Genomic DNA, 53625 nt, shown 5'->3' with positions numbered 1-53625 from the left:
GGTGAGGGGGTGGGGATGTATCATGGCGACGGACGCTATCGACGCCTTAAGCGGGCGCTCGGTGCCTCCTTGAAGCGGTTGTGCCGCCTCCGCTCGCCCTTCTGTAGCCTGGGTGTGCTGGGCAGTGACAGGGAGCTTCCCGCGTCCTGGCTGTGTCCTCCGCCGCCCGGCCGGGTGGCGCCATACTGAGCGGGAAAGCGGAGCGGGCGGCAGGGCGGCTGTGAGGCGGCCGGTGGCGGCTGTGAGGCGGCCGGTGGCGGCTGTGAGGCGGCCGGTGGCAGCTGGCAGTACCGTGAGGGAAGAGCTGCTTTGCCAGCTCAGAGCTGATGCTCGCTGCGCGCCTTCGGGCTGGGGTCTGCCTCAGAGCTCAGGAAGGGCCACAGAGGCGTGATTTGTAAACGTGGCTTCTCGTACGTGTATAACGCAGGCATTGAATTCAAGGCATGTGGCAATTACAGAGTCATAGAATCGTGTGGAAGGGAACTCGAGAGCTCATCGGGTCCAAACCCCCTGCCAAAGCAGCTCCCCAGCTCATATTGCACAGGTCAGCGTCCATACGGGGCTGGAATGTCTCCAGAGTAGGAGACTCCACACCCCCTGGGCAGCCTGTCCCAGGGCTCCCTCACCCTCACTGGGAAAAAGTTCTTCCACACGTTGGTGCAGAACTTCCCATGCTCCAACTTGCAGCCATTGCCCCTTGTCCTGCCTCCACAGAAAAATACTTCTATTAAGCCCTTCTGGTAGTTTGTGCTTTGACTCATTATCTTTTCTGGGGGGAAGCAGTCTTATTTTGTGAAGACTGAAGGCCTTCACATGTATTCCCATTCCTTATTGCCATTAGTACTTCGATGCTTTGCAAACCAGCATTACATGTGGGTGGGAAGTGCTCTCTAGCTGATCAGAAAGCACCAGCTCTGACAAAGTGCTGCCTTGGCGGTCTGGCTTGTGGGGCAGTAGATGTGCCTTGCCATTTGGGATGCCCTGAGCAGCCAGGGCTGTTCTATAACCACTGCTGACACTGTAGTCCAATGTTACTGGCTGAACCATAGGGATGTTCAAATCTTTCCCAATACTACACTAAGCAGTCTGGGTATTCACAAAAAAAGACTCAGGCAGGGAAAAATACCTTCAGACATTTAAATCCTGCTGCCTTCAGGACTGACAGCACATTTTGAAGGTGTTTAACATCAGCAGACATCCAGCTTTCCAGTAATAAACTAGATGAGCCCAGATATGCACTGATGGATGTGAAAAGCCGGATTCAGTAGGTGTGCTCAAGACATGTTTTTCCTGAACAGTCAAGCAGAGGTGAGGCTTGATTGTCTGTTCATATTCTACCTGGTCCACAGACCAAGTAGGTAGAGCCATTTTAGGAAGTTTTTGATTGACCTCTGTTAACTGATGATAGCTTTGTACCTAAAAGCATAAATACTGGTGGGTTTGACCCTCAACTTGTGCGGTGGTGAGAATTTTTTTAATAGATTTCATTTCACACTTTGCTGTTAAATGCATCTAACACAAAAACTGTCTGTTTGCTTTCAAATCTTTATTTCCCAAGCTGGGAGTTGAATATGGGTCTCAGAACTGGGTGCTGGTAGGACTACAGTCAGCCCATTCTGAACACACTGAAGCAGTAAGAACTCTATAGTAAATGAAAAAGCAGATGCAGCAGCCAGTGAAAGGTTTTGTGCAACGTATCTCATGGCCAGAGAGACAAGGGGAGCATGGAGTGAGGGGCAAGAACACTCACCTGCTTTGTGGAGGAGGTAGCCTCAGGGTTCTGAGTGCACCAGCAACCCAAAACTACCCTGTCTGACCTGGGACCCACACTTCCAACCCCTCTATGTTGGTTCTGGAGCTCACCCTGACAGCCTTTCATCCTTGCCTGAACTGCATTTGAGATGGAGCTGCCCTTCTGCTGTGTGCTGCTGTGGCTGCCTTACTGACCTGACTTTGAACTTGAGTCATCACCTTGCAGTTGTCTTGAGTCACCAGGCTGCTGGCTGACGTGTCCAGTTACTGTCAGTACACCTGCACTCAGTGGGGAAGCCACTATCCCTGCCTGTGCTGCAGTTGCCATTGGCTTCCAGCTTGTCTGTCCTCATGGAGCAGCCTTGTCCTTGCTGTTCCCTGGCAGGTAGACTCAAATACCTGATGGTGAATACTCCTCTGGGTATGCTTCTGGGAACTGGAGGTCCTACTTCTAAACTTAGAAGATGAGCTATAAAATAGTTTTCTTGTCTCCAAGGCCAAGGAGCTTCCCATCACTTTAGTGAGAAGAGATGCCCAAGTGATGAGGCACTTCCCTCTAGCCTTTAGGTACCTAACACACATACAGCTCTCCTCTTCCATGTTTCCTGGCAGAGGTGGGTGGTAGAGGTAGGACTTCTCAATCTTCTGCTTATCCACCTTGGTGCTTTAAGGAGCAGACAACCCAGTCTGCAGTAACTGCTTACTGTGCCTAAGCTGGTTAGGTGATCAGTGAAGGCGGGCTTGAAAAGATAAGGGCAATTAGGGGCTAGAAAATCCACAGGAATAAATACACCCATGTGTTCTCTGCCTCTAAATTTGGTTATTCCCAACCAGTCTCATTTGCAAGCGTAGGGAGAGTGTCTTGCCACTTACAAACCTTGGTGTTTGGAGTGATGTTGTTTTTCTTTGCACAAAGATCTCCAGGGCAGAAGATCTCCAAACAGATCCCTTGCGCAACTGATGCTGTTCTTAATTCGATGCTATGGCAAAAGCTTTGCTCCAGAAACCAAAATGCCACTGCTAGTAAATTTAGTAAAGCTGGCAGCAGTGCTTGTATTGCTCATGAAATGTAGATGCCAAGGATTCCAAACTGTGAAGACAGGCTCACATTATAATAGCTAAAAATAGACACTTGATTTTGGGCACGGCAGCAGTGACGTGCAAACTCTTAGATGTTCAAAGCTGGCAAAACCCTGTCTAAAATTGTCTCTTAGGAGTGGATAAATTAAGATATCACAACCATGTTCCTCATACCTATGTAATATTACCATCTTAATATGGCGAATTATTGTTTATTTGTGGACTGCACTTAAAGCCTTTATTATTAGGTATATCTTCAAGTTCTAATTATTAACCTCATCTGTTGCTGTATGAAAGCCAATTGTGGGGCTGTCTGCCAGCTCTATCTTCCTGTTGAGTATGTTTCCTTTTCTACTCCTAATTTTATTAGTATTTGAAATGTCTTTTCTGTTCTCTTGTCCCAAGCTGAATTTGAGGGTCTAGGAGATTACAAACCTCACCTTGACTGTTCAAAACCAGGTCAGATATCAGAACAAGCCACAAGCTGCTTTGCCAATACAAGTAATCAAAGAATTTTCCAAGGAAGTAGTTTTGCGTGGGCAGATCTCATGCAAGAACAGATGTTACTTGTTCATGTCACTCTTGCAGAAAAACATACAGCACAAAATCAGTGTGAAAATGTAAAGCTGTATTAAAACCATACCAGGTGTGCAGTTTGGTGATTGGAAGCCTATTCCTGTGTGCATCCAGATCAAACTGCTGGACAATCTCTTACTTTCTAGGTCCAGTACAGTCACAGAAGCATTGGCCTTTCCTGAAACCACCTTTGTGTGTCAGGGTTCTTTTGTTTATTTCTTTTTCCTGTGCTTTCTCATTTTAATAGCTCCTGAATGCTTTGTAACCTTCCCTGGACACTGATGGGCACATGTGGGAACACACAGACAAAGTAAGCTATTAAATCATGAGATCAGCCTGCCCAAAAGAAGCTGAATAGTTGGAGGAACCATGTGCTGAAAGTGGTTTTGTCTGTATGTGCAGTGTAAATTTAACCTGGAGTGTTTTTAACAACAAAACCCCTATGTAATATTTAGCTCCAAATAATGTTATATTAAAAATAAAACCAATTGAGTGTTTTCTGATTGCTTTTTAACTGCATTGTTTTCTGTGTCTCCTAATTCCATCTGGAAGTGAGGAGACTGAAGAAGAATTAGTTTTTTGTGAAATCTTGTGGAATTTTCAGACACAAGGTACTGCTTAATGATTTTCGGTAATATATCTATTAATTATAAATAACTCAAAACAGTGTTGGTCAAATTCTTAGACATAGGTGTTAGGAGTTTTAATATTCAGAATTCCTCCTTTGCCATATATTTATCTATCCCCATCCCCCACCCTCTTTCCTGACAGGTCATTTTTTGTTTTCTTTGGCTACAGATGTCAGCTTTTTGAAGGCAAGTTGCTACAAGAGGTTTTAACAGGACCTGCTCTAAAACTCGTTCTGAACTCTGCTTATATAACATCCTACAGCCTGGGATTTAACAGTAAGGATGCTTTATTACTTACTTCTTCTTATTCTGTCCCTGAGAATGTTCTTTTTAGCAGGAACACCCAGCATTTCAGTCATGGTGACATGATGGCAAGTAAGATGTTCACCAACGTAAAAATAAAATGAGATGTTGTAGAACTAAAGTAATGAAGATAACTGTTTCATTTCCATGTGTATTTTAAAGATGGATATTAAAGACCCCTGGGTCATCTGAGGTAGCTACCTCACAACATGGCATCTGTTGTGAAATACAAGGTCTAGTGCAACAAAAATAGAGCAACACATTTGTAGCTGCTCTAAGTAAAAGATAAGTAATCTGCAACAAGAAACTGCAATTTGATCACATGCACAACAGTATGAAAAAATACAATTTTACAGTTTAAAACTTCAAAGTGCCAAAGAATGAATCAAAACATGATGCAAAATATTAAAAAAAAAAGATGGTTACACAGAGATTTGCTGTGTGACTAAAGCAGCCTCCTCAAACTCTTCAGCTTCCTTCTACACCTGGTAAGCTGTACAACACACAGGCTGAAGGAGTTACAAGCATGATGGGAAGAAGGGATCATAATTCAAAATAATTCTGATAAATTAATGAGGTGGTCTAGGACCAGTGGTATGAAATGGAAGGAAGGTGAGTTGACAATGCTTTACTTCATAGTAGAAACTCCCAGTGCAGAAATGCAAGACAGGAAGTAACAGGATATAAAATATTACAGAACTTGGAGGTTACAAGGGACCAGAAATATCACAGAATCATAGGGTTTGGAAGGGACCTCCAGAGCCCATGGGGTCCAATCCCCTGCCAAAGCAGGGTCCCTAGGACAGGGCGCACAGGGCAGAGTCCAGACAGGTCTGGAATATCTCCAGAGAAGGAGACTCCACACCCCCTGGGCCGCCTGTCCCAGGGCTCCCTCACCCTCACTGGGAAGAAGTTCTTCCCCAGATTGGTGTGGAACTCCCTGTACTCCAACTTGAGCCCATCGCCCCTTGTCCTGTCCACACAGACACTGAGAAGAGGCTGGCCATGTCCTCTTGTGTCCCACACTTCAGATATTGAGAACCATTGATCAGATCCCCTCTCAGTCTTCTTTTCTCCAGGCTGAACAACCCCAGCTCACTCAGCCTTTCCTCGTAGAGGAGATGCTTCAGACCTTTAATCATCTTTGTGGCCCTTCTCTGGACTCTCTCCAGGAGACCCCTGGATTTTTTATACCAGGGAGCCCAGAACTGGACACAACACTCCAGGTGGGGCCTGACCAGGGCAGAGCAGAGAGGGAGGATCACCTCCTTTGACCTGCTGGCCATGCTTCTTTTATAGCAGCTGACTGGTAACAGGTTTCTGCTGTTCTAAGGCTACTGCATCCCGTAATAGCAGCCTAATGTGTAGAAAAGGATAGCTTGGATGAACATTAAGAGAAGACTAGGTTGTTCAATAAGGCATTGTGGAAGGACCTTTGTGGCCAACAGTGAGCCACAGGGCTGCCCTTTCACTGTTGGGTTTCCTGTGCTCCAGACCTGGTACTCCAGAGTTAGTGGACTTCAAATACTGTGAGAGGCTGTTGCTCAGAGTGAGGAAGAAGATGGGGGGCACTTGTGTGTCTTTGTGTGGCAGCAGCAGCAGCAGAGGATGTGGGATGAGGGAAAAGCTTGGTCACAGGCCAATAAGAGGGGGCAGTTGACGGAATACTGAAAGGTGTGGGTGCAGGCAGACCCAGGGACCTACCTCATTTTAAGCAGTCCTCCTCTCAATGAAGGTGGTACTAGGTGACCTCAAGATGGTCTTCCTCAGCCCTTTACTTCTTCTCAGCAAAGAAAATCAATACAGCATTTGATTTCTGACCTGCAAAGTAAGGCTGAATGCTTATTAAAAATACTTGTTCTCATTGCTAGGATAACTTACTCTATCCAATCAGATGTCAAATACCATCATTTTCACAGATTATGTAAAAACTTCCTTCAATTCTTGACAAACCATTCACTGAGAAAGGAGTAGTGCCAGTGATGGATTCAGCTAATATGCCTTGGTTTCCCAGTGCTCCTACTTCAAACCCTGGGGCTGAACCAGAGGTGCAACTGGGGCACCAAAATCTTTCTGTATTGTGCTGTGGTGAGACAGTGCTGACAGTGCTTGATGGGCACCTGAACTTCAGTTACCAACCCCAGATGTCAGAGTAGGGCTTGGCATAGCGCTCGAGCCAGAGCGGAAGTTGGAGGGTTGCCACATTTTACAAACTCTTATCTGAGTTTACAGACTCTTATCTTAGTTTTACTAGAAGTGACCTTGTACCTCAGCGTGTCATCAGGAGTCCCTGATAGACAGCTGTACAGCACATTGCAGTGATGACACCCCATCAGCTGGGTTAGTCCCGACTGTCAGGGAGGGAAAAGGCTGGTGGGGAGCCACAACAACGTCATCTGAGAAGTGGAGCATCCCAGCCGTCTGCTATTTATTCTTTAGATAAAACCAACTTTGTAGTATTTTAAAATTAATTGCCTTGTTTTGCTCATAATCACAATTCATTAATTTCCCTCATTTCTGTCTATTTTGCCCTTCAAATTGTGTCCTCATTGCCCTGTAAAATTCAGAATTTAACAAGGTAAGCTAGTTTTGAAAGTAAGATTGTACTTGTGCTAATTTGCAAAGAGATTGACTTGCAGACTGCACCTTGGCACTGGAACTCCTGTGGGGAAAACAAAACACACCATTATGAACAACCACAGATCCCCAAAGCCCAGTTATGAGTGGTCTGGAGGGATGAACCTTCATCTTTAGAGAACAGCCACCTTTCACCCTCTTCATTTATTCTTGGCTTTGTACAGGCATGTTTCTTTTCTGCTGGTTGTCACCAGAGCAGCAGGGTTTGTTGTCCATGTACTAATCCACAAAACTTCTACATCTTAACAGTTAATAAGGAGTCTTATCTCCTATCAGAAACTAGCAAGCATGCTAGGCAGTTTCAAGCTCTACCTGTGTGCTAACAGAAGCTGCGTGGCCATTTTCATTTCAGGCACAGAAAAGAGCTGCCATTAGCTACTGTATTGTGTGGAAATAACAATCTAGGTCACTGTAATCTGAAAATGGCCCCCAAATACACACACTTTCATCACATCCATTGTTTTCTGCATTGGAAACCCCATTCTCATTTCTGTTAAAATGTGGGTTTGTGAGAAGTGCCTGCTCGTGGTCTGATGAAAGCATTGCAGCATCAGCTGTGGTATGTAAACATTTCTAATGCTACTTCTCTTGCTCAGAAGCATAAAAAACACTGCTACCAACTTCTAAAGATCTTATGCTCCATTTAGAATGAAAAAGTGCTTCTTTTAGAAGAAATGCCTAGAAATTACAACTGGACTCCATAGGATTATAACATTTTTTATTATGTTTAGGATAAATTTTTTTAATATGTAAACTGTTTAACATCACAAAAGTCTTGACAGATTACAGAGCAAAACTTCCTGATTTTTCTGCCAATTCCCCAGTCAATTGAAAACTGCATTAACATACATTTAGCTTTTACAGATAAATCAACACAGTTCTAAATGCCCAGGATGTTGCAATATCTAGACTTACAATGTATGTTTTGAATATTTAATCCAAGCAGTGTTAAAGGGACACCGTCAAACTTTTATGACTAGAACTTGGTAATTCTTAACAAAAATAGTCAGAGGCAGGGGTTTTTTATGTTTTAGACATATCATTTACCTAGTAGTGAATTTCTTGTAATACAAAAATAATTTTGAGATGCTCAAAAACTACTTTCAACTAGTTTATAGCAGCAGCTCAGTAACACACCCCATTCTGGGCTATGTTCATGTAAAGCTCACTTCGGAGATAGGAAATTATTTCCTATATTTTGGTCAAGGAAGAAATCCCAGGCAGTTGCAGTTACCTTACATATGGACCTAGCCATGGTCCAGCAGGGCCTTTTAAAGCCATCTGGACACTTAGGGATCTGGTAGGTGATCCTGAGCACAGACTTAGACACAGATCATGGAAGACGCCTTTCCTTTTGCACCACCAGGCCTGTGAGCCTTCACTTGGGAGCACAGGTTTTACAGTGCACTAAAAATCTGTCTGTAGGGCTTCTAATACTGGATCAAATAAACAAACTGGTAGTGGTATAACACAGGATGCTAACTCAGTGTGGTCTCCTAATGAATGCCTGCAGCATTTTAGCAAAAGGCATACACATTGGCAGGCGTTTTGAAGGAGAGGTCTCTCCATCCCCGTTACTGCACGGGGTTATCACCAGTGTCCCTACAGGCTTCACAGAGCCAGACAACTACCTTTATGACACAGATGGCTAATCTGAAATAATTCAATCAATTACTGATGGGTAAGCAGTGAGACCCTGGCTTCACCTAGGTAAAGTGCTATGTATTTCTTCAGTCTTTCCCACTTGCCACCTCAGATCTCTGCTTGCCCGCTGTGAACCCTTGGCCATCAGGAGCAGTGCCTGGACTGCTGCATGAAGAGCAGCGTGTCAACAGGCTGCAAAGGAAAAACACACTGTGGAGTTTGTCCTGGGCCTCTTCACTGAATGGCTTCTTTGCTTCCCAAGCTAACCTCCTGCACTCCTTCCTCCAGCCAAGTGAGGCCATGACAGCTTCATTTTTGACAGAAGCCTAACCCCTGATTAAATGCTTTCTGTGTAATAGAGATGTACTTGGATTTCTCCAAAAAAAGAAAGAGACTACAGCCCAAGTGGTATCAGGTCTTTCAAGCCCTGTGTTGCTGTGCCTGTCCTGCCCGTTTGCCCCAGCCTGGAGACAGGCAGTGCTAACAAGAGCTAGGCACATCACAACCTATCAGTATAAACCCTGGTGAAGAATATACTGAAATAGTAAAGGCATGAGTACAGTGGTCTGTGAAAAGAAAATAAGTATTACGTAAGATACTCTCTTTCTTAATTGTTAGTCAGAGATGCTTTTCATTTTGCAACTGTTTTCTTTTCACCAGAATTCACACCTATCGAGCAAACTATCGATTTCCACTCCACCATGCCTAAGACACAGCCCAAACTTTGGGCTCCCTTTGTCTTGGCTAAGATGAGAGGGGGGAAAGAAAGCTTCCACATAAAGTGAAAGCCACACAAACAAGGAAATTTGGGAAAAAAAATGATTTGCACTTTTTTAGGAAAGTATATATGTCTATATACAAAAATAACATCAGACAGTGTCCTTTTAAAAAAGTTAAATATATATAGACTTGTGATAATTACACAAACTTTAACCATTTCAACAGCTTTTAAACATCACACATTCAATTTTCATAAGCAAGTTACAATGTCATTTCTCAATGTATTCAACTTTTTTTTTGTGAACAGAGTCAAACACAAAGCACTTTTCATAGAAGCCATACGCCAAGCATCTCACAAGCAAACAGTAAACAGTTCCAGTCACAGCCACTGCGTGGTAACAAGGACAGCTGCTGTTTGATCCAGCACCTGCAGCAGGGTAAAAGCCCCCATCCTGCCCCTACTGCAGAGGATGTACAACCAAATTACAATCCAGTCACATAAAAATACTCTTAAACACAAATAAAAGCTTTAAGCTTGTCACAGTCAGGTTCTTTCCTATTTACAGGACAATATACTCTGTAAATAATTATTTTTTTTTTTAATGAGCTTATCAGAAAAAAGAACCCAAACTTAGTAAGCAAGGGCTCAATCCCCTTTGTTTAACACATTAATTTGTCAGTTCATAAATTCTCTACTTCCTAACTCACAGGCCTGTAAGCAAAGCAGTTCCCAACAGTGAGTGTGCTCATTCCTGCTCCTCTGTCAGGACACCAGGAAACATGAAAGGCCTCAACAGTCCATCTGCTGTTCAGTCATCATCAAAAGCTTTTTGGTAAGTTTAGTCTGTAGCATTTCCTTATGTTACTGGATTGTAAAGAAACTGCCAGACAGCTGCTCTGCAAAGACACAGGCCATGATGGGTGCAGCAGGCACTGAGCAGCAGGTGACATCAGAACGGCCCTCATCTCTTTGCCCTGAGTCCTGTGTGGGTGGTGTTCTTGCTTTGACCCACAGGTGCTGCTCGCAGCACACACCAGGCCTCAGCGTGAGCTCTGTGAGTCCAAAACCTGAGCTGGACTTAAGCAAATAGTCACAAACCAAGTGCTACATCAGAGAGTTTTCAGGCATGAATGAAAAAGGTGTTTTGGCATATGTCACATCAGAGAATCCCCGACTGGTTTTGGGTGGGAAGGGACCTCAAAGCCCTTATAGTCCCACCCTCTGCTATGGGCAGGGACACCCTCCACCAGCCCAGGGTGCCCAAAGCCCCATCCAACCCAGCCTTGAACCCTGACAGGGATCCAGTGGCAGCCCCAGCTTCTCTGGGCACCCTGTACCAAGGCCTCCCCCCTGCCTCAGGAAGAGTTTTTTCCTAGTATCTAAATCTACCCTCCTTCAGCATATATGTATCTGTGAGAACCATAACAAAAATAAAGCCACATATTTCAATCCCAGTACATGTGCAAACTTGCCCTGGAAGAAAAAATAACAGGAAATAAAAACAGTAACTTTGGTAAATGCTACCAGATCACATACTTTTTATAAAAATAGGAATAAAGTAGGCAAAAATAGGGGGAATTTTTACAGCTCATCTGAAATTTGCCAGCTTTTCACTAACACACACTGCTTTTGCTCCTACTGACACTGCCACAAGCCATTTGTTTTTCCCAGCAGGGAATGATCACACAAAAGACACTGTCACTAGGAAGCAACTCTGGAGTTGGCCACCCGAAGCGCTACGCTGGCAATGGATCTCATGGCACAAGTAGAAACCTTGTGGCAAACTCCAGCTTGCGAAATGTAGTTGGAAGCTAACCTCCTCAGCCTTTCTGCCCCAAATATGTTGAAGTGCCCAGGCAGTACCTTCTCCACCAGCCCTCTGTCCACCAACTCCATAAGGCGCCGGCAGCTTGCAACGTAGTCGCTTATCCTGCTGTAGGGAAGCCAGTCAATCATGGATCCATCATACACCACGTCTCCGCTGAACAGAATCTTGTGGTCTTTGTCGTGTAAGCAAATGCTGCCTCTGGAATGGCCAGGCATGTGCATGACAGTGAGCTGTCGGTCCCCCAGGCTGATCACATCCCCTGCACCATGTATACCCACAGCAAAGGGGCAAGGAAATAAAACAAGAAAGAAACAGAACACAGAATCACAGAGTCACAAGGTTGGAAAAGATCTTTGAGATCATCAAGTCCAACCGTTCCCATCCTAAGCTAAACCATATCCCTAAGTACCTCATCAACCCTTAACACATCCAGGGAAGGTGTTAAGGTGACTCAGCCCCCTCCCTGGGCAGCCTGTGCCAGGCCCTGACAACATTTTTACTAAAAAATTTTTTTCTAACATCTAACCTGACCCTGCCCTGGTGCAGCTTGAGGCCATTTCCCATCTCCTGTCCCCTGGCTGAAGAGACAATAGCCCACCTCTCTGCACCCTCCTGGCAGGTCAGTGTAGGTGGTGATAAGGTCTCCCCTCAGCCTCCTCTTCCCCAGGCTCAACAACCCCAGCTCCCTCAGCTGCTCCTCAGAGGATTTGCCCTCCAGCCCCTTCCCCAGCCTGGTTGCCCTTCTCTGGACATGCTCCAGGACCTCAGTGTCCTTCTTATGGTGAGGATCCCAGAACTGGACCCAGCACTCGAGGTGCAGCCTCACCAGTGCACAGTACAGGGGCACAATCACCTCCTCAGACCTGATGGCCACATTATTTTTGATACAAGCCAGGATGCCATTGGCTTTCCAGGCTGCCTGGGCACACACACATCTAAGCTGGGCCTCCCTTCACAGTTTGCAAAGTAAGCATTTCACAATTTATTATCATTTTACCCTCAATTTGCCTAGAATTGCACTGCTGTTACTTCTAAAACATAAATTCCTAAAAGAGAACCAAGACTAGCCTTCACATACTTTCATCTGGTTCAATTAGATCTTTAGAAATAGAAGCTCCTTAACAGTAAGTTGTTTTTTTGCCAGCTTAAATGGGAATGTGTTCTCACTGTACTAGCCCCTGAACTGGTGCTTCCAGCAGATGCTAGTTGCTGCCAAGCAGTCAGGGACTTTTCAGCTGTTCCTATTGCCCCGCTAACGGAGGAGGGAGGGGACACAGCCAGGACAGGCGACCCGAGCTGGCCAAAGGGAGTATTCCATGCCAATTACCTCATGCTCAGCCTAAAGGGGGGCTGGTGGGGGGGAGGAGGAGGCAGCTCCAGGACACGCAGTTTTGGGAAGGGTCCGGTTTCAGGACAGCTCCGAGCTGTACGGCCTGAGCTGCGCGGCTCGGTGAGACACTGCGTTGTGTGTCACCAGTATGGGATATTTTGCTATGAATTCCTGTTATTATTGGTATATCTCTCTTTCTGCTATCCCAGTAAACCCTCCTTATCCCACACAGACAGGTTTTGGTTCCTTGGGGTTTCTTCTCCCTCCCTTTATCCCTCCCTCAATCTTCCCCCACCCCCTCCCCAAAAAAGCAAAGCGGCTGCGTGGCGCCCAGCTCCCAGCTGAGGCAAAACCACAATTAATTACTTCAGCTTCTCGGGCACCAGCGCAAACCCCAACTCCAGCGAGGAAGCCAAACCTCCAGCCCCGGCCGCCCCTTACCCTCCTGTAGCAGGCGGGTGGGCCGGACGGGCGGGACGCGGAACTGCCGTGCCCGCCAGCCGGGCCGCGGCGGCCGCGCCACCTCCCGGTCCGACAGCCAGGTGACGGCCTCGTAGTTATCGCCTCGCAGCAGGGCCGCCGCCTCGGCGCTGTGCACCGCCACCTCCTCGAAGTGCTGCAGCCCGCCCGAGTGGTCGAAATGGACGTGGGTAGCGACGGCCAGCAGCGGCCGCGGCCCGGCTCCCTCCGCCGGCGCCAGCAGCCCGGAGGCGCGCAGGTAGTCGGGCAGGCTGCGCAGCCCCAGCCCCGCGTCGATCACCACGTCCCGCTGCGAGCCCCGCACCAGCCAGATGTTGGCCCGGTTGCCCGACTCGTAGAAGCGCTCTTGGATCCAGAAGATGCCGCCGCCCAGGGGCTTGTGAGCGAACCACTCCAGCGCCGACATCGCCCGGCCGCCGCTCCCTGACGACGAGTTGTGTCCCCGATCCCTTCCTCCTCCTCCTCTTCCTCCTCCCCCACCCCGCTCCGCGCCCTCAGCGTCGCGGCGGCGGGCGGGGCGGCCTGGAGCCCGGCCCACTGCGGCAGCCGCGGGAGGAGCGCGGCGGTGGGCGGGTGAGCGAGGGGGTTATCGGTGAGCCGGTCGGGAGGGAGTGCCGAGGCGTGGGTGAGGGATCCTTGAGGGGCGGTCGGAAGGGAATGCCGAGGTGCGGGCGGGGGGGAGTCCCTGAGGCGGGGGGGAGTCCCTGAGGCGGGGGGGAGTCCCTGAGGCGGGGGGGAGTCCCTGAGGCGGGGGGGGGTCCCTAAGGGGCGGGGGGGGGGTCCCTAAGGGGCGGTCGGGAGCCCTAAGGGGCGGTCGGGAGGGATCCCTGGGGCGAGTGATCCTTGAGGCGGAGGATTCCTGAGGGGTGGTCGGGCGGAAGCCCTGAGGCGGGTGCGAGGGAGCCCTGAGGCGGGTGCGAGGGAGCCCTGAGGGGCGGATGAGGGAGCTCTGAAGCGGCCGGGAGGGCTCAGCCACGGGGTGGGGGAACGAGGGAGGGGGGTTGAAGCCCCCTCCCCCTGCCGTGACATGGGCCGGGCGCTGCCCGGGGCCGGCGGCAGAGACCCGTTTGCAAAGCCCGGGTCGTGAGGGGAGCGGTGAGCGGGAGGGACCTTCTGGCGACTCGGGGCCGGGTGCCGGGAAGAGGGAGCCGAGGGGTGTGTGTGCCCACATGGCCGGGGCTTGTGGCCGTCGTGTCAAGTGCATTGACCCGTTTACCATCAGCGGCATCAGGTAAAAGACCCACAAGACCTCAGTGCTTAAATTTCTGTCCTCTCTCCTTTATCCCCCCTTCGCTGATTGCACCTGTCACTGAGAGTCAAGGATCCGAACGCGGCAATTCAGCTCTGAGGACGACACTCAGTAACGGGAGCCCACCCGCCTTCCCTCAAGCCTGACGCCTCGCAGCTGGCAGGGACCCCGTCTCCACACGCCTTTCCCTCCCAAAGGCCTCTGCAGCCTTCCCCTGACTGACCCGACTGCCTGGGCAGCGGCGTACGTAGTTCTGAAGGAATTTTAAGAGCCTAAATCTGAAATTCACCATCTCATTTGCACAGTGAATGACGCACAAACTACTTTATAAACACAGTAGTGCACCCAGGTGGTCCATTAGGCATGCCTCATCCAGCTAGACACTCGTGGTGATTTTGTCATGCCTGTTCAGCTCAGCTTTTCCTTCAGGGTTTCGCCAGATATGTGTCACTGTCATGTTACAGTGTTAGTAGACATAAGCATTCTAAGCCAATGTGCTGGAAAATGTTACAGGTTTCAGTATGACTTGTGTTGAAATACTGCTAGTTTTAGAGCTCGTTGCTTCTCATCAGACTAATGTGCTGTTTCAAGAGAATCTTAACAAGAGTTCATTTTAAAGCAGCATTTCAAAATGCCTTAGCATTCAATATATTAAATGCAAACAATGTACTTCCCCTTGATATCTGAACATCTCCCTTAGCTTTTTTTTTTCCTGTTGCTCTTCTGTTGTTGGTTCCCTTTTCTTCATGCCTAGGCAATATAACTGTTCATATTTGGGGCTTTATCTTTTATCTTTCTCCATTCTGCCAACTTCACGTCTTGCTTTTCATGGTGTTTTCAAATTAGTTTGTTACTTCTTTTTTCTTTTTTTTTTTTCCTTTCCAGTTAATTAAATGCCCAGGCTTAGCTTTTGCTTTGTTGTCTTTCTTAACATGATTTATTTAGGTCTCCCTGCCTATTTTTAGGCAGTTTCCTGTGCAGCTGAGTGATGTGGAACTATATAATGTGATTTTGCTTTATCCAAGCAGAGTTTATTCCTGTTGAAAATAGTAAGTAGGAAAAAGCATGCAACAACATGTTTGTCACTGGCATTTAATAAAAAGGCCATTGCTTCCATTTGTGTACATCTTAAAAGATATTAATCTTAGATATGCGTTTCTTTGCTCCTAACCATAATTCTCCCCTAGATTACTCAATGACTTAGATGAGTGTATGGAAAGCTGTAGGTATCGTGCTGTTTGCTGTCTCCTGTTTGAACAGGCTCTCTCACCCACACCGTGATGGTGGGAATATATGTGGTGGCACACGTAGAGCAGGAAGCCTGGCACAGAGGGAGTCTTACCAAAGAGGGTGCTGTACAGTAACCTTGCAGTTAATGGTGAATGGCATGTGGGATTTCTGGGCTGGAGCCTTCAAGGTCTTTGGGGTGTGAGCTGTAGGACATGGCTTCAGTCGGGGTTCTTTTGGATCCTGTTTCTTGACATCTTCTTTGGAAAGTTGATTTCTTTTGATTTCTTATGTTTTGCTTTGCTTGCCAACCTGTGGGCCATCCTGTGATGAATATTGGTGTAACAGTGAAGGTGATGAGATGGGATGTTAAATTTAGTTTTGCAGGCTATTTTACAGCCTTAGATAAATATTTTAGTTAGAGAGAACCTCTTTTTTTTCAGCACTTAGCTTGTAGGCATGCTGGACTCCTTGATGCTCTTACCTTGAACCTCTTTGCTTTTGGCTCAATACTGCCCCCCAAAAAAAATCATCTGAAGGCCAAAGAAGCCATGAGTGACAAACACAGGGTTTTAGGTTTTTTTTGTGGGGGAGGAAAGTTCAGAAGCTGCAAAATCTGTTCATTAAAAGTTCAGGGTCCTTGAACTCCTTTGTTCTTACAACCACCCCCACCCCACACACACCTTGTTTCTGTTTCTTCTGCCCTGATTGAACTGAAGTTGGTACAGCTAAGGTTTAACAGAAGAAATTTTAAAATTCCTAGGTAATTTCAGGAATGAAATTGCTTAAAATTTCCTTAGGTGATTTCAGGCATGCAGAGATAGCTAACAGAAATGAGGGAATGGAGCTGATTTTAGGCACATAGCAAATTTGTAGTATGTGGAAGAACCTGAGATGAGCATTAGAAGTGGCTTGCTACTTGAAATCCCCTTTGAGAGTGGTTTTTAAATTACTGTAATCTTCGTTAGGTGTTAATTTGGAGAGGTAATAAACACATGCATCTGATGTTTAACTTGAAAAATCTGTGATGTTTTCAGCACCTCCACATGGCTGGGTCAGGTAGAGGAAGGGGACGTGCTGCGTTTACCTTCAACATCGAGGCGATTGGCTTTGCTAAAGGTGCAGCTCTACCTGACGTCGCGTGTACCCCTCCACCACCTTTTCCTGTAAGTACAGTGAGTATCTTAGAGCACACCCTCTGTGCTCAGCTAAAGTGTATTCAGAGTCATGCTGGGGTAATGTAATAAAGTATATCAGCATCCCTAAGCAGTTCAGGACAGTTTTGAAGTGCTTTATGCAATTGTTTGTCTTATTACCACTTCCTGTTCCTTTGCTAGCTGTTGTATCCTGTATTTAACAAAATTTCTTGCAGGATGTTTGTTCATTAAAGCCCATTATTTGTTTTTCTGGACATTACAGTAACAGAGATGCTGTGTACCTGAATTTGCTTGAAATGAAGTTACACTAGTCTTTGAAGATGTGAATGGATTTAATTATTTTTGGAAACTTACTGTTGATCTAAACATGAAAGATTTTTGAAGATTTGTCTTGCACCTTGGTAGCCAGAATTTGAAAATAACTGATATATTTTATGTATTTAAGGAAACTTAATTTTCAAATACATCCCAAATGTAATTAAAGGGGAAGGAATATCTTCTGACCGAGTTCTGCTGTTCAGGGAAGCTTGGGTAATGTTGAGGCACAAAACCAGTCTTAAAATGTTGCATTTTTATGTGAGACAGCTTCCCAGTTATGTCAGGATTTGGTTGAGATCTGTGAAGTTTTTCTCAGCCTTGCATGTTATGATAGAGAACCTCCCAGTTCAGCACATAATTGGTGCTATGCTGAGGTTTCTCTGGATAGTTGCTTCACCCAAGGTTTTGACCTCTGAACCAGATGTGGTATACCCTCTTAGTCCAACTTTAACAATTAAATTGTGTGATTTCATAGTTTATAATTAAGTTGTGTGATGTGAATGCAGTCTACTTGAAAGCACAGGGAAACTGAATTCTGTGTGAACTACCACTTCTGTGGTTACATTTAGCAGAGGACCAGCCACGTAGGAGAATTAACACCCCCAGTATTTCTAAAGTATACCACAGAGAACCTAAAGATGCTTACCATCTCTCTGGGGGCCAAGTTTCAGAACTTAGTTAAATTTTAGGTCCCTTCCAACCCAAATCACTCTATTATTTTCAGAGAAAAACTAGTGCCATTCAAAAGACTCAAAAGTTAACCCAGTGGCACAGAGTTGCCACTGTGGTGGGACCCTATCACTAGGGTTAATAAAATTTTAAAGAGTTGGTTTTAATGACTTGGCAGTAACCAAAAGGGTATCACAGCTGTTGAATGACTGACATGGGAATTATTCTAAGCAGTGAATTGTTGCTATTACATATTTCTAATGGACACTTTTTAAGTTCTCCCAAGTTTCCCACAAATGCATTTAGAAGCCCATTTAAGGACTATCAGCTTACTGTCAGCAACATGAGTGACTTAAAACATTGTCCAGCTAGCTAATGCAGCTGGCAGCAGTCAGCTCCTCATGTGATCCAGCACTGGGGCTTGTGACATCACTTCATGCTTTGCACCAACCTACCTCTCGGGTGTTGGCTGCGTACCGCCTGTGGTGTGAGAGGAACAGCATCCATTCTGTAACTCCGTCTCTGGCTCTAGTGTTTGGGATGTTTTAAAAACTATTCTTGCTTATTTATTTTCCCCAATTTTCGTAGCTCAAAAACAGAAAAACAACCCCCAAAACTCAAAAAATCCAAACCTTGATGATTCATTTCAATCTGAGAGATACAGAATTGTGTGTTGTGCTACCTGGTTGTATGGCAACACCATCGGTTTCACAGAATCACAGAATCACAGAATTATCAAGGTTGGAAAAGACCTAAAAGATCATCCAGTCCAACCATTCACCTATTACTACTAGCTCCCACTAAACCATGTCCCTCAATACAACGTCCAGTCTTTCCTTGAACACCCCCAGGGTAGGTGACTCCACCACCTCCCTGGGCAGTGCATTCCAGTGCCTGACTACCCTTTCAGAGCAGTAGTGCTTCCTAATGTTCAGCCTGAACCTTCCCTGCCGCAGCTTGATACCATTCCCTCTAGTTCTGTCGCTGTCTACACGGGAGAAGAGGCCGACCCCTAGCTCACTACAACCCCCCTTAAGGAAGCTATAGAGAGCCATAAGGTCTCCTCTGAGCCTCCTCTTCTCCAGGCTGAACAATCCCAGCTCCCTCAGCCGCTCCTCGTAAGGCCTGTGTTCCAGACCCCTCACCAGCTTAGTAGCCCTCCTCTGAACGCGTTCCAGGGCCTCAATGTCTTCCCTGTAGTGAGGGGCCCAAAACTGAACACAGTACTCGAGATGCGGCCTCACAAGTGCTGAGTACAGGGGGACAACCACCTCCCTGTTCCTACTAGTAACACTATTTTTGATGCAAGCCAGGATGCCATTGGCCCTCTTGGCCACCCGCGCACACTGTCGGCTCATGTTCAGCCGTGCATCAATCAGTACCCCCAGGTCCATTTCCTCCACACAGTCCTCCAGCCACTCCACCCCAAGCCTATAGCGCTGCCTGGGCTTGTTGTGGCCAAAGTGCAGGACTCGGCATTTGCTCTTGTTGAACCTCATGCCATTGGCTTCAGCCCAGCTCTCCAGCCTGTCCAGATCCCTCTGTAGGGCCTCGCTACCCCCAGACAGATCCACACTCCCAGCCAATTTAGTGTCATCTGCAAACTTACTGAGGGTGCACTCAATGCCCTCATCTAGGTCATCAATAAAGATATTGAAGAGGACAGGCCCCAGCACCGACCCCTGGGGAACACCACTCGTGACCGGTCGCCAGCTGGATTTAACTCCATTTACTACCACTGTCTGAGCCCGGCCCTCCAGCCAGCTCCTTACCCAGCCGAGGGTGTACCCATCCAAGCTCATCCAATACTCATGGAAAGGGTGCCCATGTCATTCAAAGTAATCATGCTTAATCATAGAATCATAGAATGGCCTGGGTTGGAAGGGACAGATCACAGAGCTCCAACCCCCCTGCCACAGGCAGGGCCACCAACCTCCAGGCCTGGAGCTACTCAAGGTTGCCCAGGGCCCCAGCCAACCTGGCCTTGAACACCCCAGGGACGGGCATCCGCCCCCTCTCTGGGCAACCTGTTCCAGTCCCTCACCACTCTCTGTGTAAAAAACTTCCCCCTAATATCTAATCTAAACCTTCCTTCCTTCAGCTTTAATCCATTGCCCCTAGTCCTGCCATTGTCTAACCTTTTGTTTTACAAGCACTGCTCTGATTGGAGAGAGAAGGAATTGCCCCTGAGGAATTTAGGCTGGCTAGAAAAACCTCTTTTAGGAATGAAGAACTTAGTATGACTATGAATAACAGTTTCACATTTTAAATATCTTCCCCCCCCCCCTTGATTTCCTGATACATTTTTGCAGTAAGAAACAGTGAAGCCATAACAGTTATAAACTCAGAATGCAATAAAGTTACTTGGTGAAGTAACATGACACATAGTTGCACTTCTCTGTGGCTAGCTGTGTTTATTGTAGCTTTTGATAGTGTTTCCTGTATTTTTGATGGATATTAAGACCTCACAAATAATAAACATAATTTGTACAGAGTACAGACAATAAGCCAGTGCCTCTGAAAACAGGAGAAGATGAAGATTACATGTTGGCCTTAAAACAAGATCTTAGAGGAACTATGAAAAGAATGCCCTATTTTTTGACAGTAGAAGAAGAACGTGAAGGTTTGTTTGTGTGCTTTTTATTTATATCTTCAGTAGTTATTATTCCATGAAGGGTGATATAGTGAAATGCACGTGTTGAATATGTATTTTGCACTGATAATGAGGAGTGAAAACTGGCAGTTTAAGATGACAGGGAAATCTTCTGCTTTTGCAGTTACTGAAGTTGTAGGTCATGCATGCAAGTGTTGTAACTGGAAAGCAACTACTCTGTGAGAAAAAGAGTGGTATCAAATGGCTGTTCCACTTGGTATACAGTAAGAAACATTTAGACCAGGTATATGCAGATTTTTCAATTATACGCTACATAGTACAAGCAAAATAGGTGTTTGTACATGCTGTAACACCCTTAAAACCATGCTTTGGGGCAAAAAAAAAATCTGTAGTAAGTACTAGTTTTAAATTCAGCATCCATTTTAATAGTGTAAAGACATATGTAAGCCAATCGATGGTATATTTAATAGTTGGCCATTCTAAAAGACACTAATGTCTTTTTCCCCCTAAGTCCATTCAGGAAAGATCAGTAAGTATTACTGACAGTTCACCTGAAATATGAAGATTGAGATGAGGACAAATGATCTCCTGTGGTTTGCATCAGAAGTAGAGCTGGATTGGATGCCAAAGCTTAATTTTATTTGATTTAAGAATGTCTTTTGCTTATATGTAATTAAAAATTAACCGCTTTGTACTGTTTGATAACAGTAAATGCTGTTACACTTGACATCCTGTCATACATCACTATCTTGTTAAAATCCAAGCTTCCTGGTCAGAAAACTGGCGTAGTGGGCGAGAAGGAAAGGGGAGCAGGGCAGGAAGACTTCCATGGCTGTTTACCATGCTATGGGGTGTTGTAAATCTAGCAGTCACAGGAGGTTATTGCTGTGAAGAGTGCTTCTTTTTGTCTGTGATTTTTGCGTAGTTCTGTCATCCTCCTGAGTGTTTGTTCTGAGTGGTATGAATGACAAGTGCTGCTGCAGGAAAATAGGAAATGGAAGACACTAGGAAATGCTGCATTTGTCAGACCCTTGCCCCCATCAGTGCCAAAAGCAATCTTTCAAAAGCTTTATAAAAAATTCTGAGACATTCAAAGTGGCCCAAGACCAAATAATCTTTTCTTTCCTATCTTATGCTGATCTTGAATAATGAAAGCTGACTTGAACTCTAAAACATGAGGTTTAATTTCCACCCCAAAGCCATCAGAGTATTTTCTGGCTGAGTACTCCTGGTGTCAATATGATAGAGGTACATAGGTCAATCCCCTTGGAAGTTTTGGTAATTTTTGCTCATGGTGTGGTGGTGAATTCTGAGGTTTTTGAGGCTCTGTGTGATTCTTGGGTTTGGTTGTGGGTTTTTTTTTTTTTTTATTAGCCTTTGAATGCTTAACACACCTTACTGATTGTCCACTTGTTCTTGTACTGAAGTGCTGTATAAAAGGGAGCAGCACTCTGTGGTACAAGCTGTGAGCACACTGCTGACCAGACATGTGGCTCACAAAAGGCAGAATATTGCCTCTGACCTGCAGCTGGAGCCAGCAGTCACCAGGATGCAGCAGGCAGCTGTAGTGCAGCACAAGCATGGCCCAGGGGGGACCCTGGCCAGGTAAAACTTTGATTATGAGGCAAGGAGAACAGATCTGACCTTCATTTCTAGATCCCTTTGTGATGGCAGAAGAATTCCATGTTACTACTTTATCTCATTTCCTCTTTCATCTTCTTGAGTAAACAAATTTCAGTGTCTTTGGATTCTCATCTCATCAGAGGCTTGTTGTGCTCTTGATCTTTTTCAGGCTTGAAGTTTGCTATTTCCGTTTGAGGCACAAGAAAGGAAAACTGCCCTGCCTGATAGCTCTTCAGGTTTATTTCCAAGGAGCAAGACCCTTCAGGAGAATGTATTAGCTCTCTTTTCCAACATCACCTGATGTGATCATTCATGCTGGTTCCCTCAAGATTGTCTTTGTTTTTGCAGCCTTCTTTCTGAGATCTCTCTCTCTCCTTTCTGAGTGTGCTCCTTAGCAGCACCACCAGCTTTGAAGACTTTTTCACAAAACAAACACACCCCTCTCCCTCCCAAAAAAGAAAAAAAAACAACACCAAACCACCACCCCCACCCCCCCCAAAAAAAAAAAAAAAAAGAAACCAACCCAAAACAATTGTGTGGAGAGCAGGTAGACAGCCACTTGGTAGACTCAAATAATGGTTCAGATGTTCTCATCATCTCAGCAAGAGTAAGTTGGTAACATTTTGCTGAACTTTTAGTTGTACGCAAGTACCTCATCTGAGGGATGGGGTATAATTACATCAGTGGTGGTCTGCAGCTTCAAAAGCTTGCTTTCATCTCAGTGATGGTATGCAGTTGTCTCTGGGACTGCATTAAATGGCAGAAGTGGCCTTGCTTTATGAAGACTGCTTTCTTTCCCCCAGGGCAGATTATTTTTAACTGATCTTCATTGTTATCTGGTTTACAGTCCTTTGCTCCTCTGTATTTCATCACAGCATCTGGTAGGACTAAGAGCAAGGCAAGGAGAGGGGTTGTGGGCAGGAATCTTCTTAAATTGGCTTTGCTAAAAGAGGAAGTGGATCATATTAAACCTTCAGCACAACATCTGTGAAACAAATGGTCCTTTGAAGGGTGAGAAGGCAAACTTTTTAATTAATTAGAACATAGTTGTCTGTCTTTCATTATTCAGGTAGTAAACTAAAGCCACATTTAATACTACCTGGCAATTTTGATGGGTTAGTGTGCTGTATAGATAGATTTTGATCATTTCAGCACTCTTTTGAGTGAGTGGCAGGCATATTCCATTCTAAGTTCGGTGTTTTCCTTACTTCAAATTAATCATTCCTGTTTTGTAGGTATATCTGCTATGGCTGGGTGGCTGTCACCTTGGCAGTGGTTTGGAATTAATTTGTTATCTGTGGGTGGTGAGAGTCAGTCAGACATATTTTTTTTACTGATGGCACCAGCAGTTAATAGCTCACTGAAGAGCATGGAGCTGAAATCAAAACCACTATTTTCTTGCCATCTCCGTGCTGACAGCATCCTACAGTACAAGTGAAGGCCACTTACATTAAGTGTCCCCTGAAACACTGTAATTAAATGCAAGCTTGTTGTTGCACAGTTTTAAGTAGGTCTTCTGCTCACCCTTGTTAAAACTCAGTGTAAAATTTAGCTTCATTTCTGATTTCTTCCTTCTCCATTCCTTTTCTCTGGTGTGTATGTTGGAATCCTTCAGCTGTGAAGGTCACAGACTGCCATTGTTACTGTTTTCTGTACAATACCCACAAAAATATAATGATTTGAGTAGTGAGTTATTAGTGCAATCAGAATCAGTCATTTTGTGGGGGGTGGACTTTGCAGTTGGGCATGGTAATTTGGCAAGAAAAAACAGGGCTGATTTAAAAATGCTGCCTTGATACTGCTTTTGTCACTACAGATTGTACAAGAAAGTGTCTTTTCAGTATAAATGGATGCACTTGACAGTGTATAACTACTGTATTAGTAACAATGTGTTTCTCTGTTTAGCTCTTGTGTCTGTAAAGAGGTTAAAGGGATAAAATGTGCTGCTGCTGTTTAGGAGACATCTCCATTAGGAGACATCTCCACTATGCTGCAAAGCTTTGCCATTGCAGAAGTACTTAGAGTCTTGGAAGCTGATCGTGATCAGTCTGAGACACACCTGGGAGTTCTGGATACTCCTTATGTTTAGCAGTGGTGATAAATGTCACTGCTAGCTTTGTAGCAAAGGGTTGGTTGTGCAACTGTTGAGGGGTAGAAACATTCATTTAATGTTTCAACCTAGTTTACCTGACTCCCTCTGCATTTTAAGTTTTCATGCTTTCCAAGGATAGAATTATACATTCTAAAAATTGTGGAGGGTTGGTTTCGGTTGGATTTTTGCAGGGGGGAGAATGTTTTAATTGATATTTCAAAAATGCAAAGCAGTATTTGGGGTTTTTACCTTTCTTGGGGGTATAAAATCCATGTTTTGCAAGTTCTTAACAAAAGATTAGTCCTAGGAATTATCACAGAACTGCACAAAGTAGTGACATTAAACTGTTTTTTAAGTGTTTGACAACAGCACAAGAAAGTATTCAATGTGGGATTGAATACAAACAATGTTTAGCTACAGGAAAATAGCAAGGACAGTGTCTGGATTTCCTTTTTAATTAACTGGAAGCAATAACTCTTTGCATCCTTCTCTATAGCAATTGAGAGGTACAGTAAAAAGTACCAGGACGCTGAAAAGGAGCATGCAGCGTGGACCCCAGGTAATGTCTGAGATTAGCAAAGGCTAATTCTTTATTGTGAAATGCTCTACTCCTTTAAGTGTTTGATTCATTGTTTTTCAAGCAATAAGAAAAGTATACGAACCTTTAACAAATCATGTATTCCCTATTGAGGGTTATTCCCTTGGCATGTTTTTAGATCAAGGTGAGGCATTGCTTTATCCGAAGAAATAAAAGAGGAAAAAAACCAACATTTTTTTTTATTTACTCAGTTGAAACAATTCAGAGCAAAAGTGTAAGCTTTAGCTCTCACTGTAACTTTCCTTCTGCCTTATTCACCATGCAGACACCAGTTTTGAACTGGGAACAGTTGCTAAAAGTAATCCAACTTGATGTCTCAGTCACAGGGGGTTTTATAACACTAAACTTCAACTGCTGTATCTGTGTAGCTCACTACTGCAAACTTAATTATAGAATGTAAATTGAAGGCCATGTAGGTCACTGGAAGGGCTGATTTTTGTCTCTTTGGGGTAGATGGAAGTTGTCTGTTAGGGGTCGAAATGTCAGTTCTCACACTGGTTCCTCAATTTACAATTAGAATTCTGTAAAACTCTTGCATGCTAAAACATTTAGGTATGATTGTTACTGGGATCAAGCACACCAGGGCCTCTGCCTTTCCTTGGTGGGTGGCAGGGGGAGGATTACTGCTGTGAATCGACATCCATATGTATTGAAGCTGTTCTCTGTACAGATTGGAGGAGACTCCCAAGAGAGATGAAGCCAAAGAAAAAGACCAAAAAAGGTATATTGCATATTTTTAACAACCATTTAATACACACTTCTTGAGTGATAGAAGACATACTGGAGCTGGTTAGGGGGGAAAAAATGGTAGAAATTAATTAACCTGAATAATTAGTGGGGTTGGCAGATTTTCTTTGCATTAATTCACTAGTCTGCCTGTCTTCTCTGGGTTTTGCTTTGCTTCTGTTGGATGTTTTAATTCACCAGAACTGATTTATCTTCTTTCCTGCCTTTCATACTGATGTATCATGTTAACTTATGAGATGTGTAACAGCGAAAGATTAAAAGAAAACAACCCACAAAACTTTTTGTTTTCAAAGTTTCTGTCTTTAGTTAACTCATCCTTCTATTTAATGGACAGCTGGCTATTCAGATTTCCTTTATGCTTTGGGTTTGTTAATTACCTTGTTCACAATTTGGTTGACTTTTGCATCTTTTAAGCCTTTTATATGTGATGTAATGCAGGTTATTTTCTATTTTCCCTGGTTTTACTTTTTTTGTTTATTTTCAGCTTTCTTCTGCAGAGTTGTGAACCAGATCCTTCAACAGCAGTTGGAGCTGGTATTGGTTATTCTTACAGGGAAAAAAAAACCCAAACCTTTTTTATTACACAGCATCATATGTGTATTTGTTTTTCAAAGTGTTTTCTAGCATGCATGACTGTTATTTTAAGTTCTCTGTAGAAGTCTGTTGCTCTGTGGATGTGAAGTAACACTTGGCCTCCTATATCTAGCTGTCTTATGTATCTAATTGTTTACTTTCTTGTTCTCTTTGTTCAAGTCCCTCGTGTGTCATTTTTCAGTTCAAGGATAAAACAGAAAAAAGGGAATGTGCAGTAGTCATGGAAAGTGGCTCAGCTGGAAGCTTTGTTCTTTTTAAGAGTGTCATTGAGAACCCTGGTACTAAAGATTCAACTGAAAATTAAACACTTTTTTGAAAAATCTCCAAAGATGAGACCAGTTCACACATTTTTCATTCAAAAGAAGAAAATGCATTGGCTTCTGTAAGCCTGTGTGCAATTATTAGCTCCCCAAGATCCAGTGAAATTATGAATGTTAATTTATCATTCCTTGCTACAGTGTTGTGATTATCATAAACAGAAAATCATTGCTTACTGTGGGGGAATTTTCCTCTTTCTTTGTACCAGTTTCTCTATTTGCTCTTAAAAATACATTTGTCTTGATTGTTGTAATGGCAAAGATCAGCTGACCAACAGAATTTAATTGGACTAAAAGAGTAAGTTTCTCTAAAAGCAAAAATCAGTGGTTTCAGGTTCTTTTGGGAATCTTCAAGAGGTTTGTAATTAGCTGATTAGAGACACATTAGCCCTTCTGGTACATACCCTTGCTGTATTTTGAGGATAGCTATCTTAGGTGACACTTTGTAACTGAGTGGAATTAAGGTGAGGGAGTCAAGGGAATCTGGACCAAAATTCAAACAGGTTTAACAGACTTCCTACCCTTCTACTGGTCCAGATTGCAGGAGTGGTTTGGGGATCAGTTACATAGTCAGGTACAGAGACAGCTTTATTTTTACACCCCTCACCCTCCCCCTTTCTGGTTTCCCCAAATGTTTTAACCCAGGACCTGATCACCTGGTTCCACAGTGACAAAACTTGGGGTAGGATTCCACATCTCTTCCACACTTACCCTGGGCTGTGGACCACCATATCCTAGATAGCAACAGGGCCTGACAAAAAAGAGCATTGACTGTTTTCAGCTTTTACAGGCCAGCTATATGCATGTGTATATAGGAATCGGTTGTATGTGTTTAAAAACCAAGTACAGGTATTTTGAAAGAGTAGATCATACTCCATTGCTTCTCTAAGCTACATGGATGTAAGAGCCTGTTTTGCTTCAAGCTGTACTAACCATGGGTCAGTGTCTCCAATTTTATGATAAGCTCTAGAGCCACCCAGTATTTAAGGAAAGCCCTTGTGTGTCTCTCTTCACTTCCAGGCTATAATGTTCTGTAGGCATTCTCTCTAAAAGCCTGCAGGGGTTTGGGCAGAAATGATAGATCTGAGTTGCACTTTCCACTTGTTTTCTTTTTAAAGCCTACTTCATTCTGGATGTGTTCGCTTTGACGCTGTTCTCATGTTACTACAGAGCAGCTTGACTCCCCTCAGCTCTGTGCAGTGCTTTTGTCACATAATCCCTTCCTATGCAAAACACTGAAATGAACTGAATGTTATTTATGACAAATGCTTTGACAAAATGCAGCTTCTAAGTGTTCTGCTTCCTTTACTATTAGCCAGATAAAATACATATTTTAGTGACACTGAGTTACTTTCTGCTTCAGAAAGGATAACCCCCTCCATCACTGCAGGCTCTTGTTCTTTCTGAGACCCCTTAGTGCAGCCTCATGTAAAAAAGGTGCAAGTTACATAGACTAGCTTGTCTGAGGCTACCTTGTCCAACAGAAGCTGTGTAGCTACACCAGTATGGCATTTTATGCAGGCAGTTTTAATCTGCTGAGGGTAAAACTGTGTTAGGTGCAGGCCTGTAATTTGTTTCTCCTCATGTGTTAGTGAAGTCCAACTTCACTCCTGGAATTGGGTCAGTTTCAGTTTAGGGTACTGCAATTCAGGTAGCTCCTTAGCTGGGTACATGGGATGCTATTTTTGGCCATAAGTAGCATAATGGGGTTGGACTGTAGGGAGTAACATGATAAAGTTGGTGATCATGAATCGAGGGAATAGATGAAAATGCTCACTGTGGACTCATTAGATGAGAGCCAGTGGTAGCCCAAAAGCCAACTAGCTGCAGTAACCATGCCTGCTGTGTTGCAGGTAATAAACTCTGCTGTCTGCCTTTTATTAATCCTTCTATTTAAAGCACCCAGATGTCATTAATGTCATTAATAACATTAATGAGTTTTTATCTTTCCAAGATGATGAAAAAAAAAACACAGATTAGGTTTTGTTCTAGTTTCTTAACATATTGTGACACTGTAAGTGAAAAGTACTTTGAAAGGCTGAACATCATACTTTGGCCAAAGCTTTGGTCAGCTCTCTGTTCAAAGCAAGTTTCAGACTGGCCCTGTAGGCACCACTAACATAAATGGGGCATTTACACCCCCATGAATGATGTAGCTCAATGTATAAGGCATTTTTAAAACGGATGATAGGGGGGTTTCCATAACAAACTCAAGATATTAGCTCTTAGGAGCAAGCAAAACTAGAGAATTTGTGTTCTTCCTTATTAAAACAACAACAGTGATGTGTTTTATTTCAGCAGGTACAAAACAAAAAAAGGCAAAAAGCTCTGAGCCTAAAAGTAACCTGGATGTGTTGAAAAAAATTGAGGTAAGACATGCATACTCCTTTTAAATTGTACACTAGAAATTCCTGAAGGAAAATGAAACCTGTGGTATCTTTTTTTGGTACAAATGGAATAACCAAAGCAGCCTTTTTTCTGGACTTGTTTCTTTACTCTGAGAGGCAACTGTTCTCCAGAGTGGTAGCACCAGGGAGAGGATACGGATGGGCCTGGCTGTGGGAAAGTATTCCCTTTGCTCCTGTATGAACAGAACTGGTTGTTGTTTACAATGTAGCCTAACAATGAAGTTACTATTAGAGCTTATTGAAGGAGGAATTGGTGCCAGAACTTCAAAATCTATTGCTGGTTTTCTAGTTTACTGATGTTGGAAATTAAGAACTTGAGAGGGAAGATATGCATGGGAGGAGAAACTTGGGAAGAAAGTGACCTTGGTTTTGGAGGCGACTACCCACCACGTGGGAATGGGAAACTGAAAGGTCAGAGAGTCTTGGGAATACAAGGTCTTGCTCCTGGTGATCCATCAGTTGTTTGGTACAGAGGCATCATTATATACAGCACATGGTGTTGCTTTATCAAGTATGACACAGTCTTCTACAGTCAGTTATTAGAACAGTGGTGGGTAACACAAGACATACTTCTCTAGACTTCAAGCCCATTAGGTAGACACTTGATCAGTAAGTCCTTATGAAGTAATCCCACTTCACATTGTGTTGTTTTAAATGTTGCCAAAACCCCCTCAATTACACAGCATGATTATGCTGGTTGTCTTGCTGTTACCTGCAGCATAACGTTTTGGTAGCGTGGTGTATGCTGCTGCTGTATCACAGGACTACCTTGTAAAGGAGGTTGTCTTGTGACAGGAGTTGGAAAAGAAGGATGATGAAGAAGAAAAATCTGAAGATGAAAAAGACAAAACAAAAGACAAAGAGGGTGAAGATGATGAAGAAGCCGAAGAACCAGAGGAATATGATGAAGAGGAGCATGAAGAGGTATGTTGTTAGCTTTCCTATTTACACAAAATCAGATCCCACTCATTGAGTTGTGTGTTGGCCATCAGCCAAATAAATGTCCCTAGCTTCTCTGATGCTGGGGGCAGGGGTGTTTGCAATAAAAGGCATTATTACATCAGATTTATTTGTTGCACCACATTGTGTTCTAGTGAATTTAAGTGGGTGGTTTAGATTCCTTACTCCCAGACAGCTCTGAAAAATGGCCTTGCGAGCAGGAACATGTCATGCCACAAGTGATGCGTGCAATTACTCACTTTCATCCCTAAACCAGGGATGCCTCTTCTCTCAGAGGTATCAGAACTTCATTGTATCTTCCTTTTTCTTTCCCAAGAAATAAGGAAAAACTCCGATCACTGTTTCAAAACATGATTACTCAAGTCCAGTTTGAAGCCTGCTACGTAAATTGTCTCCTCCACTGACACAGTGACTATTTTTTTTTCCTTTTGCTTAGGAAAATGACTACATTTCATCATATTTTGAAGATGGAGATGACTTTGGTGCTGGAAGTGATGACAATATGGATGAAGCCACATATTAGCTATTGTTGCTAGGTGGTACACTGCTCAAGCCTAGTACTGCTTGAGGTATAATTCTGGAGGTAGGCTGAGTCCCAACAGAACTAATGCTTTGGTTCTGTTTGTTTTCAAGTATACTCTCCAAAAACATGCTGGAAAATTGTTTTTAATTGTAGAGTGCTGAACAGCAGGATTTGGGAGTCTTTGTTTTGTTCTTCTGCCAAATGTTTTGCAGACATGCACCTCTTTATGGTTCTCTGGGATGCCCACTGGTGGAGTAAGCTGTATGCCATTGTGTTGCCTCTGCACAGAAGATGAATGTATGCGTTTTAATTGTGCCTAAGCATTTGCACTAGTCAGCTCTGTGCTTTAGCAGTCAAGTCTTGAAAGTAGCAGTGAAATTCTTGATGACTGCAGCAAAAGAGAGATACAGATGTAAGCTGCTCAGCAGCTGACTTCTCTGAAAGAACTTACGGAACTTCTGAATTCAGGTGACTGAAAATAACTGACCACTGAGCACTTTAATATAAACTACTTGAAAGGACCGTGGTAATTACGGGCAAAGTACATAGTGAGAGTGTTTTGAAGAGCTGTTATTCTATTTAAATTATTAATTTTAGCATTTAGTAAGAAAGGACTGCACTATCTAACAATGTTACATAAATGAATCACTGTAATAATGAAAAGAAATTTCATTTAGAAAGAATATATGGCTGAACTTTACGATATCTAATCCAAGTTTTCACTAGTGGTACACAGATTAGTGATGGGGATTTCAGTCCTTCGCCTCAGTGTCTCTGCCTCTTAAGGTGATACTAACTTTTCTACCTCACAGAGCTGTTGAGACAGCAGATGACAGTGATCCATGTAATTGTTAATGTATTTACCTACTTTGCTACAGAACAAACAAGACAGAAATTTAACAGCAACTAAAAAAAAATACAGAAGAATGTGGTACAGCATTTTGATGCATTAGATTTTAATTAGGAAAACAGGACAAGAATACTGAGAATAGCAAAAACAGTGTTTGGAAACATTAGCTTTATTTCTAAGAGCAGAAGTGTAGAAAACTTATTCCCCAGATCAGAAACTTTAGGAAATGACACAGCATTCTCTGTGTCCTATCATCGTTTGATGATACAAAAGATTACTTATCAGTGTTAATCAGTGTTGCCAGATTACTATTCATCAATTTTTATTTTTTCGTGTTTTTTTTCACTTAAAACCCCATTCTGTTCCTGATAACTAGTGTTGTTACCAAATTTGATAAAAGAACAGTTTTAAAACAAAACCCATTCTGTTATCAGCAAAAGAAAGTATGGAAGTTTTACTTGCAAGGCAAGGTTGGTGATTTGTCAGGCAGAACTTTACCTCAATACTGACTCCAAAACAGTCCTGCATTATTCTGTGAACTTCTGTATGCAGTAAGAACTGGTTCCTTAGCCTGTAGCTTTCAAGTATTCTGATAAAATTCATACCAGATGCAAAAGAAATGAAATTAAAATGCTATGCAGGTCACACCTCAGAGGTACACCAGTTTTATTTTGAAGTGTTGATACCTGTACAAACAACATTTAATAAACATCCTGCTACGTTGCATAGGAAATGTATTCTGATTGTTTTCTAACATCACACACGCCAGCAGTTGTTCCTTGAACAGAAGTGCCTGTTTTTTGAATGTGATACACCAGACAGAAGGCATTGTGAACAAGGTAAGCACAATGAAAAATGAATTTTCTTGCCTCAAGTATAACTCAGATTATCTTCAATTAGCTGTCCCCACCCCCCTTTGCAAGGTAAACAGGGAAACTCCACACAGGGAATGCAAATAGATGGCTTTTGCCGAAGAGAGAAGTAAAGAATTAGCACTGGGAAAGCATTACTGCTAAAGCAGCTAAATCTGGTCACAAGCTGCAGCTGGCCTCAGCAGGTACAGTACCTTATTTCATAGCAGATGCGAATTCTTGGGGACCGATGGCTTTCTTCATTCACCGTACTGCTAATGGGAGACACCCACCTCCCTGCTGTGCTGTTAGAAATACTACTACTCTGGCAGGAATCGGGTCTTTTGGAGACCTTTAGAGGTGAACTGTGGCCATCTGTCCTCCAGAGGGAACCCCAGTCTGAGGACGGACCCTCTAGGACTGGCTTAACAAAGGCAAGGAAGCGCAATGCTTAAGGAACTCTGCAACAGCACAGCTCCTTGCCAAGGCACTTCTGGAAGAGACTAGATCGTGATGTTCCAGAGGTGTAACACTTGCAGCTGTTTTAATAAGCTGATTTTTCAATTGCTTAAAATTCACAGCAAGACCGTAATAAACTGAGAAAATGTAGACTGTTGTTTGGGTCTCAGCAAACAGGTCAGGTTTGGACAGGCAGGTATTTAAATCCTGTCTTAACAGCATAGCAGAACATTGGTACTTCATACAGGAAGACGCTGCTTTCAGTGTGTAGGGAGATGCCCACCTGAAAACTGAGCCCTACTTGTTTCTCATGCCTATTTCTTAATCCCCATTTCACAAGACAATCAAAATTTTATGCAGGGAAGTTCCAAGTTCTACAAGGCAGGGACGGGATACACCACCATGGCTCCAGTCACAGCGTGCTACGTGTGATCGCTGTGTGCAGCTGCTGCCAACAAACCATCTGTTGGCCAAGGAATTTTATTTTATGTCAGACATAAAAACCTGGCCAAAACAAATACAAGTAGCGGCCTCCCGTGGTAAAACATGCAAAGCATATAGAGCTCAGAATACATTATATGCACCACTTTCACTGCAGCCTAAAATATAAAATCTTTATTTTATGTCTGTTATTTGGCATTCTTCTAAAAGCAGAGGAGCAGAAGTATTTTAAATAAGACTTGTGTCCTCATTCAGGATTATTTTACAAAGTTGCATTTTCAGCCTTTATAAAATAGTTATAGAAAGACTTATTTGTGACAACATACTCCAAAATATAGCAGATTTGAAGCATTTACATTTTACGTCATCCAACAGTGCAATATGCACTTAAATTTAAAGCAACTTCCTGATCAACAATGTGTTGTAATTAATCTAAAGCACAATTTACCACTCAGTTGTTTGGGGCTTTTTTTTCTTTTTTTTTTTTTTTAACAAGTCAGTTTCTAAAAGACTAACTTCACAGATTTCAACTTAAGTTAGATCTAAGTTCCACACAGGGCAGTTACCCTGTCAATTCAGAGGTGACACATCACCATGCATTGCCAGTTGAGCTGTGCTTTGGAACAAGCAGTAAAGACCCCTGCACCATGCAGCAAGCCAAGACAGGTGATGTCTGTAGACCACCAGTGCTGTGAGTCTTGGAGGGAGACCTCCTGTATGTATCTGCTGATAAAAGTTAACTTGCTAAATTAAAAATAAGCTATATGAAATATGCTACATAATACAGCAGTAAAAACATGCTAGGCTCTTGGTTACAGTACAGTCCAATTAAACTGCTATCCCTTTGTGTTTTATGCTTACCCTAGAGGTAAATGCTCAAGCCCATCAGCTTTGATTCAGTGACCATAAGCCACAAGAATTCCAACACCGAAAGCCTGAGATACGCTGTAGAACTAGTCCAGCTTTGCCACCACAGGATGAGAGCAGTAGTTAGCCACCAATCTCTTCATTTGTACAGTAACAGGACAGAGGCCTTCCTGATGGACTCAAACCACAACTGAAGTCCACTTCTGTATTGATGGCAACTTAATACATGTAACTTCAGGTATGTGCAGTACATCATGCGTATGTTGCACCACCACAGTCGCTAATTTCATGTTCTTTGACAGTTGTATAATTAAGGATAAAGTATTAAGAACAGTGAGGTTTCAGAAACAGAACAAGGGGGTAAAAAAAGAAAACCAGCAAATAAGCTTGCAGCAAAAACATGATACATAACATACCAAGTTTCAATCCTTCATAGAAACATCTCTCAAGGAGCAAAGCTCTGTTGTCTGGACTAGAGCAATTCTCCTCTTAAAGCCTTAGCCAGAAGCTGTACTGTGTTAGCCACTGTAAATTATTTTGCAATGCCATTTTACATACAGCCTTACCTAGAACTGGTACTTCAGCATTCACATTTGTGTTATTGGCATATTCCTTTAATGGAAAGAACTCTTATTTTAAGAGATCTTTGAAAACAAGTGGTATGTGAAACATGAAGCTCATGCTTGTGTGCAACCCCTGTTACAGTGTGGAAACTGTGAGTCGCCACACTATCTCCAGAGATGCCACTTTATTGAAGGGTTCAAGGGCCACTGATCATAGTTCACAGATTCACCTGTAGAGCATTTCCCCTCAAGCTTTGGACTGCTTCACTCTCCACAGAATAAATTAAAAGTTATCAGATTCGTGTTCTTACACTGAGCATGCCAGTGAAGAGTATCTGCCCCACGTCTTGGGCCAACAGCTGCCCCAGGAGTAATGAGCCATGTGTCTTTACTTCCAAAATTTAAGTTGATAAAGCACTTTAGAATACTTCCAGCAGCTAGGAAACATTAACTTCATCACATTTTTTTATACTTTGTCAAGAGACTCAAAGGAAAGTCTTACAGTAACAGTTTAAACAACTATCTCTGTCTGTTCAAGTCAGTTATCTTGGGCTTTGGTAACAAATGGTATCTTGAATGGGGCAATGGAAATCATACTCCACAAGGCAAATATAACAGAAAAATTACAGGCAGCATCTCAGTTTTTATTTAAAAATATTCCGAGTACACAAGTACCTCCTTTTTTATGTAGGAAGACTCCAGAGGAGTTTTTCTGTTTATCTTGTAGCATTTTCAGGTAGGGAAGGGAAGAGGGGGTAAAATTAAGATGTTCAATGAAACCCTAAGTGAAACATTTGAGAACAGAGTGGTTGATGAATACACTGCTATGTGAAAAACAAGTCTGAAGCTGCAACTGGTCTGGGCAGGTCTGTTGCAATTTAAGTTTCTTGCCAGCAGACACTAAATCTAATCTGAAGTTTTCTATGAGATTTCTGGGAAAAGTTAGTGTTTGAGGTTCATGGGCACATGACTGTTAGTGTACTCAGTGCCCATGTAACTGCTGTCTGAAGAATCAGGTGAGACATAAAGACTGCTGAAGCAGTCACAGCAAGGCCCCACACATCTGCACTCCTCTAGTTCTATACCCACCTGACCAGAGGAGTAAGTCCAGTCCAGTCACTTTTCAGCAGGATACCACAGAAAGATGCTAAGTTTCAACAAGACTCTTTCAACTGGACCATGTTGAGGCACAGCATCACATACACAGAAAAAAAATAATTATCCCACTGCCTACACTGAACAGTACTAAAGGAGTGAGTTGACCACAGGCACAAGATTTGAACATTCCAGCTTAAGTATTAGCTACTGCCTCTCTTTTTTTTTAAAAAAAGAACTTCATAGCAGCAAGTAATTATGGAATGATTGGGGTTTAGAAAAAAAGATGATAAAATTACAAGAAAGCAGTTTTAACTGACAGCTGTAAACTTGATATTAAAATGTCAAGTGTGCTATGCGTTCTATAAATACTTTGTTTAAAAGTTAAGATATCCCCAAGTGCCCATTTTAGGGCTGTAAAACGTACAGTGAAATTCCCCATGTGTTAGTTCAAACTACATTTTTTCCTCCAAGTCATTAATTAAAAAAAAATAATAATATTCCTATCAAATTAGAAAAAAAAAAAAGTGCAATTTTATACCTTAATTTATATCCCAATCTTGCACTAAAACCGCCCATCTGAGGCATGTGCAGAGATTACACGATCCACAGAAACATCCTCTGCTGGAGCAGTGCCCGTGAAGGCACGTCACGGATCGGGACGTGTCTCCTCTGCGTGCCAGATGCGCTTGTGCACCCTGTGGTTTCTCCTTTATCTAATGCTACATCACGTGTCCGTGAATAACAGTCGCCCTGGGGCTCTGTGTTGTTAAGGCTGAAGGTCTCCCTGATGATCAACATTAATAATATTGGCTGGATTTATTCCGTTTCCTATCTGTTTCTGGTGCGATGCTGCTGTGACGAAGGGGTGGGAGGATTCCATTGTAGAGTGGTGACTGACATCAGCTTTCACCAGAACTTCGTAATACAGGAGATAAAACACTGGAGTCACTATGCCAATAATCAACATGATCACTACAGCCGTCCACCACCCTATACCCCAATCTGCTCCATAGTAAGGATCCTTGCACTTCTTAGTTTTGCTCTCAGTTTCAAAACAGGTCTGTTGGGCTGCTAAGGCAGAAACAACTTCATTAAGATTCTCTCTCTTTGTATCGTTACACTTCACTATTTCTTCTATATCCCGATCCACTTCTTTTAAGAAGTTGCCAGCAGTCTCAGCAGCTGAGAATTTATCAGAGGATGACGTTTCCTGCACTTCTGGGGAACAGTGAGCAGGACGAAGGGCTGGTCTTCCTTTTGGAGAGACATGGGTTTCAGTCAGAACACTGAACTTCTTCACTGGAATTTTGATAGACCTCAGGGCAAAAAAGTCTTGATCGTTGATAAGGTTGTTAACTCTCTTGATATCTGCAACCTAAAAATAAAAGCCACAGTTTAAATAAAGCCCCATTGAACCAGAACTCTTTTAAACAAGTACTACACGCTTGAGAAACAGAATCCTAACCTAATGAAACAAAGGCTGGGCTTCTTGTTTGCTTTTCTTTTTAAACCCATACCCATTCAAAAAGTATGAAGAAAGAAAAGGTCAAAGACCAAATCTGGACAATGTTTAAGCAAGAAGGTAATTACCAGGTAACAAACCTCCTCTCTTCAGATAAGAGGACTGGAAGCCACTTCCCATGCACGTATTTACTTAATGTATAGTCATCTATCACCAGTGACTCTCTCTGAAATGAATCTGAACTTAGTATCACCTCGGTGTTTACAAATGAAGTAAATTACAGCAAGTTCCTAATTAAAAACTTACAAGTGAGAAATATTAAAAGTTATAAGCTTCCCATTAATCTAGTCACAGAGATGGATACTCTTTCTGCTTCTGGGGGATAGAAAGCATAACCTGAAACTGTCACCTCCCTCCCCCTTCCCTGTTCTTGCTGAAAATCAATCTGATTTTGCTCTCAAGAGGTTTTAGGGCTGACACGGAAGACTCCACAAGGATTTATGTGCCCTGGGAGAATTAGCAGCTGAGACAGCAGCTCCCTCAACACAGAAACCATAACAAAGTACTTACACATCACCTCTGCAACACCCAGTAAGCACCCAGGAGTTGTGCCCTTTTCAAGAATCACAGTAACCAAGTTCAGCTCCTTCCCGTCCTCACTGGGAGGACATCACCTTGTCACCTCAGGAGAAGTGATAAACAGGAAAGAAGGGACCCTTGTCCTGATTACAACACAGATGTGGACAGAAGTAGTTAGGGCCATCAGTGCCTACTACCTGCACACACCTTGCAACGTGAAAAAGCGTTGTGGTTCCTCTGACAGTGTTATTTGTTGTGTGTGCTGAATAAACCAGATGAGCAGAAAAGACAGTGAAATGCAGCATGTACCCCAGTGATCATTAGGTCACACTTTCTGCCTAAAAACCTGGACCACTTTTCCACAGACTCCGTATTTCCAAGAACGAGCAGAACTTGGTGATCTACTGCTTATTCGAGGCCCGAGTAATCCTGCTCGAGGTAACTAATTGCCATGGGTTCTGAAGCCAAGAATCACTTAATGAGGCTAAGGTCTGTCACGATTATGAAATAGCTGTGTCAAGGCTTTGGTACCTAAGCTCACAACAGGAGGGTCCTGCTTCTTGTTTCTGCCTGAAGAATCAGACAGCAGCAAGACTTCTTATAAGTACGTATTTTGAATTTGACCCCTTGAGAACTGCTGATTCCCTGCTGGGACTTGGAAACACGCAGAAGCTACCATCAACCCAGACAGAAGCCTCTGCCTTTATCTGGTGCAACAACTGACTTCAGACCCTGTGTAGTGCTTCCCAGACATCCTCTGCGCCCATGAAGACACTTTGCTTGCAACCAGGGTGAGAACCAAAGCCGGGGGGGGGCGGATGACATTCACCCAGCTAATTAAGCGTGCTGGGAGCAGGAGCAAGGTCTGCGCGGCAGAGGGGCATCCCTGGGGCGCGCTGGCGTTGATAAACACCTCGCAAAGTTTAAAAGAAAAACCACAACGGGTCTTTTTTTTTTTTTTTTTCCCTCGGTTCGGGGCTGTACACATCCCCGAGGGCGGTTCGGCTGTGCCCTCCTCATCGCCAGGTAACCGCCAGGAGCGGGAGCGTCCCCTTCGAGGGGAAGTTCCCCCAGGCAGAATCGCACCCCTGCTGCTCACACCTCAAGGCCGGCTCCAAACCCAAGGAGCCTGCGGAAGCGGAACGCTGCCTCTCGGCGCTGTTACACCAACACCCCGCCGCTGCCTTTCACTGCTGGAGAGCAGGGCGCTTCCGAGGCGGTGCCTGCCCGGCAGCTCACTGCCTCGTTAACCCGGCCGGACCAGGGGCAGCCCAGCCCGGCACCGGAGCCCCGGTCCCCATCCCGATTGCCCGGCCGGTGCCGGCACCCGGGGGAAGGCAGAAGCCGTAAGCGGCGGGGGACTCACCGAGCAGCAATACTGGAGCGCGATCGCGTTCAGAGTGTCGCCTTCCTGGATATCTTTCGTCAGCAGCACGATATCATCCAGCCGGTCTCTCGACGCGCTCCGCCGGACCTTCTCCCTCCCCCGCGGCCGCAGCTCCGACAACTCGCCGCCCTCCTCCTCCGGCCCCTCGGTCTCCGCGCCCCCGAAGGGGTACAGGTGACCGCTGACGGGTGGCTGCGCTACGGCCGGCGGCTGCGGGCCGCAGCCGGCGCTTCTGCCGGCCATTCTCCGCGGGCAGCTCTGTGGGACAGACCGCAGGCGTGGCGCCCTCCGCGGGGAATCCCCACCCCGCCCGCCCTCCCTCCCGGCCCCGCCACCGAGGGAGGGAGGGAGGAAGGGGTGAGGGGTGCGTGCGCCGCGCCCTGTCCGGCCCCGCTCCTCCCCGACAGCGGCCCTACCTGCCGCTGCTCCTCATAGCGACCGCAATGGCGGCTACGGCCTCTCCGCCACGTCCCCAGGGAAGCACCGCCCCCAGCGCCGCCCGCCCGCCCTTAAAGGGCCCGCACGCCTCACCCGGCCCGTCGACCGCCACCGAGAGGAAAGAGGCGGGCGGGAGGGTTTAGCGGAGCCTCTCAGGACTCCCCTCGGGTGACGCTATGACCCCGCACCCGGCCGCCTCTGCGGCGGGGCCACGCTGCCGGGCGGTGGAGCTTTCTTCCTTTCCCTTCCCGGCCCCGCTGATGAGGGTAGAACGACCGAAACGAGCTCGTGTGCGGCGCTCGGCACCCCCCCGCGTCCCCGCCCGCGGCCTCCCTGAGGTGGGCTCGGGGCAGGCCCGAGGGCCGGGCGGCGCGCCGTGAGCCAGCGGGCCTGCCGGGGGGCCGCCCGTCAGCCGCGGTTGGCACAGCTTCCTCGCCGCTCCTGTTTCCGCGGGAGGGATGGCTGCTCAGGTACGAAGCTGCCGTGCGTTTGAGCCGGTAAGGCAGCTCTTCTGACAGCCCTTCCTGCCCGTAGCAGCTCGCAGCCGCGTACCCCTCAGCCCTGCCGGACTCCTGCTGCCTTGCGAAGCGCTCCCAAGTTGCCCGGTAGTGTCTTTTTAACCCTTCCTGCCTTCCCCCCCCACCTCTGCCCCGGGACTGGCGCCGCAGAGGTGCAGGTGTTCGGCCTGCCCTGATGTGTTTCTTTCACAGGGGAGAAACGATAAATGAGGCCCTGCAGCTGTTCCAGCTTTCCTTCCCCGATGGAGTCATTTTCCCTGTACAGGACTGTCAGCAGCTGTTGCAGCGGCTGAGGTGAGAGGCAGTGGTAGAATCACAGAATCATTAAGGTTGGAGAAAAACTTCCCAGATCACCTAGTCCAACCATCCCCTACTACCTGTATCACTCACTAAACCAAGTCCTAAGTACCTCATCCAGCCTTTCCTTGAACACCCTGAGGGACGGGGACTCCACCACCTCCCTGGGCAGCCCGTTCCAATGCCCAACCTCTTTCTGAGAAGAAATTTCTCCTCATTACTAACCTGAACCTCCCCTGGAGCAACTTGCAGCCATTCCCTCTTGTCCCATTGCTAGTTACCTGCAAGAAGAGTCTGAGCCTCAGCTCACCACAACCTCCTTTCTGGTATTTGGAAAGACAGAGAAGGTCTCCTCTGAGCCTCCTCTTCTCCAGACTGTACAATTCTAGTTCCCTCTGCTGTTCCCCATCAGACTTGTGCCCTCGTCCCTTCACCAGCCTGGTTGCCCTTCTCTGGACACAGTCCAGGTCTTTCTTGTAGTGAGGGGCCCAAAACTGAACCCAGTATTCGAGGTGTGGCCTCTCAAGAGCTGATCACCTCCCTGGTCCTGCTGGCTAGGAATGCTCCAGTTAGGAGGTTTGATCTGCTGCAGGTTTCTTCTCACACGGCCTTAGAAGGAACCTTTTGGTGACAGTGGAAGCAAACTTTCTTACAGAAACTGACAGCTCTAAGTCTAGGTTGAGTGTGTGGAAGCATATGATTGCACTGTTCCTGAAGACAAACACAGTTACGAGCCTGTTTCCTCAACAGATTCATCGTTAAGAAAGTTATTTTAAATAAGGGTGCTTTCTTTGCCTTTTGGTTTTGAGCTTTGTTATGTGATGCTTTCAGGCTCTCCCAAACAACCAAAGAGGTTAGAAATGTGTTTCTTATTAACAAAGGTAGAATTCTTTTATGGCTTTAGTTTTGAAAGCTGAATCACTTGGGTCTGAGGATATAACATAAAAGCTAAGGATTGGACTTCATACCCACTGAAGAAGATTGAAGCCACATTTCCAGGCATTTTAAGTTTCCAAGGTGCAGTTAATACATTTATTTGAGTATTTAGATTAAAATAGTGCTGTGTTGTGATGAGGGATGGAGCAGGTAAAGCTGTTCACAAGGCCATCTACCTACGCTCCAGCCAAATAGCATCATCCAGGAAAGCAAGACGTTTCAGCATGGGTGCTCTGCCAAGAGCATAGAAGGTCTACCTTGTAAGAGAAGGTTTGCATGAAAGTTTGCACGCCCTTACCCTAAATCCTAAACAGAACACTACAGTAGCTACTAGAAAGAAAATTAACTCTATCCTGGCTGAATCCAGGACAAATATAAATACTCACAGGTGTACAAGTCAACAGTAAGCATAAAATATGAGCTGGTGAGATTGTGCAGGTCTGACTGCTGCCCTTTGAGGAGAAGCATGGAATAGTACTAACATGTAAATAGGATTTCCTTCCAGCTGGAGGTTGGCACAGTCACTGGAAGCTAGTTTTCAGACTTTCTTCCTCTACATTTGTTAAATTATTGCTGCGGTTTCCAAGTGCAATCAAAATTCCCTCAAGGCAAAGTTTCTTACAAGTCAGAAGACAAACTCCTAAATTGTTTAGAGATAAGCTAGTGGTTCCTGTTCTTCAGAACACCCCATAGCATCTTCCCAACAAAAGCCTGCTCAGAAACAAGCCTTCTATTTTTATCATGGGTCGGATGCGGAGCTTGTGCTAATTAACATAGCTGCACAGAGACAGAGCCTTACACAGAAGCTGCTACACAGCAAAGGCAAGCTGGGATTGTCATAGTCCATGGCAAATGTATGAACGTTCTCTGCCATGCCCAGAAACACATAAAATCAACCTGGGACCCTGTGTTTCTGGGTATGGCATAATGCAAGTAGATTGAGTCTTCCACCAGCTGCATTTCCAGCAGGAGCAGTGCTGAAGGTGACAAAATCGCATTAACTTCCCACAAGCCCTGAACTTTTCTCGTGGGATCCCAAGCTGATGGAAAGTAATTACAACTCAGTGAATGAGGATTCCATCTGCTGAGAGGTGCCGTGCCACATCTGGCAAAGGATATCTGCAGCACCAACCAGTTTTGTTTTGGGTTTTTAAAGGAAGCTTTCAGTGAAAGAAGTGAAGCAACTGTAGTTGTCTGTGGCTGGGAAACTGATGACTCAGACCCTATTCATGCTGTTGAAAGACCTTTTTTTTATGAGACCCCGTCGGAGCTGTGGGTGGACCTGGAGAGGAGTTTGAAGGCAGACTTCATATGCTGTGATGCCCACCGCTCTGTCTGAGGATCGTCCCATCATACACCACTAATGCCATATCCTTTGGGAGGTTTTCTTTAATCTCTGGGTGGTGAGGCTGCAGAAAAGGTCAGGGCAGGGAATTTCACCATTTCTTTTATCTAAAGAGGTGTACCATCAGGTCAAAAAAGAACTGCTGAAGCAGCACTCTGCCTTAGAGGGGGAGAGAAAGTATTGGAGTTTGCTTTGACCCTGTGTGTAACCATTTGTAACTAGTGACATTTTCCCATCAATAACAAAAGGGTATATTCCAAACTTGATGAACAAGACTGTAGCTGCATAGCTCCCATGAATGCTAATAGGAATACAGCCTTTCTCCATCCCCATGTAAGTTACTTTGCATATCCTTATAGTGCATTCTCAATGAGCAACAGGGTCAGTGTTAATCACTCCATGGCATTCCAAGAGCTACTGCAGGGATCTCTACCACATTCCCCTTGGCCATGTTATATCCACCCTGGCTTGGGCAGAGATAGGAACGTAAATATAGATGCAGGAATATTAAATAGATCTTAAGGAATTAATAAGAAGAAACTGTAAAGGAGATGTTAGAGGACTGGTACAACTTGGTAGTCATATTTATTTAAAACAAACCAACCCAAACAACATACATTTTCTGTCTGGAAATTACATATGTGTCTGATGTAGCACCACTGCTGTTGTAAGTCTTTAGGTTGCTCTGAGAACCCAGACCACAGCGCTAGATTTACACTTTGATAGCTAGTGCCAAGTATCTGTGTATGTTTTAGTTACTTGAATGACATGATAAGCTGGGACTCACTAAAAGAGTCGCACAGAAATAAGTATGCCTTTGTCTGCCTCTGCCTCCCTGCTTGGTGCTTGGGAATGGAAATAGAACTGTAGGAAATAGTAATGTCAAGGTAGACCTGCAGCTCCAACAGAACCCAAACGAAGTGTGAGGTTATTAAGCAGTGTCTGACTGCAGGATGTTTAAGGTGCAGCAAGAAGAGTTCTTTAAGAACTATAAGAGTATGCAGGAGGCAAATAGTGCAGACTCTGGAGAAGCTTGCAGAGTAGTCTGTTCTCCAGTGGAAACACTTGCATGTATGTATTTGAGTATTATCATCCAGGCCTTCATCCCCCAGACTAACAGACACCCATCTTAGTGAGCAAGGTTCCAACAGGTTCAAAAATAGGTTAATAACAAGGAGAAAAACTGTTAACAATAATATGTTTTTAATGAGAATAAATGAAAATTTATCTTTGGACTGAGACTGTTATGTCCTGATTTCATATTTCATTTATATGCTGCTTTCCCTTGGTCACTTGACAGGATTTGGTTACTTTTTAGTTAATTTTATTTAAATTTAATATGTATTCATAACAGAAATATGCTGTGCACTTCCCATTACATAGCCAGTAGGGTGCATTGGTTGTTTGATGTTTAGTTCTCCAAAACCTTTCAGGAACTGCATTTTTGCTTCTGATTTACTTTGCTCAACTCTAGGTTATCCTCTGAATTAGAAAACCTACCAATGAAACCATTCAGTTATCGTAAAGGCAGAGTGCAGAAATGGAGCACAGACTCCTGAAAATTTATTTTAAATTATTTTCAGACAGATTCAGCTATAAGATTCTGAATTCCTGGTCATGTGCCTGTATTGATGAATAGGAGTTTCTTGGTGTGTTGTTTGTTGTTGTTGTGTTGTTTTGGTTTTTTTTGAGGGGGTGGTGGTTGTTGTTACTTTGGGGATTTTGGGTGGGTTTTGGTTTGTTTCTTTAAAGGTTGTCATAGATTCCTTCCAATTTTATCTGGATGAATCTGTAGTTAAATTCAGGAATTGCTGTTACTTTTTGATATGTTTTCCTTGACTGAATTAAGGTCTCCTTTCAGTGCTCAGCTTTTTTTTTTCCTTTCTCTGAGGGAACTTTTGCACTGTAATCAAGTCTTTCCTTCCTTCTCTCTCTTTTTTTTCTCTTTGCCTTTTTTTTTTTTAAATGAACTAAACATTTGGAAGTTGTTAAATTTTACTCTCTGCTTTTTCTAGCTCTTGGATTTTGGGTGTTTGATTTGTTTGAATCCTCTGTGGGCTTCAACATTTCTTTTACAAATGTCAACACCTGAACAGTCTGCATGAGTGCTACATGAAAAGGTAAATGATTCCCCAACCCCAATTACTTGTCACTACTCAACTGTTGATGTATTTGAAGATCACAGTTAACTCTGTTTTTATCCCCCAGCCACAGCATCACATTGGACACTTAACGGAGAGCTGCTGCTCTGCTAGAGTTTCTTCAGGTGCAAACGATCCAGAAATGATCCATTTGTAAAAGTATAACCTCTGTTTTAGCTTTGAAGGAATTCATCAGTGTCAACATGGTTTGTTTTAATGGACCCAGCTTCACCAGGTGAGTGGTGTCACTGCAGTACTGTGTTTCCTTTCTGCAAAAATTTGCATTGCAAACATCCAGAAGATTTTTCATTTGTTGATAATGAAGTCTGTTCATATTTTACATTATTTTGTTCATATTCTCTTAGTGGAGAATGCTTTTTGAGATCTAGCTGGTTTTTAATCTGTTTTACAGCCCTGCACTGCTTTGTAGCAGTTCACTATGTCTTTACCATGTGGTAAGGTGATTAAAAAGTAACTCCCCTAACTATTCCATTCTGTTATATCAACACAATTACTCTCATCCAAATTATAATCTTTCATAATTAAACCAAATTGCACTATTTGTATAAAATCACACACTGATAAGGAAGTAAAAGAGAATAGTGGAGTAAGTGAAATCCCATGTCAGCCTTTATGTTATTTTGGCTGGGTTTCCTCTCAGGCTGCACTTACAGCCTAAACCTCCCATTGTATCTTTGGAGTTGATGATTACAGGCATTTCAAGTGTGGTTAGTAAACTTTTCCTTGTCTTGCCAAACCGGTGGTTTTCCCTTATGTCTTTAATCTTCTCTAATTTACACAGTGTAATTCAAACTGTGTGCTCTCTAGTTCCCTTCTCCATAGCCTGTATACTGATGTAACTTTTATTTTGTTTCTGATTATTTACTATACTATTGCACTAAGACACATGCTTGCTCATGTTTTTTTCTTGATTTTAGAACACTGGCTTTTAGTCACTTTAGTACTTCTTAATTCTGGAAATAAAAAGCTTAAGGATTTTGTTAGTTTGCCCCCACCCAGGAAGGAGCTGAATGTTACACAGTATTTTTTTAAGGATTTCAGCTGTGGCAGAAGCTTTCTTTGGCCTCCTTGGTGCTGATAATTTGCCCTTGCTGGTGGCACTGGTGTGGGGACATGGTTGTGACAGACCTTTCCTGGCTTACAAGCTCACTGGCATGTGAGGGTGTATTCTGTAGGGGTACATTGCTGGCTGCAGCTTTCACTGTCAAACTCCCCTGTGATGTTGTTCCACCAAGTGGGGAAGTGCCCCTATGCCCGTGCAATCTTGTTGACTGTGCAGCCCCTTCTTCCACCCTTCTCCTCTTCTTCCCATGTGAGGAGAGGCCTACAGGCAAGAGAGGGAGTTGTTGGGAATATCTGAGCAGTACTCTTATTCTTTGTTTTAAGCTCCTCAGAGCTGGAATAGTGGGGTATGCTGAACAGCTTTTACAAAAGGGAGAGGGAATGGTAGAAGGGAATGGGAGCAGGAGCAGGGAGGCTTTCTCATGGAAAGGATCTAATTCAGAGTCTTGAAAAGCTTTAACTATATGAACAGGTATGGCTTTCAAAGCCTGCTATATTGATAAATATTTGAACTGTCCAAATAAGGTGCCTTCACTTTCACCTATAATGTTATGGGAGTGTAAAATTGTTGGATAAATACTCCCTGGTCCTGATATTATTAAGAGCAATGATACTGTAACTGTAAACCTATTGTGATGTTTTCTTTCACATTTTCAATATAAAGGCTATTTTTAAAAAGAAAAAATATCATGTACTATTGTTATCTGTATCCTGTAATAATAATAAAATTTCTTAAGCACAGAGCCTAGGAAATGTTTTTGGCTTTTTTTCATAAAAAAACCCATGCTGATTTCAGTTTTGCCTTTATCTTTGTAATTTTTAGATAACTGTAGCATATTTTAACATGTAAAATACATCATCCCACGCAACTTTTTTTTGAGCATTTGAAGTATGATTACAAATGTCCAGCCTATGACCTAAGTAAGACAGCGGTCTAGTAGACATAGAAGCTCTTTGAAGGGAGCATTTTCATGAATTTTAAAGCAGACTCCCTCCACCCCTGTTTTTCTTACAACTTTTGTCTTTCTATTCGATTCAGCCTCTATACGGGACAGCAGAATGTGTCAGAAATTCTTTCACTGAGTATCAGGCATGTTAATGCAAATACTTTACAAGTAATCCCTCCATAGGGAGAGACAGTAAAGTAGCCCACACAACATCAGTAAAGTGTTTACAAGGTATTAATATGCCTACTGTGACAAGATGTATTTAATGGGAAGCAACAAGGAATTTGTTTTATTAGTTTTCCTCCACCCTCTAGTAATAAATCTTAAAAGCTTCAATATTGATTCAATGAAATGAATGGCTGAATCGTTCTGGAGAGGCTCTGACAAGTGGACAAATGCTTCCATGGTTACATTGTGCTATGCAGTATGGTTACTGAGCTTTGTTGGTTTCCTCCCTCTGCCATTGAAGTAAAATAACAAACCACAGGGAAGCACCACACATGGTGGGCATAAACTAGGAGCGACTTTAAAAGATCAAGTTAGTTGATCTTACACAGATTTTAAACAATATGGGGTTTGCTGATTTATAATGTGTACCCTAAACAGGCATTTTTATTCCTTCTCCAAACCACCTTTTGAATTCCAATGCCACGAATTAAAAGGCTACGTGCAAGTGTGTTGTGTGGGTTATGTTTTTCTGGGAATATTTTAATATCAGGTTATGTTACTGCATCAATACAGGCCTCTGCAATTCCTACATAATGAATAACAAATCATGTATAAAACTTTTATGTGCAGTTGTTTTAGGGTGCTTTGCATTATAACGTAATTAAGTGGTTTGATTTTCCATCTCCTTGCATCTGCCGTACTCGGATTTCAGGTGTCACCAGGAGGAGGGAGATAATGAACACGTAACTTCATAGGTGTGACATTAAAAAAATACAAAATGCTGGCACTGAGTTATGTCATTATCTTACAAACCTTGTGGAACAGGCGTTACGTTAAGGGAAGGAAATGCTGAAGGCCTTAGATTTTGCTCAGGACAAAGTGTAAATGAAACTGAAAGCAGATGTGTCAGGAGATCTTTTTCCTTTGCAGACCAGCTCTGAAAGGAGCGTGTGCTGTATTAGCAGCTGTGGGTTGGGGTTTTTTTCCTCTACATGCTTGGCAGTCCCCAGGATCACTATCTCAACATCAGAATGCTAAAATATTCCAGTGCCCCTTTGTAGATGCAACTTTACACCAAGGATGAATGACTGGATTCCCTGTGGCCAGGAAGATAAATTCATAAACATGGATGATACTTTTTTTTTTTCTGAGACACAAATGCTGACCTTACAGCTTTCCATTGGGAGCTTACATTTGTTGTGGGCACTTGAATTCACATTTAGTCAAGTAATACCTCCTTGATCTCAAAAGTGAAAAGTAAGCAACAAATGAGTAAATACTTCAGCTTCACTTTAAGAATTTCTGGAAATAGAAGAGTCAGCTCTTAAGTTGAAAAATTTAAGTTATTTGTGTTTCCAAGTAGGGTTTTTTTTTCTTCATTCAAAGGAAGTAAACAAAATACTTGTCTGTGAACCTGGAAAGAAAGAGAACTTGTATGCAGCAGCTGGAACCCTTTTGCTTTTATATTTTTTTTTCTGAAATACTTTTTGAAGAATTTGAAATTAAGAGCAGTCTAAATCCAAGATATCATGGAGAGGTTTTGATATTTTTGCTGTGTTTTACCTTTAGGAAAATGCACTTTTGGGAAGCCTTCTTTTTGAATGTACAGTCTAGTGCTTGACATGCTCCAAAGTTGTGTGTTTGGATGGAAGTTTTACAAGAGAGCTTCTGATCTGCTGCATGCTATCCACATTGTCCGTGACATGCTGCAAAGGAAGAGCTGGACACACTTCATGGGAGGAAACAAGACTGCAACTTCATGTAGCAACACAATAACTGCACAAGAGGAGCAACTCTTGCCAAGTTCTCCTCTTGCTGTTTCTCCATGTGACCTACCAGTGAGGAAGCACCCACTGTGGTTTGAAAGCAGCTACCAAACATTGTAAGACCAAACCATGTCTTCAGAGATGGCATTCTTTTATTGTCATTATAATGACACAAAATGACATAATTTATTTCAAAATTGCACGCTGGAGCTTGATCAAGGAAACTTGAGATGCAGTAAGTTGAAACAAATAAGCGATTTTCTCATTAATTTGTTCAGTACTCTTTTTTTTCTTTTTGGAAGGTTGTCAAATGTGTAGCTACTCTCAGTAATAAAGAAGTTGTGATTATATTAATGACATTTCTACTGTAACAGGTGTTAAAAAAATATAGCAACCTCCCATGAGCCAGGGAACATTTACTTTTACTTTAGGAATATATTTTTTAATAGTTAAATGTTCCTTTAAGATGTTAGTATCAGTGTGCTTTATCAGTACACAAATAAAGAGATGTACCATAAAAGGTTTAACCTTTGCCAAGCACAAACAAAATAATGTTTGTGCATTGAAACAAAAGCACAGCCAGCTGGGAAGTTCTCATTTTTTCAGTTTCTTAAATCCTGGACACCTCTGAAAAAGAGAGGATCAGAACTTGAATTTGTCTACATCCATCTGCACATCAAACAGTCTGGTGTAAACTGCTGGGTCCAAACCATAATACTCAAATCTTGGCATCTGGGCTTCTCAAATCATTAGTACTGCTTGTATTTGTGCTCTTTGTTGCATGTATTTGTTTATTCATCAGGAAACTACATGGTAAAACCAAGATTTTAATATTAAAGCGTTCCCAGCCCAAATCAAGGAGGATTTTGAGCAGTTCAGGAAAGAGATCAGTGCAACAACCGGCTGCTGCTGAAGAGGCATCAGATGGTACCTGACAGTGGTTGCACAGTTCTTCAAAGTGGAGTGGGTGAGTAGGAGTCTCCAGAGGGTGCAGCTAGATGGTAACAGGAAAGCAATCAAGAAACAATTCATGTTTTGAAGAACAGACAACACAAGCTTGTTCATAAGCTGCTATGGGACGGTGGTGAGAAGCCTGGTAGTAATGATTTGTCAGGCTCTGGGTGAACACATCTCTTTGGTGTCAGTCTTGGTTGGTTACTGCCTTCTTTCAAAGCATGACTTTTAGCATGGTTCCCTGAGGACTGTGCTACCAAAGTCATGCCTGGTAGTTCTGGCTGCTGTTTCCTGCAACACTGCCAGTTAGATCTCCCTGGTGTAAATAACATTGAGAAGCAGTAAGAAGCAGTAAGAAGGAATGTGGGGGATGCATCTGAGACATTAGCTGAGTAGACAGTTACCTCTACAGAATCAAATATCAAACTGAAGCCACCCAGGGAAGAATATAAGTGCTTGTGGCAGGGCAGTCAGTTCTTTATAAAGGTCTGTCTTGCAGAAGTGCCCACCACCATGGACCATCATTCAAAGAAAGTCCTCTTAAAAAAAAAACCCCACCCAACAGGCCACCCAAAAACCAAACCCCCCAAATTCCAACAATCAAACCCAATTGAATTTCTTGCAAGAAAATTCTCTGTGTGTTGTTGAATACCCTGTGAAGAGGTGAGGTAGATGAGCCTCAGTATTCTGCTGAGGCACCAGAGTGAATCAGAACAGTAGTGGGTGTTGCATGTATTTGAAGTGCTGTGTTGTATTGGAAGTGATTAATAAACCAAACAAGAAGAGAAGTTACCTTGTGTCTGCTGTGTTTTAATAAAGGATTGGTCTGTGAAAGAGCCATGCATGTCCTTAATATTCTTCATTCTGAATAGTTCAGTCTGCTTTGGCTGAAGTACCAGAAAAGGTGATAGAGCAAAGTGGAAATCTGTGCAGGACAATGTATTTGCTACTTGTGTCCAAATACATGCTTACCCAAGAATTCAGAAGCTTGTATATACCACAGGTGAAAACAAATCTTAGTGGCCTTTGTGATGATTCAGAAAATTTGATTATCAGCATTTATTTTTGCTTTCTAATATGAGTAGGTTACAATTACAATACCTGTGATTGAATGGCCTTCATCCAGCACAAAAATCTCTCTTTATAGAAACAAAAATGTAAACAAGAAGAGAAGCCCTTTGTTTGGGGGTTGTTTTTGGGGTTTTTTTCTTCCTGCTCCTTTAAGTCCTCCTTTCCTTCTCAGGGATTTGTTTCTTCTTCTAACTCCCTCTTTGGTCTTTCTTTTCAGATGATGCCAGTAAAGGGAAAAGGCAAGATTTCAAAACAAACAAACAAACTGGAGGCCATTGATTCTATTGCTGCTGCTTTCAATATTGGTTTACTCACAGCAGAGCCATTTTTAACTTGCTGAGTTTTAATGAATTCAAAACAAAGGAAATCCAAACAAACAAAGAATTGAGAGGTGTACTTAGTACACCTTATTTACTGCTTTTATTGAAAAGAGAAGTTAAGGCTGACCTGGAGGCATGGTTCTGTGCAAAGCCAGATCTATTGTAGGCCCAATACCAGGCCTGATTGTTTATCCCTGACATTTGTAAGGGCTGGGAGCTGTGTGGGCAGCATGCTGAGCTGTTAAAAGTGCTCATGGAGTGTCCCATGTTAATCACCTTCCAGCTGGTTGAGGACCACCACTGGCAGAATCCCATGGGGGCTCTGTCTCATCCTCCAGTGCAACAAGGGGAAGTTTAGGTCCCTGCTGCAGTGTCATGAAAAAAAATGGATTGTGAAATCCTCAGGGATCAAGGGAAAACATGGAGGACCACATGTTGGGCACAGGGGATGAGCAAAACCTACTGTCATTTTGTATCTGAGTGCAGCTCTGTTGAAAGATGCTGTGTGAATTTGTGAGCCAGGGTTCTCAATCCTCCTTTGCTTTCTAGCTCAGTAAATAGCAACGTTTAATGTGGTCTGGCCTGCTTAAGTGATGATTATTAAGGCAGTCCCTCTGATGCTGAGCAGCTTGATAGCTAAACTTCCCACAGAAACTGGAGGACAAAATGCCAATGTGAAGCAATGAAGCAACATTATAGAATAAAAAGAATCTGGAACCTCAAGTCTCATTTCTACCTGTTGATCCAGAGAAGCAAAGCAATATGAAATCTAGGTGATGAGGCTGAGATAGGAAAATAGTAACAGTAAGGTCACGTAGGGCAAGGGGGAACGGGCTCAAGCTGTGCCAGGCCTGGTTCAGATTAGACATTAGGGAAAAGTTCTTCCCTGGCAGAGTTGTCAGGGCCTGGCACAGGCTGCCCAGGGAGGGGGCTGAGTCCCCATCCCTGGGTGTGTTTAACAGAGGGGAGATGAGGTGCTCAGGGATCTGGTTTAGCACAGGACAAGGACGGTTGGACTCCAGGAGCTTAAAGGGCTTTTCCAACCTTGTGCATCTGTGAAGGTACTGAAAAGCACACTACTTGTTTCTCATGCTCATACAGTAACTTCTGCCTAATGCAAAACCTGGCATCAAATAGTATGGTCCTTTGAAGGACTGTTTCTTTTCAGTGCAGAAAAACTGGAGGTGGTGCACGGGAATAATACATAATAAAGTGTTGATAAAAGTTATATTCATCCATAAACCCAGGATAAATCCATGTAACATGGATTATCAGACATCTGCATTCATTTTAGGCACATAGTTCTTAGAAGAAAAAGGGACACTTGTGTTTTAAAAGATGAGATAATGCTTGGTGAGTCATTCCAGGGAGTTGTTTCCTTCACGAACTGGAGTTTATTCTGGTTATTAACATGTACTTTTGCATTTATGCTTTAGATCATCTATGCCTTTACCTGTTAGGCTGCAGATTTTTATGCATCAATGTTCATTTCCTCTGTAGCTGTATGCAGAGTAAATCCAGGGATTTATGTTACCTTATGCTGTTATCCAAATGTTAAATGGTAGCCTAAGGTGGTCATCTGGACTCCTAGTTGAGTCCAAGGAGGGAAATAAGCACGTCTTAGAGGTAGTTAATCCTGACCTACGGTGTGGCTAGGTTAGACTGGGTGGCTGATTTTAGCTGGGATGCTTTCTACTTTGAAGCATTGCTTTTACTTTTATAAGCAAAATTCTTCTTGGCATCTTTTGCTATGTGATTTTTTCATACCTTTCATCATTTTCAAGCATCTTCTTTGTCTCTTCCTGTTTGTTTACCTTATTGCTGAGTTATGATCACCACAACTCTACTCACTATTGATGTAGTGACCAGGCTACTGCTGTCAGAAGGCATGGAGTCTTCTAGACCCTGTCATTACTTTGGCCCCCAGTGCATCAGCTCTGTATTCTTCCTTCTGTATGCAAATATTGTATTAGCCTCAGGAGAATCGGTGCTTCCCCCAGAAAATCAAAAACAAAGCAAAGGAAGCTCGTTTGACATGCATGGCTTCTCAGTAAGCTATAGCAAAGGTACACATCATTCTGCCTGCATTCAGGACAGAGTCCTGTTTTCTGCTTAACATTTCTCTTCACCCTGCAAATATGAAAGCAAGCTGTATCAGTAGCCAAAATTAGGCTACAGTTATATTCCAAGTACTTATTTGCTATCATGCATTAAAACAGGCATTTATGATAGATGCTGTGTATCCAGTAATAATAAGCAATATGGGAATTTTAAAACCACTTCTCAAGTTTCACATTGGATGCACATTGGCTGTTACATTGCTTTCGCATCAAGCTGTGTCAGAGGCATGAGGTTTTGAGCTATTTAGAGGCAACACTTTGACAGAACAGCCTGAGGATTTGGGATTAAAAATATTAATAATAACAGTAATAAAAAAAAGGATAGGATCCAGCAAGCTCACGATTCCGAATAAGTGGTTGTGCACTGTTGTGGACTAGGAGTGTACTGGGAGCTGGATTTCGTTGGAGTTGGAATCGATGCCTTTTTCAAAATTTGATCAGATGGTTCCAGTTCATACAGGAGATGCCAGGAGCGTGGGAGCATTGAGTGCATCTGACAGGAGTCAGCTACAGGTTGTGTTCCTGGGTGCTGCCTTCATCTACAATAGCACTTCCACTGTCTCGCAGGTTCTGGAAATGTAGTGAAGATTGTGTAAAAGAGACTAAGTGAAATTCCACCAAAATTCAGTATTTTTTAATGTTTTGGGACTAAGAAGCATCAACATTTATCGGATAAATAGAAATGATGGAACTGGGGGGTTTAGGGATCTGGCAAGATCCAAGTGCTGCCTTTGTTTCTTTCTATCTGCTGTAACTCAGGATTTTCTTGAAACTGTGGTGACCATAAAATGTGAATTCAACATTAGTTAGAGAAATCGCCAAGTCCGGAATGCTCGGTCTGGGGTTGGAAATGATTTCCCTCTGCTGAGCACTGAGTGGCTGTGAATT

General features: G+C 43.6%; 3 protein-coding genes across 3 annotated transcripts; 1 reads left to right on the top strand and 2 right to left on the bottom strand.

The window, feature by feature from the left end:
* Positions 1–11043: 11043 nt before the first annotated feature.
* Positions 11044–13386, bottom strand: MBLAC2 (metallo-beta-lactamase domain containing 2; the record flags this gene model as incomplete). The annotated part of the gene is made up of 2 exons (XM_084279007.1): positions 11044–11429; positions 12942–13386. 2 exons carry the CDS (start codon positions 13384–13386, stop codon positions 11044–11046), a joined length of 831 nt encoding a protein of 276 aa, XP_084135133.1.
* Positions 13387–16502: 3116 nt separating this feature from the next.
* On the top strand, positions 16503–30338 carry POLR3G (RNA polymerase III subunit G; the record flags this gene model as incomplete). The annotated part of the gene is made up of 7 exons (XM_084278696.1): positions 16503–16622; positions 20094–20223; positions 24426–24488; positions 25198–25248; positions 28484–28554; positions 29389–29517; positions 29990–30338. The coding sequence occupies 7 exons, from the start codon at positions 16503–16505 to the stop codon at positions 30074–30076; spliced, it is 651 nt and encodes a 216-aa protein (XP_084134822.1). The 3' UTR covers positions 30077–30338.
* Positions 30339–35840: 5502 nt separating this feature from the next.
* On the bottom strand, positions 35841–38879 carry LYSMD3 (LysM domain containing 3). Its single transcript, XM_084278622.1, has 2 exons — positions 38613–38879; positions 35841–36580 (listed from the first exon to the last, which is right to left on the bottom strand). The coding sequence occupies exons 1-2, from the start codon at positions 38874–38876 to the stop codon at positions 35972–35974; spliced, it is 873 nt and encodes a 290-aa protein (XP_084134748.1). The 5' UTR covers positions 38877–38879; the 3' UTR covers positions 35841–35971.
* Positions 38880–53625: the final 14746 nt, after the last annotated feature.

The sequence above is a fragment of the Gallinula chloropus genome (genome assembly GCF_964237585.1).
Source record: "Gallinula chloropus genome assembly, chromosome: Z".
NCBI classification, from domain to species: domain Eukaryota; kingdom Metazoa; phylum Chordata; class Aves; order Gruiformes; family Rallidae; genus Gallinula; species Gallinula chloropus.
Note: the sequence above shows the minus strand (reverse complement) of the source record. Positions and strands in the feature narration are given on the sequence as shown.

Coding starts and splice junctions, on each gene's coding strand:
- LYSMD3 (XM_084278622.1), bottom strand. CDS start 38,876: ATGGCCGGCAGAAGCGCCGGCTGCGGCCCGCAGCCGCCGGCCGTAGCG. Junction 36,581..38,612: donor CGCTCCAGTATTGCTGCTCG/GTGAGTCCCCCG, acceptor TTTTATTTTTAG/GTTGCAGATATCAAGAGAGT.